Source organism: Papio anubis, chromosome 3 (assembly GCF_008728515.1).
Source record: "Papio anubis isolate 15944 chromosome 3, Panubis1.0, whole genome shotgun sequence".
NCBI lineage: Eukaryota > Metazoa > Chordata > Mammalia > Primates > Cercopithecidae > Papio > Papio anubis.
The window spans coordinates 115,594,299-115,666,387 of record NC_044978.1 but is presented as its reverse complement, the minus strand read 5'-3'; the positions used below and the strand labels follow the sequence as shown (position 1 = coordinate 115,666,387).

The following is a 72,089-nucleotide window of genomic DNA, read 5'->3' as shown; positions in this document are numbered from 1 at the left end:
AAGAGCTATAGGAGATTGGGTTTGGAGGATGAGTCCCCCCACTTAGAGCTGCTTGGGAAACATTTTGTGCCCTCCACACATCCACTCTAAGAAAAGACAAATCTAGCTTACACAGGTTCAGGATGATTAACCAGTAACTGAAGTGCCAATAGAAACAAAAGTCAAAGTTTTACAGTAAAATAACAGAACATAGGAATCTTTGTAATATATCTTTAACAATGTCTATTATATAGTAAACAAAATTACTGCACTTGTAAAGAAACAAACAAAAAAATGTCACTCATAGTTCAGATAAAAATCAGTCAACAGAAACCAACTCTGAGATGGTGCAAACACAGTATGTAGTAGACAAAGATTTAAAGCAGCTTTTATTAATAAAATGAAAAGTTTAAAAGACAATATGTTGGAAGAATTAAAAGCAAATATAGTGTTAAGTGAATACATAGGGAATATCAGCAGCAAAATAGGAAGTATAAATTAGAATCAAAAGGGAATTCTGAAACAAAAAATGCTAAAATAGTCTAATGAAATTGGATATATCAGAAGAGCAATGAACTTGACACTAATGAATAAGAATTATCCCAACTGAAGAACAGAGACAACAAATGTTGAAGAACCTAAGCAGGCACACATGGGATAATATCAAGCAGTCTAACAAAACACTGGGAATATGTGTAACTGAAGTCTTAAAGAGAAGAAAGTGAGAACAGGGCAGGAAAATCATCTAGAAATAATGGTTGGACATTACACGAATTTGATTTTTAAAAAAACATTGACTTAGGAGAAGCTCAATGAACCCTTATCAAGACAGAGAATCATACGATCTTCGTTCAAGATGGCCAAATAGGAACAGCTCTGGTCTGCAGCTCCCAGCATGATAGATGCAGAAGACAGGTTATTTCTGCATTTCCAGCTGAGGTACCTGGTTCATCTCATTGGGACTGGTTGGACAGTGGGTGAAGCCCACGGAGGGTGAGCCAAAGCAGGGAGGGGCATTGTCTCAGCTGAGAAGTGCAAAGGGTCAGGGGATTTCCCTTTCCTAGCCAAAGAAAGCCGTGAAAGAATGTACCTGGAAAAAAGGCATATTTCCGCCCAAATACTGCACTTTTCCCACAGTCTTAGCAACCGGCAGACCAGAAGATTCTCTCCCCTGCTTGGCTTGGCAGGTCCCATGCCCACAGAGCCTTGCTCACTGCTAGCGCAGCAGTCTGAGACCAAACTGCGAGGCTGCAGCCGAGCGGGATGAGGAGCATCCGCCATTGCTGGGGCTTGAGTAGGTAAACAAAGTGTCCAGGAAGATACTAAACTGGGTGGAGCCCACCGCAGTTCAGCAAGGCCTACTGCCTCTACAGATGCCACCTCTGTGGGCAGGGCATAACTGAACAAAAGGCAGCAGAAACTTCTGCAGACTTAATGTCCCTGTCTGACAGCCCTGAAGACAGTAGTGGTTCTGCCAGCATGGCATTTGAGCTCTAAGAATGGACAAACTGCCTCCTCAAGTGGGTCCCTGACTCCCATGTAGCCTAACTGGGAGACATCTCACAGTAGGGGCTGACAGACACCTCATACAGGCAGGTACCCCTCTGCAACAAAGCTTCCAGAGGAAGGATTAGGCAGCAATATTTGCTGTTCTGCAGCCTCCACTGGTGACACCCAGGCAAACAGGGTCTGGAGTGGACCTCCAGCAAACTCCAACAGACCTGCAGCTGAGGGACCTGACTGTTAGAAGGAAAACTAACAAAAAAGAAAGGAATAGCATCAACATCAACAAAAAGGACATTCACACCAAAACCCCATCTGTAGGTTACCAACATCAAAGAACAAAGGAAGATAAAACCACAAAGACGGGGAGAAACCAGAGCAGAAAAGCTGAAAATTCTAAAAACCAGAGTACTTCTTCTCCTTCAAAGGAGTGCAGCTCCTCTCCAGCAATGGAAAAAAGTTGGACACAAAATGACTTTGAAAACTGACAGAAGTAGGCTTCAGAAGATGGGTAATAACAAACTTCTCCAAACTAAAGGAGCATGATCTAACCCATTGCAAGGAAGTTAAAACCTTGAAAAAAGGTTAGACAAATGGCTAACTAGAAAAAACAGTGTAAAGAAGACCATAAATGACCTGATGGAGCTGAAAACCATGACAAGAGAACTTTGTGATGCATACACAAGTTTCAATGGCTGATTCAATCAAGAGGAAGAAAGGATATCAGTGAACGAGGATCAAATTAATGAAATAGAGTGAAAAGACAAGTTAAGAGAAAAAAGAGTAAAAAGAAACAAACAAAGCCTCCAAGAAATATGGGACTATGTGAAAAGACCAAATCTACTTTTGATTGCTGTACTTGAAAGTGATGGGGAGAATGGAATCAAGTGGGAAAACATTCTTAAAGATATTACCCGGGAGGACTTACCCAAACCAGCAAAGCAGGCCAACATTCAAATTCAGGAAATACAGAGAATACCACAAAGATACTCCTCGAGAAGAGCAACCCCATGACGCATAATTGTCAGATCCACCAAGGTTGAAATAAAGGAAAAAGTGTTAAGGGCAGCCAAAGAGAAAGGTTGAGTTACCCACAAATGGAAGACCATCACACTAACAGCGAATCTCTCAGAAGAAACCCTCAGAAAAACAAGCCAGAAGACAGTGGGGGCCAATATTCGACATGCTTAAAGTAAAGAATTTTCAACACAGAATTTCATATCCAGCCAAACTAAGCTTCATAAGTGAAGGTGAAATAAAATCCTTTACAGAGATGCAAATGCTGAGAGATTTAGGCCTGCCTTACAAGAGCTCCTGAAGGAAGTACTAAAGATGGAAAGGAACAACCATTACCAGCCACTGCAAAAACATGCCATATTGTAGAGACCATCGATGCTATAAAGAAACTATATCAATTAACGGGCACAATAACTAGCGAAAATCATAATGACAGGATCAAATTCACACATAACAATATTAACCTAAAATATAAATGGGCTAAATGCCCTAATTAAGAGACACAGACCGACAAAATGGATAAATAGTCAAGAGCCATCAGTGTGCTGTATTCAGGAGACCCATCTCATGTGCAGAGACACACATAGGCTCAAAATAAAGGGATGGAGGAAGATCTACCAAGCTAATGGAAAGCAAAAAAATTCAGGGGTTGCAATCCTAGTCTCTAATAAAACAGACTTTAAACCAACAAAGATCAAAGAGACAAAGGACACTACATAATGGTAAAGGGATCAACTCAACAAGAAGAGCTAACTATTTTATGTATGTATAAACCAAATACAGGAGCACCAAAATTCATAAAGCAAGTCCTTAGAGACCTACAAGAGTCTTAGAATCCCACACAGTAATAATGGGAGAATTTAACATACCACTGTCAATATTTGATAGATCGATGAGACAGAACATTAACAAAGATATCCAGGACTTGAACTCAGCTCTGCACCAAGCAGACCTAATAGACATCTACAGAACTCTCCACCACAAATCAACAGAATATACATTCTTCTCAGCACCACATTACACTGATTCCAAAATTGACCACATAATTGGAAGAAAAGCACTCCTCAGCAAATGTAAAAGAACAGAAATCACAACAAACCGTCTTTCAGACCACAGTACAATCAAATTAGAACTAAGGATGAATAAACTCACTCAACATTGCACAACTACATGGAAACTGAACAACCTTCTCCTGAATGACTACTGGGTAAATAACGAAATGAAGGCAGAAATAAAGATGTTCTTTGAAACCAATGAGACCAAAGATATAACATACCAGAATCCCTGGGACATATTTAAAGCAGAGTGTAGAGGGAAATTTATAGCACTAAATGCCCACAAGAGAAAGCAGGAAAGATAAAAAATTGACACCCTAACATGACAATTGAAAGAACTAGAGAAGTAAGAGCAAACAAATTTAAAAGCTAGCAGAAGGCAAGAAATAACTAAGATCAGAGCAGAACTCAAAGAGAGAGAGACACAAAAAAAATCCTTCAAAAAAATCAATGGATCCTGAAGCTAGCGTTTTGAAAAAATCAACAAAATTGATAGACCACTAGCAAGACTAATAAAGAAGAGAAGAGAGAAGAATCAAATAGATGCAATAAAATATGATAAAGGGGATATCACCACCAATCCCACAGAAATACAAACTACCATCAGAGAATACTATAAACCCCTCTACACAAATAAACTAGAAAACCTAGTAGAAATGGACGAATTCATGGACACATACACCCTCCCAAGAATAAACCAGGAAGAAATTGAATCCTTGAATAGACCAATAACAGGCTCTGAAATTGAGGCAATAATTAATAGCCTACCACCCAAAAAAAGTCCAGGAATAGACAGATTCACAGCCGAATTCTACCAGATGTACAAAGAGGAGTTGATACCATTCCTTCTGAAACTATTCCAATGAATAGAAAAAGAGGGAATCCTCCCTAACTCATTCTATAAGGCCAGCATCATCCTGATACCAAAGCCTAGCAGAGACACAACAAAAAAAGAGAATTTTAGACCAATATCCGTGATGAACAATGATGCAAAAATCCTCAATAAAATACTAGCAAACCAAATCCAGAAGCACATCAAAAAGCTTATCAACCATGATCAATCCAGCTTCATCCCTGGGACGCAAGGCTGGTTCACCATAGGCAAATCAATAAACGTAATCCATCACATAAATAGATCCAATGACAAAGACCACATGATTATCTCAATAGATGCAGAAAAGGCCTTTGACAAAATTCAGCAGCCCTTTATGCTAAAAACTCTCAATAAACTAGATATTAATGGAAACTATCTCATAACAATAAGATCTATTTATGACAAACCCACAGCCAATATCATACAGAATGGGCAAAAACTGGAAGCATTCCCTTTGAAAACCAGCATAAGAAAAGGATACCCTCTCTCACCACTCCTATTCAACATAGTTTTGGAAGTTCTGGCTGGGGCAATCAGGCAAGAGAAAGACATAAAAGGTATTCAATTAGGAAAAAAGGAAGTCAAATTGCTCCTGTTTGCAGATGACATGATTGTATATTTAGAAAACTCCATCGTCTCAGCCCAAAACCTTCTTAAGCTGATAAGCAATTTCAGCAAAGTCTCAGGATACAAAATCAATGGGTAAAAATCACAAGCATTCCTATATAGCAGTAATAAACAGAGAGCCAAATCATGAGTAAACTCCCATTCACAATTGCTACAAAGAGAATAAAATACCTAGGAATACAACTGACAAGGGATGTGAAGGACCTCTTCAAGGAGAGATACAAACCACTGTTGAACAAAATAAGAGGACATAAACAAATGGAAGAATATTCTATGCTCATGGATAGGAAGAATCAATATTGTGAAAATGGCCATACTGCCCAAGATAATTTATAGATAGATTCAATGCCATCCCCATCAAGTTACCAATGACTTTCTTCACAGAATTGGAAAAAAAAAAAAAAAAAAAAACACTTTAAAGTTTATTTGGAACCAAAAAAGAGCCCGCATTGCCAAGACAGTCCTAAGCCAAAAGAACAAAGCTAGAAGCATCATTCTACCTGACTTCAAACTATACTACAAGGCTACAGTAATCAAAACAACATAGTACTGGTACCACAACAGAGATATAGACCAATGGAACAGAACAGAGCCCTCAGAAATAACACCACACATCTACAACCATCAGATCTTTGACAAACCTGACAAAAACAAGAAATGGGGAAAGCATTCCCTAGTTAATAAACGGTACTGGGAAAACTGGCTAGACATATGCAAAAAGCTGAAGCTGCCTCCCTTCCTTACACCTTATACAAAAATTAATTCAAGATAGATTAAAGACTTAAATATTAGACATAAAACCATAAAAACCCTTGAAGAAAACCTAGACAGTATCATTCAGAACATAGGCATGGGCAAGGACTTCATGACTAAAACACCAAAAGCTATGGCAACAAAAGTCAAAATAGATAAATGGGATCTAATTAAACTAAAGAACTTCTGCACAGCAAAAGAAACTACCATCAGAGTGAACAACCTACAGAATGGGAGAAAATTTTTGTAATCTACCCATCTGACAAAGGGCCAATATCCAGAATCTACAAAGAACTTAAACAAATTTACAAGAAATAAAACAAACAACCCCATCAAAAAGTGGGCAAAGGATATGAACAGACACTTCTCAAAAGAAGACATTTATGCAGCCAACACAAAAAAAAATGCTCATCATCACTGGTCATCAGAGAAATGCAAATCAAAACCACAATGAGATACCATCTTACATCACTTTGAATGGCGATCATTAAAAAGTCAGACAACAACAGATGCTGGAGAGGATATGCAGAAATAGGAATGCTTTTACACTGTTGGTGGGAGTGTAAATTAGTTCAACCATTGTGGAAGACAGTGTGACGATTCCTGTAGGATCTAGACCTAGAAATACCATTTGACCCAGCAATCCCATTACTGGGTATGTACTGAAAAGACTATAAATCATGCTACTATAGAGACACATGCACACATATGTTTATTGCGGCACTATTCACAATAGCAAAGACTTGGAACCATCCCAAATGTCCATGAATGATAGACTAGATTAAGAAAATGTGGCACATGTACATCATGGAATACTATGTAGCCATAAAAAAGGATGAGTTGATGTCCTTTGCAGGGACATGGATGAAGCTGGAAACCATCATTCTGAGCAAACTATCGCAAGCACAGAAAACTAAACACCGCATGTTCTCACTCATAGGTGGAAAATGAACAATGAGAACACTTGGACACAGGGCAGCGAACATCAGACACCAGGGCCTGTCAGGGAGTAGGGATTGGGGAAGGGATAGCATTAGGAGAAACACCTAATGACGAGTTGATGGGTGCAGCAAACCAACATGGCACACACATACCTATGTAACAAACCTTCACGTTGTGCACGTGTACCCTAGGACTTAAGGTATTAAAAGAAAAAAGAAATATTTAGGCATAAATCCAATGAAATACATACAAGATCTATGTGAGGGAAACTACAACCTCTGATGAAACAAATCAAAGAAGAACTAAATAAATGGAGAGATATTTTAAGTTCATGAATAGGAAGATTCAGTACTGTCAAGGTTTGCATTCTTTCCAACTTGATCTATAGATTTAATGCAATCCCTATAAAAATCCCAGCAATTAAAAAAAGAGAATCATATGATGCATATCCTAGGATAATCACTGAAAAAAAAGGTAAAGTAATCATCTTAAAAGCAACCAGAGGAAAAAATAATACTACATACATGACAGCAATGAAAAGAATGACTGCCAACCCCTTATCAAAAGATAATGAAAAATCATGTTTATAGTGCTAAAAAACTTTTAAGCAAAAAGAATAGCTTTGAAAGAAAAGTTTATGAAGCCTGAACAAACAAAAAGTATTTTTAAAATAGTACAAGCAATGGGATTGGTAAATGATACACTGTTGTAAGCTTTTTAAATGTAGGAAATGTGATATAAAAATATGACATATGAGGTGTGAAAATGTGAAGAAAAAACTGTCAGGTATAAAATAGAAAGTGAAAAGTGTAGGACGAAAAACCAATAAACTTGAACATATTAAAGACAAATATTATTAGCCCTAGGGAAACCATTACAATTTAACAAAATTAATAGCTTAAAATCACAAATATTAAAATAAACAATAAAATATTCAACTGAGACAAAAGAGTCAGAAAATGAACAAAAAGGGAACAAAATACAGAAGAAAAAAGTGGAAAGCAAACATGAAAAAATAATAAGAATGTACATTCAAACCCAATCATAGCAATAAGAGCATTAAACATAAATGAACTAAACACTCCAAGATTATGTCTTGATAAAACAAGCAAGATGTTTGAATGGTTCTTTTCAAGGGATTCACTTTAAACACAAAGACACAACTAGATTGAAAGTAAAAATATATAAAAAGATGTACCACTTAATTACTAAGCATAAGGAAGTTGTCATGGCTATATTATTACGTTGGTGCAAAAGTTTTTGGTTGGTGAAAAATGGTTTTTACCATTGAAAGTAAAAGTAGAGACAACTACTAAATAAGAACATGACTTTTAATTGCAAAAACCACAATTACTTTTGCAACCACCTAATAATATTAGACAAAATAGATTTCAAGACAAAGTATTATCATAGATAAAGAAGGACATACTGTTAAAAGGAATAACTTGTCAGAAAGATAATCATTATAATTCTGTATGTGTATTATAACAGAGCTTCAAATTTCAAGAAGCAAAAACACAATAGACTAAAAACTATAAGGGGAAATGCTAAAACTCTCAATGGGAATTGGAGACTTTAACACTCCTTTTCATTTTCTTGCCCTTTCCAGCTTCTAGGGGCTGCCTGCATTTCTTGGCTCACAGATCCCTTCCATCTTCAAAGTCAGCAATCCCATCCCTCCAACCTCTGCTTTCCTTCTCACATCTCTTTCATTCTGACATTCTGCCTCATTCTTCTACACTTAAAGGACCTTTGCAATAACATTGAGCCTATCCTAATAAGCCAAGAAAATATTTTAAATTAAATTGATTAATTTTATATGCAACCTCAATTCCCCCTTGCCAGGTAACATAACAGAATTACAGGTTGCAGGGATTAGGGTGTGGGCACCTTTGGTCTGCCATTATTCTGCCTTTTCCTGACTTTCTAGATGGCTCTAAAAAGAAATTCCTGAAAACTGAGAACATTCGTTTCTCCTTCAGTAAAAAAGAATCTATTAGATCATCTAATATTTTAACTTATTTTGCAATATGATCCTGAAAACTTTTTTAAACTCACTCATATAACCCAATTTAATGGTCAGCTTTAATTATTCAAATTGCCAGTCCTTTTCCTCTTTAGAGTCCTGTTCATTACAGAATGTATAGAAAACTGTATTATTAGAAGCTCTTAACAAAGATTAGCCAGGCTATGAAAATTAACATTTGTTCTATTTTTGAGGACTCCATTCTATTCCTGGAAATATATATATTTCTATCAGGGTCGTTCACATATGGATGTTTTAGTATATATTGGCTTATTTTCTCATTCTATCACATTTTGTATTTTATCTTTTCTTCTCTTTTCTCCATTCTTTCATTTTCTCTTTATCACCTTTCTCTATATACATAATGTAAAAATATACTACAATTGTCAATACTTGTAAAAGTAATTACATAGTTTTAATATTCAGACCTGTTTCTATGAATTACCTGGCTTCAGTGTTGGAAAATAGTTCAGTAAAAACTTATTATAAAGCCATTTCTTTTTAATTAACTGAACCTAAATATTTTTACTTAAAAATACTAAGAACCTAAATATTTTACTTAAGGATACTTAGCTGACAGTTAACTAGTTATGACTACATATTTAACAGTGATTATTATGTCATTCCTCATTCCATTGAACAATAGAGGTGGAAAGAGGTGTAGCTGCCTGTCTGTGATTATCAGCTAAGTCTCATATAAACCTTGCTCCTAGACTATTTTTTAAATTCTATTTTCAACTTCTTTCCTTTCTTTCTTTCTTTCTTTCTTTTTTTCTCTTTCTTTCTTTCTTTCTCTTTCTTTCTTTCTTTCTCTTTCTTTCTTTCTTTATCTTTCTTTCTTTCTTTTTCTTTCTTTCTTTCCTTTCTTCTTCCTTTTTTTATCCTCTCTCTGTTTTTTTTCAAGCAGAAGATAAAGTCATTTGCATCTAGTCTGAACCATCATTTCTCTTAAATATCTATGTTTCTCCTCAGAGATGTATATTTCTTAATGAAAGTGTTTTGGGGAAAGTTATGGCTATTTGGCAGTTTGGTTTTTTTTGTTTTGTTTTGTTTTTTGTTTTTTGTTTTCTGGGGTTTTTTTTCTTTTTCTTTTTCTTTTTTTTTTTTTTTGAGATGAAGTCTCACTCTTGTCCCCCTGCTAGAGTGCAATGGTGTAATCTTGGCTCACTGCAACCTCCACCTCATGGGTTCAAGCGATTCTCCTGCCTCTGCCTCCCAAGTAGCAGGGATTACAGGTGCCTGCTTACCACGCCCAGTTAATTTTCGTATTTTTAGTAGAGACAGGGTTTCACCATGTAGGCCAGGCTGGTCTCAAACTCCTGACCTCAGGTGATCTACCTGTCTCGGCCTCCCACAGTGCTGGGATTACAGGTGTGAGCCACCACGCCCAACCTATTTGGCAGTTTGTTATACAAGACTTCATAAACTACTACAGCCTTAGTAAAGAGGGTCATGGCAGAAGTCAATTTATCTCTAATTGTGCCTCAAATTGTTATTTTAAAATCAATGAAACCATTTGGTTAATAAACTTGTTTATATTTGCAGAATTTTCTGAACTCCTGCACTCTGTGGAATATATTTCTATAACGGCCCCTATTGTTTTAAAATACGAATAAATCATTTGCAGATTTGTGTGAAAATCCAAGTAAAATTAAAAATGAATTGCCTTGTTCATGAAAACCATGATTACTCAAATTACACCTGGTTTTCAATGAGCATAAACGAATTACAGAATTCTAGCATAGTCTTTCATTTTTAAATCCAGGGTTGATAAATTTCTCTAGGCATTTAAATTCCTTCATTAAACTGATTATGACTGAGGGTTTACCACATTCAGTTTCTATCTGTGCTAGCTGTGCTAGCTGTTGGGGATAACAAAATGAAGGTGTCTTAGCTATAGTAGGAGCACTGTGGAAGAGCAAAGCACAGAGGAGGTGGACTCAGCACAACCTGGAAATTTTGGGTGTCTTCCAAGCTCCAGAGTCATGGACCCAGCTGCCTACTCAAAATTCCACCTGAACACATCTTCCTTGTGGGTCTTCTTCAATGTCTTCTGTTTCAGAGATTGGCATTAATATCCAACCACTTGCACAAGCTAGAAACCTCGGCATAACTTCTGACTCTTCCCCCGACAGCCAAAGTCTAGTCAATTACCACTCCCTGATGATTCTGTCTCTTAAACCATCTCACGCCTCTGCCAGCACCACGGGCCACACTTCTGTCATCCCTTGCTTGGACTTCTAAAGCAGTCTTCACACTGCTCTCGCTGTATCTATTCTTACCCCTTCTATTCTCTGCACCCTCACAACTCAGCACACTTGTCATTTAGTCTTCAACATCTGTCTTCCTAGTTAGACTAAGAAGGTCCATGAGGGGAAGAGCCATGTAGATCTTTTGACATGGTAGTATCAACAGCTTGCATGTTACTTAGTACAAAGTGGTATGAATTAAATATATGTTAAATGAATAAATGAAAGGCCGACAGACAAGGGACAACAAACACACAAAATAGAGTATGAGGAAAAAGAAGAATGTGAACAAAGACTGTGGAAAGCTCAATAGCACAATGTGTTCAGTGAACCACAAGCAGTTCAGCTGTACTTAATTTTAATATACATACACGGCAAAGAATCCTTTTTAGAGGTAAGTAGGATGAATTCATGAACTTTAAGCACAGGCATTGGTCTAAATCATTTTAAATAGGGAGGCAGTAACACAGTCTTATTCGCATTTTTGAACAATAATGACAGCAACAGAGGGGAGAATGATTTAAAGGTAGGATAGTTAGAATGCTTTTAATTGCAAATTCAGCTAGAATAAGCTTAAGTAAAAAGAGATTTATTACAAGGATACTGGAATTTTTTATGGAAGTCAATCATAGCTAAATATCTGGGCTATAAGAATTTCCTGAAACCTGGATTGTGTTCTGTTCCTCTCTGTACATCAACTTTAAGGGTGTTGCTTCGAACCACTGATATCAATTTCACCAGTTCATTTATCAGGAAAAGATACTGATAATGCATTTTAATAGTATAAAGAGAATCTGAATGAAGAGAACACTTGGACAAAATCATTCTGAAGAAGATCATTTCTACAGGAGTACAGTAAGAGTTTTTAAGAAGCCTGTGGCAGCATTAAAATGTTAAAGATACTGTTCTGATAAAGAGAAGTATCAGTGTTATCTTTTAGTAACTAAGCCTTACTAAAAGAAGGGACATGGGATAGAGAAAAGAACTAAAGATAGGCTTTATCTGCCTCACAATTTTGCCTGGAACTAGCCCTAGTTAGGGAGAGATCTGCGTTTCCTCTGAAGCCAATGGCGAGATGGAAACACAGGAAAGAGGGAAAGAGGCTACTTCAAATCAGTTTTATACAGGAAAAACAGCTCCTGCAAAATTCTACTGCTTACATATTCAATAAATCTTGTTAAATATATATTTCAGTAATACATTTCTGAGTTGCTATAACTGCTGCTGTCATAGACAATGTGAGGAGGTTTGATTTGGTCTTTTTCACCCATTTTTTCCCCATCTGACTTACTAGAGTAATCATTGTCGCTTGAGGCCTCTCATTTAGGCCAATTATGATTATTTCTTCCCAGTTTTAGAATCACAGTAAGCAATCAACATTTGAAAGATTAAGGAAAGTTACATAAATAAGACTGAAAAAAAAGGCTCATATATTTAGCTACTAGCCTGTTTTGCCTAATTTCGTTTAGAAAAAATCAGTCAAGAGAATACATTTGGCAGCTTGTATAGAGATTTCTCAAGAGGGCATCTAAATGAGATGTTGCAATTCTTGCTACATGTAGTTTATCATTAAACAAACGTGATAAATGTTATTGCAAAAGCAGAGATAAAGTTTAATTTTTAAAAAAATGAAAGAATGAGCAGATCTTAAACTCTGTATCAAAATTCGTGGAAAATAACCTGAGTGTGTCTTTTTAATGGAACTAATCAGATGACTGAAATACAGTTGAATAAAAGGGATACAGAAGTATAAATAGAGTATAATATCTTAAAGAAAAAAGAAAACTGTAGCAATATGGTAATGTGTTACTACCTCTCTGAGTTTTGGGGTTCTGAGTACTTTTTAAACTTTTTCACACTCATTTGGAGTTTCATTTCCAAATAATTTGCCATAGGAGTAAAATACACTTTTAAATTAACTTGCACAGTAAACTAAGAATTCAGCCAAAGGGAACGGAAAATTTAGATTTACAGTAATCAGAAAGTTGATCCTCGAAGGGATAGAGTTGGCTCTTGGACAAGAAAGCTATCTCCTTGACCATATGGATTTCCACTGGCCTTACAGAGATCCTTGTGCTTTGATCTGGCATAGGTATCTTTTTCCAACTAGCTGGACTCTATTTTCTGAATATAACACCCAAGGATTTTCAATATAGATAGAAACTCTGACTAAACCTGTAACCACCTAAATTGGTTTACTGAAATTTTGACAGGCTCTGCCCATGTAGATAATTCTTGGTTACTGAGTTGATCATGAAGTTTTAAATCACTTGTCTGTGAGACCCTGGACACAGAACTGGCTTTAAACTCTTCCACTGAGTTCCAATGGCCTCATTAGTTCCATTGACCTTCTCAGATATTATAAATTTGGAATGCCAGTGGGAGAAAGTGGCAAGAACTAGAATAAGAGTAATAGGTGACATTAATCCATGTCACTATGTGATGGATGTTACCATGAACCCTGCACCCAGATTACCTTAATTAACCTCATAGCAATGTTGTGTCAAATGTACTGACTTATCACCACGTTGCATATGAGGAAAATGAAACATAGAGGGGCAAAATAAATTTCCGAAGGTTACACAGCTATGAAAGCTGAGTAGGGATTTGATTTTAGAGCCTGTGTAACAACCTGAACCTGACCATTTCCTGAAAAGAGGGCTACTGCAAAATCCAGGAGTGGAACTCATCTAATTCCAGTGAATGGTCTACCTGTGACTCTCTAGACAAGTCGCAGAATTTACCCAGTGCTCAATTCACTCTTCTGGAAAATGAAGATGTTGGATTTCATGTCTTACAGGGCCTCTCTGAGCTCTCGAATTCCATGCCCATAAAATATACTAGTTGTGAACTATTAGTAGAAGGAGCTTTAAAATCACTGTAGGGAGTCCAATATTTGCCACTAACTTTTTATGATTGGCAGTGGTGAGCCATTTAACCTCTCCAGTTATTTGCCTCACTTCAAAGGTTATTTTTAATATATATGCCTGTGCTTCAGAAAGTGTAACATAGCATAGAAATACAAAGTACTATGCCATCATCTCAAATAAAATTACTTCATAGCATCAGAATTATGGATTTAAAATATTATGCTGAATTGGCTTTAACTCTTTTTTCCCCTTATTACTTAGAACATCTGATCTGCAATATTTTAAGGTAATGCTTATTTGTAGTAGACTTAAACAAAGAGAGGCAGAGAGGTAAAGAGAGAGTTTCCAATTTTCCACTTGCATATGAGAAAGGTGGGGTGTCCAAAGAAGACACATAGCCCTATACGGGGGGAGAAGGTGTCCATTACTAACATATTAAGTAAACTTTAGTGAGGAACAGCAGTGGAAAATAATCTATATACCTTGGCTCTTTTGCAGTTTGACAAAGTTAATGATTAAAATCTCCTAGATTTTCCACTACAGTATCCCCAAGGTGTCTATTTACCTTGATTGATATTATTTTATCTCTTTTGGGCCAAAGATAACAGCCCCTTACTTCTGTGTAGAGATTAATAATTGATTAATTCATAGTCAGGAATCTTCGTAAAAAGAAAACCAATTATTTTTGGCTGCCACCATTTACATGGTCACCTACAGGAGACAGGAGGTGCTGCAAGACTCTGGTAGAAAAATGAAGAGGGTCCTGGTATTACTGCTTGCTGTGGCATTTGGACATGCTTTAGAGAGAGGTAAGATTTCTTTTGTTGTGACCATTTACAGGAACTCTTACTAGTTTAACTTTATAGTATCACTTAAAAAATGAAATAAAATGTAAGAAACAGAAGAACTGGTGAATATGTTGGGGAGAGGCATAAGGACCATAGGGGCATTGATCAGAGCTCCACAATGCCATGTAATGTTGAATTGGAATCTACAAAAAAATCAACACAAGAATTTTGTCAAAGAAAGCAAATGTAGTTATATAATTTGTCAATTATCCATCCCTCCTTTGTTGATAAGCAAGACCTAAAGAGAATGATTTAAAATTAGACATTTGCTAATTGTTACAAGATAATGCAAATAAAGACTGTGATCCACCATTAAGCATTTACTAAGACTTCAAATATTTATTACCATTGAGAGTGTAATATGCCATGACAATGATGCATGATGTCAACTTAGAGATTCCTTTGATCCCCTTAAACGAATCCTATACATGCAATATTTGAAAATGCACGGTATTTTTAAAAATACCCCTCACATAAAATTTTTCTATAGCTATGAAACACAACCACAAATAATATAATTGAGATATATTTTTCATTAAAATTATTCTTCAGATGGTGTCTTCATCTTTGGGCAATGTTTAAAAACTTTTTTACATGACACAAACTAAGATTATGTGAAGTATACAACTTTATGAATTCTACAGCTGGGAAACTTTTCATAATTAGTTCAATTTACTTTTCTGGCTGATTCTTTAATGTTCACAAGGGAAATCTGCATTTATCCTGCTTTGTAAAATTAAGTTTTTCATTTAGTGCTGTTGGTTAACAGCCTCACCTAATTGAAACACTATTATTCATATTAGTAATGTATTTTACCAGTGGAATAAAGTGTGTGTTCTCAGGAATTATCAGTTATTAACTGTGACATGCATAACCTTGCTCTTGACTTTTTATTATTCTTCTTACATTTACTTTTCCTTGATCTTACTATGATCATTCAAATTATTTTAACTCTTGTCTTACCCATCAATTCTTAAGTAAGCTATGCGTCCTTAGGTAAGACTACAAAGTCTTTCCCAGACAGTGCAGGGTATAAAAAAGCAACATAAATTGTGTCCCTTATAAGACCTCTGAATAGGCCTTGTTCCAAGAAATCCCTTTAAGTCTTATTCTTTTGGCCAAGGATTTACTGGGGCAGATCTGATCCTGAAAAATCCTACTGAAGCAGGTTCAGATCAGGATCTTCAAACACAGAAGGTCCAATAATGGCTAGGAATTGGAATTATATATGGAGGCCATAACCAGGAGCATGAATCACCATCTTAGACTACTTACTCAATAGGTGTGCACTGGCTTCACCTCAAAGAATGACACTGTCCTTTGGAGAATAACAGAGCATTCTGCAATCTCTACTTCAACATTCTCAGCAGTGCTCAGATTCTGATGAAATGGATGCTAAAAACCTCCAGTCAGTCCTCTTGAAGATCTAAGCTTCATTCTTATAACCAATGTGCCATATTCCAGATGATATCTTGAGACATACATAATACACTTGTAAGCATTAATATTCAATATTTGGGGGGAGTAGTCCTGATCTATCAATTCTCTATTCTCTAATACCTGAGCATGACCCAAAGACCAAGTCAGCAGTTTACTTAGAAGCTAGCTGTGTTCTCTCCTGGCAGGAAGTTACAAAGTGTACAGATTAAGGGAGTTCTGAGGACTCTTAGGTTCTGAATATCCTTGTTTTGTGGGGGATTGGTTTGGATTGCAGTTTTCTCTAGCTGTGATAGTTCCAGAGAGCTGACCACTCACAGCATTTATTTAAGCACCTGTTTAAAAATATATAACGTTCAAGACTTATCTTGAAAAGAAGTTTCTGTGAGCAAACATATTTAAGAAATGAACCATACTTTATTCCTCCTTGGTGGTTTCACGATCAATGCCTTTGTTGTCCTAAAGGTTCTGAGAAACACTACAGGAAAGAAATCTTATCTAACTCTGAGTGTCTCAACATATTGACTCTTTTCTACAATGTCTATACCTATGGAACTATTCTTTGGAAACCTTGGGTCTAAAATAGATACTGTTACGGATGAACCTTTACTGGACAGGCTCCAGTTAAGCCAGCCCTCTCCTATCAAACAACATTGGAAATCTTGTTCCCAAGCCACTGGGTACATCTTGGAGAAAAGAGCTTACTTATCCTGCTAAATCTGGGTAGTGTCATAAGAAAATGTCCACTTTTGCTACCTTATGAGAAGCAACAAGGCAGTCTTCGCCAGTTGCCTACAAGAGGCTTCTTCCCCTAGGACTGAAATGGATGGAATATTAATATACAATGTATCTTTCCCTCTTCCCTTCCAAAGAAACCAAGTAACAAAGACTAGTGATACAGCTACAAAATGGTTTTTTTTTTAACTTGCAGATAGAGAAGTTACCTTTAATGATCAGGAAACATTTATAAAAATTGATTTTTAAAATTAAACTACACCAAAAAAAATCTGTTTTAAGTTACACTGTTAACAGAGCACTAAAAATAATTTTTTTTTTTGCATTTTCTTCTTTTCTTTTTTTTTCCATTCAAGTTTTCTTTTGTTTTTTATTATACTTTAAGTTCTAGGGTACATGTGCACAACGTGCAGGTTGGATACATAGGTATACATGTGCCATGTTGGTTTGCCGCACCCATTAACTCCACATTTACATTAGTTATTTCTCCTAATGCTATCCCTCCCCCTGCCCCCCCACCCCATGACAGGCCCAGGCCGTGATGTTCCCCACCCTGTGTCCAAGTGTTCTCATTGTTCAACTCCCACCTATGAGTGAGAACTTGTGGTGTTTGGTTTTCTGTCCTTGTGATAGTTTGCTCAGAATTATGGTTTACAGCTGCATCCATGTCCCTGCAAAGGACATGAACTCATCCTTTTTTATGACTGCATAGTATTCCATGGTATATATATGCCACATTTTCTTAATCCAGTCTATCATTGATGGACATTTGGGTTGGTTCCAAGTCCTTGCTATTGTGAATAGTACCACAATAAACATATGTGTGCATGTGTCTTTATAATAGCATGATTTATAATCCTTTGGGTATATCCCCAGTAATGGGATGGCTGGGTCAAATGGTATTTCTAGTTCTAGATCCTCGAGGAATCGCCACACTGTCTTCCACAATGGTTGAACTAGTTTATACTCCCACCAACAGTGTAAAAGTGTTCCTATTTCTGCATATGCTCTCCAGCATCTGTTGTTTCCTGACTTTTTAATAATTGCCATCCCAACTGGTATGAGATGGTATCTCATTGTGGTTTTGACTTGCATTTCTCTGATGGCCAGTGATGATGAGCATTTTTTCATGTGTCTGTTGGCTGCATAAATGTGTTCTTTTGAGAAGTATCTGTTCATATTCTTTGCCCACTTTTTGATGGGGTTGTTTTTCTTTCTTGTAATATTGTTTAAGTTCGTTGTAGATTCTGGGTATTAGCCCTTTGTCAGATGGGTAGATTACAAAAATTTTCTCCCATTCTGTAGGTTGCCCGTTCACTCTGATGGTAGTTTCTTTTGCTGTGCAGACGTTCTTTAGTTTAATTAGATCCCATTTGTCTGTTTTGCCTTTTGTTGCCATTGCTTTTGGTGTTTTGGTCATGAAGTCTTTGACCATGCCTATGTCCTGAATGATATTGCCTGGCTTTTCTTCTGGGGTTTTTATGGTTTTAGGTCTAACATTTAAGTCTTTAATCCACCTTGAATTAATTTTTTGTATAAGGTGTAAGGAAGGGATCCAGTTTTGGCTTTCTACATACGACTAGCCAGTTTTCCCAGCACCATTTATTAAATAGGGAATCCTTTCCCCATTTCTTGTTTTGGTCAGGTTTGTCAAAGATCAGATGCTTGTGACATAGCTAGAAAATTATTAAGTTAATCATGCCAACAGGAAATAAACCACTGCAGTTGATAAGAGCTGTTGGCAGAAACAGGTTTCTGTTATGAACATTTTCCTTTTTGCTTTAAGCATTTCATTCACAGCATTTTTTTTTTTTATTAAACATGATATAAAACTGCAAGAAGAAAGTTCTCTTTGGGTTAGTGGGTGAGCTACGCTTTTCCTTCTCTTCCTTCCCTGTCAAAACAGCCCTACACAAGGGCTGAAGTCATACAGCTCTCATTGAGAGCAATATTAACCTCCCTGAAAATCAATAGCAATGTTTCATCTTATTGATATCAGGTGCAATGCCACATATGCAGTCACCATTATGTATTATAAGGATAAGTGTGTGCACTCTCTAAAATGTCATCAGCTTAATCTATTTAGGAGAAGACAAGATGAAGAAACTTCTAAAAGGAATTGATGATGCCCTTCCCCAATATTTTTGGTCACCTAACTTCTTCATTCTACCCATTGCTTCCTCTCCCTCTCTCTCTCTCTCTCTCTCTCTCTCTCCTATTTTTCTCATTCATTCTGATCTGACCGCACTGGCCTCCACATTATCTCACACTCTAAGTCCTTTGTACCTCAGGGCTTTGCATTACCTCTTCTCTATTCCTGGAACATTAATTGTCCAGATATTCCCATAGCTCCCTTCCTCACCTTCTTCAGACATCTACTCCAAGTCTATTTACAGAGGGGGCTTCCCTAGCCAACCTACCACAAATAACACCTACCACTCCATTATCTTCTATCCCCTTACTTGGATTTATTTTTTCTTTTTAGCACCTAGTACCTTACCTTATCACTGGTTGTTCATTTGCTTCTTGTAACAAATGTAGAATGTAAGCTTTGTGAAATTACGAACTTTTGTTATTTCCTGTAATTCCCAGTTATAGAACACTACTTGGCATTTAGTAGGTGTTCAATAAATTTTTGTGTAATATTACAAAATTGGGATTTTGTGTACTTATGTCTACCATCAGACTCAAGTTCCTTAAAGATTGGTGACTTTAGAGTTTTCTTTCATATGATGCCACGTTCCCAGTAGGTAACTGATGTGTCGGTGTACGTTTGTTTGTGTGTGTGTGTGTGTAGATAGCTATGTACATATATATATATATATAACACTCATGTGTATAACAATGATCACAAACTAACTGGATTAGCTAATAATAATAATAATAACTGACAGCAATATTCTGTTTCCTGAGGATACGATCATCTTCATTTTACAAATGAAAAAACTGAGGAAGAACAGAGAAGATAAGCAACTTGCCAGTGGTATCACTATTACCCAGGGAAGAAGGAACTCAAATCCAGGTGGTCTGTATCCAAAGTCTCTGTCTTAAATCATGATAAAATACAGACTCCTATAGATGTTTTCTTTCGCCCTCATGGTTTGGGCCAACAAAGTTTATCTAAGTCTGTCTTTAAAGTCTCATTTAACTTGTCAACATTTTAAAACCTGGAGATTCCACATAAAAATCTAGATTTCTAGCTTCTCTGGAAACATAGGAATATGTGGTAATAAGGGTCGAATTTTCACATGGCAATGATGAACTGGAGCTGAATTGCCACTCCTCCTTTTGGACTAAACATTCAGTTCTCACCATTGGGCATTTAATGCTTTCTTCCCCTGGATCAAATGTAACTTGTATGGTTCCTAGATCCTACAAGCATTTGGACTTGCTAACCTGGGTGTCATATTAAAATAGTACCTTGAGGTTTAACACTACCTAAAGAAAATAATATTAACAAATGATTGTATCTTTACATTTAAAATAGGCAAAATAATTAGTTACTAGCCATTTTTATTCTCTGTAAATGAAATCACATATGAATTGTTTAAATGTGTTTACATTTAACCAATTGTGTTTTTCATCCTGGAGAAGTGAAACTTACATAACTTTTTTCTGAAAGCTGATTTAGAAAGGTATATTGGAATATACAAGGAGTGTTACATAGTTACACATGTCCTTCACATTCATATCTGCTGATCCAGCTGAATTCCTGCATGGGTTACATATATATATATGTTTGTGTATATATATAAAGTGTGCATATACATATATATACTTTAAGTTCTGGGATACATGTGCAGAACCTGCAGGTGTGTTACATAGGTATACACGTGTCATAGTGGTTTGCTGCACCCATCAGCCTGTCATCTACAGTAGGTATTTCTCCTAATGCTATCCCTCCCCTAATCCCCAACCCCCGATAGGCTCCACTGTGTGATGTTCCCCTCCCTGTGTCCATGTGTTCTTGTTGTTCAACTCCCACTTATGAGTGAGAATATTTTTATATGGAAATAACTGTGATTTTGTTATATATTAAAAAATACAATAGCAAGAGCACAGTCTTAGAATAACACATTTCAGTCTTCAAATTTGACTACACATGAAAGTAAATTTGTTATTTTGATATTTTCAAATGTTAGGTAATAATTGGTTTTAAAATGAGCATACTTTTATTTGACAAACACATACTAGACGTTAAAAAATATAAATAACAAAATACATAGTTGGATTGTTGACTAGGCTAACATTGAAGTGAGTGCTCCTTTTAAGTTTTCTTAGTAAGTGTGCCTAAGGAATTATATCCAGTTGACAATTGAAATGTAATATCTAGAATTAATATCCTGTAGAAAACATTGGCATTCCATTTTCCATCTACATGATACTGCAAAGCTCATTATTAATTCCTTTGTTTAAAAGGCTCTCTTTAGCCTTACTAAGACAAATGAAGTGCTATAAAAGCACTTAAAGCAAGGTATATCACAATGGGTAACACAAAATAGTATTGAGTACTTGACAGTAAAATTTCCCATTTAAATTATAGCTCTTACAACTGTCCTATAATACGCCTTCAGTTTCTCACTGAGATTTAATAAGAAAATTAGAAAATTATATTCCATTCATAAAAAAAAATCTTGCTAACACAACACCTAGCAGACAAGCACTATAAAACTGTTTTGACCATACTAAAAATTAATATACAAATATCTACTTCTTATAATTTTAAAAAGATAAATGACTAATCTTTGAAATAGAAATTTTCCTATACAAGATAATGCTATCTGTTGGACTTAATATGCATTTAAATGGCTCGGGGAATCTGTTTGACAAAAACATATGTGATGACAGAGACATAAATAATGATACATGTACAATATATCCTCTCCGTTAGATTGCATAATTTGATTTCGGTTTATACAGTTATAACTTCAGTAGTCATTGAGATGTGTATGTTGACAGAAACGGTGAAAGGAAATCACCCATGCACAGTGTTTTCTGGTTTAAAATGTATTGTTTTTTAATTGGCAAATTATAATTACATACGTTTCTGGGGCACAATGGAATAGTTTGATATCTGTATGTAATAGGGAATGACAAAATCATCAATGAACTCCTCTATCATCTCACTGCTTATCATTTTTTGTGAGGCATTTGAAATTTACTCAGGTTATTCTGAAATATAAAATGCATGATTAACTATAGTCACCCTGACGCACAATCGATCCCAAAACTAACTGAAATTTTGTCTAACTAACTGAAATCTCCTGTCTAACTGAAATTTTGCACTATTTTCCCCGCAGCTCCTCATTCCCTCCCTCCTCTTCTCCCTGAAGTCGCTAGTAACCATCAATTCAGTCTTCTGTGAGTTCAACTTTTTCAGATTCCATGTATAATATAGTGCAGTGTTTTTCTTTCTGTACCTGGCTTATTTTACTTAACATAATGTTCTCCAGGATCATCCATGTTATAACAAATGACAGAATTCCCTTCCTTCTCTTTTTAAGGCTGAATAGTATTCAATTGTGTAAATACATCACATTTTCTTTATCCATTAATCTGTTGATGGATACTTAGGTTGTTTCAGTATCTTTGTAGCTGTGAATAATGCTACAGTATACATGGGAGAGCAGACATTCCTTCAACTCATTAATACCCAGACGTGGTATTGCTAAATCCTATGGTAATTCTATTTTTAGTTTCTTGAGAAACATCCATACTGTTTTCCATAATGACTATACTAATGTATATTTCCACCAACAGTGGAAAAGAGTTCCCTTTTCTCCACATACTTGCCAATGCTTATCTTTCAATCTTTCTGGCAATAGCCATTCTAACAGGTGTGAGGTGATATCTCATTGTGGTTTTAATTTGCATCTCTTTAATGATTCCTGATGTTGAACATTTTTTATGAACCTGTTGGTCATTTGTATGTTTTCTTCTGAGAAATGTATGTTTGGGTTCTTTGCCAATGTTTTAAATGGGTTATTCATTTTCTTGTTATTGAGTTGTTTGAGTTCTTTACATATTTTGTATATTAACCTGTTATCAGACATGTGGTTTGCAAATATTATCTCCTACTCTGTGGGTTGTCTCTTCACTTTGTTAATTTTTCCTTTGCTGTGCAGTAGCCTTTTAAGATGATGCAACCCGATTTGCCTATTTTTGCTTTTGTTGACTGTGATTTCAGGGTCATGTCCAAAAAACTCATTGCCTAGACCAACATCATGAAGTTTTTCCCCTATGTTTTCTTGTATTCATTTAATAGTGTCAGGTCTTACATTTAAGACTTTAATCCATTTTGAGTTGATGTTTTCTCAAGTTTTAATTGAGATAGATCATATGCAGCTAGCCAGGGAGGCAGAATCACCACCACTTACTGTTTATATCACCTTATCAAAGGAGTGCCATGTGGAACTATGACTGTGCCATCCCTTGATGAATGATACTTTCTTCAGATTTTATAATACTTGCTTAATGAAGTGACTTTTATGGGAATGTCCAGAATTGTGCCAAGCATCCAGGACCTAAAAATTTAGACATGAGCTTTTCCCTCAAAGTACTTTCATGGAAAATAAGGACAATTTTGCTTAAAGGAAATATTAGCATATGCCTCCTTTATAAGATCTATCAGCAAACGTCTAGTGAGTATTACTTCAAGTCTCTGTCTCTACTAAGACCAAAGCGTCTGAGTCTTTCAACTAACCTGCTTACCTTTCTGTTTTCCTGTGCCAAACCCTGCAAACTTTTTTTTTTTAAAGAGAGAAAATGAAGAATAAGAATGACTTCCAGGACTGATAGTCTGAGATTAAGATTTTAGACAGGCATGAATAATAATGAATCTTTCGATACCATAAAATGAAGAGCACTAAATTTCAATAGAGTAATTATCTAACTCATGGACAAAATGTGCTCAAAAAGTTATATGTTATTTAGAATTTAAAATACAATTTTCATAGAAATAATTTAAATACAGAAATGAAGTTCTTAAAATGATGCATAAAAATAGGTAGTAAACATGGGATGTAAACTGTGATAACCACAAACCTCATAGAATTTTTGTGAGGATTAAAGCAGGTAATATATGTCAAATATTTAAAACCGTACCACCAAATTGTTGGCACTCAAATTTTAATTGTTATCATGATGTTATTATTATGTATTCCTATATTGCTTTAGAACTTAAGTGCTTCAATGTATTCTGAGCTTCCAAGTTAAATGCAGGGGATATCATCTTTATCCATCCCAAAAGTGGAAGAGGGAAACCTCCTCTTCTATCTTTACTCTTATAAAACCAATTATAGATGAGGAGGTAACCAACCCACAAAAAGGAAGAGAGGTGGGATAAGATGCATGGAGAAAAAAAAAAATACTCACTCTGGGACTTTGGTGAGTGTCACAAAGGACAGGCAACCACCCGAGGTGAACCCAAGGACATTAGTTTGAGTGAGTCTGTGATGCTGCCTCCTATTGCAGTTGCAGTTTCTGAGTAATTAACCCAATGATTATATATCTTTTGCTGTTTTCATTTGTGTTTGAATTTTCAAAGTCTGAACGGATGCTCAGTTTGTTCCACTGATACCATACTACGAGGTGCCATTAACTTCTAGATTAGTTTATCTATCGATGTCATGTGGGTCTCTGGGTTTAGTATTAAAAGGGTTGAATTTCTTTCCATTGACTCAAGCTCACACTTTTTCAGTGGCAATATTTCTAGTGATATAGCAATCTCTTATAACCAGATCAGCTTCCTAAACCAACTCAATAATGTTTACTATGTAAGTAAATTCACTACTGGGAAATCAACAATATCATGCTTGACTAGTTTGAATAAACACTGCAAACCATATTCTTAAAAGGTAAATTTATTTTAAAAAATACTAACAAATATACTGAACTTTTGTGTCAGTACAGAATAGAAATAAAAATGTCAAAGAAATTAAATTGTGAAAATATAAAATGCCCAACAGAGCTGTTAAAGCCCATGATTCTCCAGAAAACAATAGGAAAACAGCAATTTGAGACAGTTCCTAGCATCCTATATGAGCACTTATTTATGTCATTGTTATTTAGGATCCATTTATGTTCCTGGTATACAAATAACTGTTCTAGGGAACCAAATTAGGTTTTAGTGAAAGACTAGTAAAAGTGAAGGCATGCAAATACCTACTATAATAAACTTTGTAACAAGACAGTATCTTATTAGCTATCCCCATTGGAACGAAAGTTACATAAGGGCAAGGATGTGTCTATTTTGGGCTCCACTGTATGCTCAGATTCAATATTGAACCCAATGCCTGGCACAAAGTAAGCCTCACAAAATACCTGTTGCATGTATGAATGAATATTGTCAACTCTGTTGGCAGAGGTAAAGTGCCTGAAGCAGCAAAGATTTCCTGAAAATAAATCACACTGGCTTTCAAAAGTTCAGAATTAAACAAGACTTACCAGAATGTTTCACAATATAGATAAAAAGTGGTACATGCTATCACAAAAGGCAAAAATTCTGTTGGTGAAATTAGTAAACACTTAGTACTGTGGGGGGTCACTTGATGTGAAAGTGATTTCATCAGAGTCACTAAGATTATGCCAATATTTACTAGGGCCATATCAAAGTCCAAATCACCTTCTTTATAACCAAATGGTACATTTGAAAACAGAGCATATAATTTACAGTTCATTTGAGACAGGATTTAACTGTATGAATTGGAGTGGGCTCAACTGGTTTTACACTAAAAACATTTATTAAACAGTATTCCATGGAATGGGGAATCAATTCGTAGTAATCACATTGCAAATTAACTTTAGTATTTATTTGCTATATTTGCAAATTGAGACAATGATTAACATACGTTGGCTTTCTCTTGTAAGCTAGATATCTTCTCTTTGGACAAATACATTAATAAAATTATTTTATCAGAAGTACATTTTGGGTAGTTCACCTGAAAGATCATGGTGCAACGGCTTCCTCTACAGGTTATTTTTATATTCTAATTCTGAGCTTTCTCAATATCCCTCTTGAGCTTCCTCTGTTGCTTCCTGTTATGCCCAAGGCTGAATGTTCCAGCAAAAATAGTTTCAAAACCACTTTAAGCCTTATGCAGTCCACCCAGTTTCCAACTTTTCTCTCATCAGTTTGCATTCTAACTAAAGCAGTATATAATGCCCATGAATTCTAAAGTGCTGTGTGCAAACACAAATAGTTAATTCAATTCAAATGATTTAATGAGATAACATGCAATGCCCATTTACACTACCTTCACATGCACACTCACATTCCCATAATATACTAAATGAAACGTTACATTTTTAGTGAAATGAGAAATTGGAATCTGGAAGGTTAGAAACAAAATATTTCTCAAAATGTTCATTGGGGGTACCCCATTTGAATACAGGATTTCACTTTGCATGTTATTGAATGGTCACAAGAGAAGTACTAATAAAAATAACCTCTTCCATTTTGTAGGGTGAATTTAAACAAACTTAGCTCCTATTTATTATAAGGAAAAGAAGTTCTTATTAGAGCTATTTTGTGTGTGTCTTAAAACACAGTAAGCCATGGGAAAAAAATATTCCTTATAATCTCTCACTATTTTTAAAAGAGACGAGTTTATAATCCCCAGCAAGTGATCTTATAGATGATGAGGATACATTGTACTAAATTCAGGGATCTTTACAATATACTGTTGTTTAAATCTATTTTGATATTTACAATGATAAAACAAACTCACCTCTTCAAAAGGCTGCTTTCATTTCAGTTATAAAATAGCCACAGTTGGAATAAAGATTGCTTACACTGAACTAAAATCTACTGCCATATAACTGCCAGCCATTTTTCCTAGCTCTGCTTTAGGAGCAAACTAAAACAACTATTGACATCGTAAGTACAGTCATCACCACATGAGGACAGTTCCAGCCCCAATTCTTTTTCTCTGTGTTCTAGTCTTCAATTCCATAGAATACCATTAATGAATACTGGAAGTTTTCTGCCTTGCTTAACCTTTGGAACGTGTCACAATATCCAACCTTGTAAACTAATCAATACATTTCAGAAAATGTACTTGATGTGAAGGTTCTCAGACAAAACAGAGGTTTGTTGCAAGTGGCTGTTTTCGTTCCACTGACAATTAGCTGTATCAACCCTACGGCCTTGTCCTGGTTGCCAGAATAACATCAGACTCAGGATTCAGGTATGCGTGTTCTTTTCCACCTTCCAGGTGTTTTTGAGGGCGATTGAGTAAGTCTCTTGTTAAAAAGTGCTACTGAAGAATATCTTTTTCTCACAATTACCAAATCTGACTTTTCTCACCTCAAAAATATTTTGGGGGACATCCATCCAAAAAAATACATGCTGCGACTGCTTCCTTTACAGGCAATGTGACATTAAACAGGTGACATTAATTTGATGAGTCCTAAAGAGAATCTTAAAAAAAAAAAATTCAACCCTTTCAAGTCTGTATACAATCACCACCACCTCTGCTGCAAGCCATCAGATAGAAATTTCCACCCAGGCATATGTTTACACAGTCTTCCATAGAATTGTGACTGTTAGAGAGGAGAGGACATCTTTGGGATTAATGCCTGACAGCAGTTACCATCATGTCACCTGAGATAGCTTTCCCAACATTTAAAGTGAGAAGGACAAACCACTAAAAGTTGAAGCCACTTAAAACAGAGAGTAGGCCATTTATATACTTCCTACATTTTTCCAGAAGATATAACATCACAGGAGGGAAATTTCCTAGGCTTATTTGCATAAATGATGAGTCAGGTTAGGAGAACACTGACTGATGTGTTCTCACATATGTGATGGACATGCTGAACAAGAAGGTCTCATGATTAGTAAAGAACTCATCTCCCTCTGCAGTAACTAGCTTTTCCCTGTAGCGTGAATGAACTCAAGAGTAGGTCCTGTGATTTTTCTGTTCCCTCTCAAATACCAATGTCATTTCATCGTGAGAGTGCCTAGTTGTATTTAATAGTCAAAAATGTTTTAGTTCATTGAAAGTTGAAGCTAATCCCCCATTCAGGACTGTTTCTGTCCTGTTGCCTGTGGTGGGAAAGGAGGACACAGATACCTGCCTCTCGTCTTCTTTGCCTATTCTCTTTTCCTGCTTCCTCCTACTCTCTAGGTTGCTTCTAGCTCCTCCAGGGATAACACAGGAAAGGAGAAGCTAGTAAGAGAGATAGCAGCAGGAAAAACTCAATTCAATGGACAAAAATTTCAGTGGGCAGCATGGTGAGCCAAGGTTGTCTCCTCTGGTTATGAAGGTGTGCAAAGCTACCGTTTTCTCTTACTGTGTTCTTTGGTGATCTCTCTCCCTCGTTATTCCTGGAGATCTCGAATATGCAGCTGGCACCTTAAGCGTCTCCTCTGGGCCCCTGGTTTTCAAATTGTCTACCTCCACACAGAGACCCAACTGTTGGCAGTCCAGTGCTCTGTAGATAGCACTTTTTTGGGGATGGAGCTGGGACTGGGGGAAATACATTTAAGAAAACTCCTGGCCAGATCACTCTCCTGCTTGAGCTACATCAGGTCTGCAGGTCACACAACAGCTTCCCACCCAGTCTTCTGCCTTGTTCTCCAGGCCACTTGGAGGAGCAAGCCCATCGCCCTCTAGATTTCTCCAACCTGAATCAGACACCTGTCCATTACACCCCAAACTCCAAGAGTCCCCTGTCAAGCGCTGAGTGGTGTCTTGAAGCCCTTGTCACTATGTGAAAGTGAAAGGAAACATTCCCTACCATCCCCCAGACTCACCACACTAACTTTGTCCAAAATATTCTTTACCTGATTTCCACCTTGTCCCCAGCTGAATTCCTAGCTTTCCCTTAGACAGCCAGGAGCCGAGTAGCAGAGCACGGGTGGCAGCACTAACTCTCTTGTACCTCCTTTAAAGTCCTGCATTAGTGGCGCCAGCCCCTCACCTTGGAGTGGAGACACTCTCCACTTATTTGTTGTTCTTTTTTTCTTTTCAGGACTTAGGTAAAACTGAGACAATAAAAGAAAGAAGGGAGGAAGCAGGGTGGGAAAGAGGGAGGCAAGGAAAACAATTCTCATTGAGGTATCATTATAAAGATAGGTCCTAACAGTTGCCATATCAATAGCTTCCGACTCACTAGTCGACATGTATCATTTGCCTCACCTATGTTCAGTATTAGTTTACTCTCTCCTTTGGTTCTGCTGGTGACTAAAATATAACAGAATGCCATAAAATTGTGGCCTGATGTGACAGAAGAGCTAGAAAGGCCCCCAAAATATGAAATTGCATATTAACATTGAGAAAATGCAACTTTCACCATAGGCCACGTGGAAGATCACTTTATACAAGTACATGTAACATAATAGTCATCAAAAGGGGAAACATACAAATTTTTCTATTTCTGCCTCCTAGGCCGGGATTATGAAAAGAATAAAGTCTGCAAGGAATTCACCCATCTGGGAAAGGAGGACTTCACATCCTTGTAAGTGTGCAGTAGCCACTCCCTCTCTTGGTGATTTGATCTTGGACAAAACTGAGTGTGAGGTAACTTTGACTCAGCATGGAGGTTAATCCTTAATCCTTGCCAAGAGTAAGAGGACAGAGCCCCAGGCCCAATGTAGGCACAGGAGTCAAGCAAATTAAGGACAGCCAGAGATTCCAGTTGACCTTTTGTTACCACGGTCTAAGAATTTGTCACCAGTAAGTTTATGAATGAGTTCAAAGATAATACGTAAAGCATAGCTTTCTAATTTCAATTAAAATGCAACAGTACATTCCAGGAATCTGGGAAACCAAGGCAATGAGGTGCAGAGCAACTACATTTGGGGAGGCTTAAGAAGGACAACACCAGACTGGTTTGATGGAAGCCCTAAGTTCAATTTCTACTGTTTTCCAAGATAAATTTGCCAAGAACAAAATCTGCTTTTTAAATTAAACCTCATTTTTTTCAGTAGTCAAATAAAGAAGTAAATGTGTACAATATTTCATTTAAACATTGAACAGGTTTCGTATTTATGTGCCAAAATGTAAAAAAAAAGTTTCAGTTCTGGCTGGGCACAGTGGCTCATGCCTGAAATCCCAGCACTTTGGGAGGCCGAGGAGGGCAGATCACGAGGTCAAGAGATCTAGACCATCCTGGCCAACATGGTGAAACTCTGTCTCTACTAAAAATATGAAAATTAGCCAGGTGTGGTGGTGCGCACCTGTAGTCTCAGCTACTCGGGAGGCTGAGGCAGGTAAATCACTTGAACCCAGGAGGCGGAGATTGCAGTGAGCTGAGATCACAGCACTGTACTCCACCCTGGGCAACAGAGCAAGACTCTGTCTCAAAAAAAAAAAAGTTTCAGTTCTAATTGATATATTTTCTTATTTGCCCCTCAGGTCACTAGTTCTGTACAGTAGAAAATTTCCCAGTGGCACGTTTGAACAGGTCAGCCAGCTTGTGAAGGAAGTTGTCTCCTTGACCGAAGCCTGCTGTGCGGAAGGGGCTGACCCTGACTGCTATGACACCAGGGTAGGTTTCTGTGGTTGCCCGTCTCTGTGGCAGCCCAGAGAAGTAAGCCAAAATAGGACTTTATACCATGTGTTGAAAAAATTTTAGACAGCAACTCCACTTATTCCTAGTTTTGGGGAAATATGAAGCCTGTTGTCTTTAGAGCCTGGTTTATTCTAACATAAAGAGTCAATATTAGCCATTATTCCTACAAGGTTCAAATGAGAAAACTGGGTCATAGAGTAATTTAGTGATTTATTAAATATACACTGCTAGCAAGAAGCAGTTACAAAATATAAATTCAGATATGACTCTAAAACCTAAGTTTTTATCACCATACATTTGATGTTCTCAAATATCAGCCCATGGATCATTATTCTAAGTGAAGTAACTCAGAAATGAAAACCCAAATAGCGTATGTTGTCACTTATAAGTGGGAGCTAAGCTACGAGTATGCAAAAGCATAAGAAGGACACAATGGACTTTGGGAACTTACAGGGAAGGGTGAAGGGGGCAAGGGATAAAAAACTATACATTGGATACAGTGTACACTGCTCTGACTATAGGTACACCAAAATCTCAGAAATCACCCCGAAAGAGCTTAGCCATATTACCAAAAACCAAATAGTTTTGTTCCCCCAAAATGATTGAAATTAAATATATATGCGTATACATATTTTTAAATATTTTGTTAGATAATTAAATATATGCATATATATATATATATATATATATATCAGCTCATGAACCTCTTGAAATAACCCTAAAATATTGTGTATAGCTTAAAAACCTGATCATAGCTTTATCCTCTTTTATTATCATGCCAGGACTAGTACCAAGTGCTCCAGAATAATTTAGTGTTGGTTTCACATTTGGGAGGAGGATTCAAAAGTTGCCCTGTATGCACAAAACTAAATTCTAAGTTTTTCCCCTATAGCACTTATGCAAAAGTTTAAAAGCTGAAATGAAAAGGGTTAAATCTAAGGAGTTTCAGCAATTTATTAATGTAGTCATCAGGCCTGATGCAAATGACATTTAGATGCATTTTGATAAAGGTTTTTACAAACAGATTTGTCTCACTGTTCAAGCCTTCAGCAGATATCATACAGAAACAATGCTCCAAAGATCTGATTAGAATAGATTCTACACAATGAATATTCTTACCCATTAATTGCTTTACCTGTCCGTTATTATTTTTTCAGAATTTTATAATCCTTTTCTTCCACCAACAAGTTCATACATATTTTTTATTTCAACCTGAGCTTCTGTACCACCTTAAACTACAAAAGCATCAAATCATCAACCATGGTCAACATAACAGAGCACATTTTTATCTTATGTATTTGCTAATGCATATTTGCTAATGTATTTGCTAATACATCCCTTGATCAGAGATATGATCTGTCTCTACAATCCTAGAGTGTAAGAGAACAGATATGACATTGATATTTTTTGCGTGATATATTTCTCGTTCTCCTGCTTGTTCAAAACATTTCTGAAAAGTGTTTTGAAATTTTGTCAACCTTTTTTTACTTGAAAGAAGATAACTTTAAAAAGGCAAAAAGAAGGGTTGCCAGGGAAGTGAATGGAAAGGAAAAAGATGGAATGAAAAGAGAGGATGAAAAGGAGAGAAAGAGTCTAATTTTTAACTTCTCCGAATCTGATGAAAGGATGGTATGGAAGATGGTGAGAAGTTAGTTTACATAAGTAATTTATCACGTTGCCATCCTTCACTGGTAGAAAAGATTTTTCGAAATTTTACCTTAAAATGATGACTAACTTACAAATTAAGTATAAGAATGTCAAAGTACTGTTTCCCATATAAATCCCAAAGTAATTTTCTCCGTGATGATTACTTCTATTCTTTTTTCCTCTATGGTGACTCTATTTTAGATTTTAATTTCAAATATGAAATTCTTTCCAAAAAGAATTTTGATGCTACGATTGCTTTGATGGTGTTTAGTCTGCTCACAGGGATCAGTGTAGCATTGCTGAAGCAGTAAATGCAGGTGCAGCAGTGGTTTTCAACCTACACTGCACCTGCACATGAATCTTGGAGCTTTGGGAAAAACAGATTTTCTGGCCCTATTTTTGACCTACTGAAACAGAATTTTTGTGTTGTGCAACCAAAGCATTTTTTATTTTATGCACTCTATGTGTAATTCTGATGCAAAAGCAGGTTCAAGAATCGTTAGGTAAGAGAATGCAAATAATGTAGAAAGTTATGGGAGCCAGCAATGAAGAGTCTGCTCATTTCATAAAGGGAGGGGAGGACAGCTCATTTAATAAACAGAGGGAGGTCCTCCTCACTCTTAATGGGGCATTTGCAGCAGAAAGTAGGTGGGAGATGATGACAGAATCACCAGTGGCGCTTTTTCAAATGACCCTCTCACCCTCAGAGATGTTAATATCCCCATGGAGGAACACTGGGCTAGAGAATACAATTCTAATGCCTCTAATCAGATAAACACTGTCCATTTATTATTCAAAGTTCTATTTTTGTTCTACTCTGAGGAGTCATTTATTAACATAAATAAGATCCTATATTTGCCAATAATCGTACAACTTGTCATGTTAAAAAAATCACCTCATGGAGCCCTTGGCATGAATACATAGTTACAAAGGAGAATTCTCTAATTATAGGCTAAGATATTATATTAAATGGAGGTCTAGGAGCCGGGAAATTTACATATATATATGAGTTTCCTTTTTTCTTCTCTTCCAGACCTCAGCACTGTCTGCCAAGTCCTGTGAAAGTAACTCTCCATTCCCTGTTCACCCAGGCACTGCTGAGTGCTGCACCAGAGAGGGCCTGGAACGAAAGCTCTGTATGGCTGCTCTGAAGCACCAGCCACAAGAATTCCCTACCTACGTGGAACCCACAAATGATGAAATCTGTGAGGCGTTCAGGAAAGATCCAAAGGAATTTGCTGATAAGTGAGCGCTTTCATCATAAATAGAACTTTAGGGCCTAAAACATCAGACATGACTCTAATCTAACCCCCAACTCTGTGGAAACACCTCTTCTACAGCAGTCTGAACAAATTATGGTAACTTGACTGTCATCTAAGGCAGCCCATCTTCCCTTTGGTGTTGAGTTTAGAGAATGCCCTTCTCAGAGATAAAATCAATTTTCCCAAACTCTTACTAACCCTAATCCTATTATCTTAATCAGAATCACTTGAGTCTCCTGTCCACGAGATATATTTTCAAATATTTGACAGCCCCTGTGGTGATTTCCCTGATGCTAAGGATCATTGCGTATGTCACATGATAGAAGCAATTCTATTGCTGTACACATTTTAAATACTTAATGTCCAGTAAAGCATAAAAAATAAACAGCTTCTCTCTTCACTCCTATACATCCCAGAAACAGGTGACGTGGACATGTGAATATGACACATCTACTATATCAAGTAAACATGTAACCTGGAAATTTTTATTGTTTAACATGCATAAGGGGCCAGATTATACACTGATTCTTTCTGTTAGTCTTGGAAGATCACAAAAATGAACAAAACTGGGGGAAAATACATTTATTAAAATAAGAAATATATACATATTCAAAAACCAGAAGCAATGTCATTCAAAGTGGTCACAAATTGTAAAAATTAGTAGGATTACTCATTCCTGTCAATTTTCAAAGAGGATGTTGCCCAGAATTTCCGAGTCCCTTATAGATCTGTAAGGGCATCTATTCTCAGAAATAGAAATTATTTATTCCAACAAATAAGTAATCTATGCATAATAATTATCTAAAATAATAAACTGAGATCAATAAGGAAAAATAAATCTAGTAGTTACACTCATTTTAATTAATTCAATTAACAGCTTAATTAACAAGCAGCTACCATGGGTGATTCACCTGACTAGACATGAAGTGAATAAAGGGACGAATGGCCCCTCCTTTCACACAAACCACATAGAAATTTGTAAACCTATTTTTAATGAATATACTGATTAATAGTGGCCAGTGTTACAACCTTTTCTCTAAATTCTTAGTGTTTTTTAGATATTAAAACTATAAATTAATGTAACATATATCTTTTCTCCATCAAAATACTTCCTAAAAAGCAGGTTTTTGGGGCCAAGCATGGTGGCTCACATCTGTAATCCTAGCACTTTGAGAGGCTGAAGTGGGAGGATCACTTGAGCCCAGGAGTTCGAGACCAACCTGGGCCAATTAGTGAGACCTAATTTCTACAAGAAATTTAAAAATTAGATGAGCGTGGTGGCATACACCTGTAGTCTCAGCTACTCAGGAAGCTGAAGCAGGAGCATCACTTGAGCCCGGCAAGTTGAGTGAGCTATGATTATACCAGTGTACTCCAGCCTGGATGACAGGGCAAGATACTGTCTCAAATAACAAAGTAGATTTTGTTTATTTACAAATTTTTTGACCAATCCTATTTTTTCCTCCACAGATTTATGTGGGAATATTCCACTAATTATGGACAAGCTCCTCTGTCACTTTTAGTCAGTTACACCAAGAATTATCTTTCTATGGTAGGGTCCTGCTGTACCTCTGAAAACCCAACCGTATGCTTTTTGAAGGAGGTATGTCCCATTTTACTTATTACATGTTTACGTTTTTTTCTTCTAATAGCATTCCTTTTAGATAATGGTAGGAATTGAGATTTTACAATCAGTAAAAGTTTCTAAAATGCCTCCCTTGCATCTTCTTAATTGGAAAATAAAAGTAATACCTCTGGAAAAGTAATATCAATAAGTTCCTTTCGTTAGTGTTCAGTTTCCTAGTCGTTAAAAAATCATGAAATTAATAGTCCCTATTTTTGCCATTTATACAATATTCAATGAATCTTGACCATCTAATGAGATTCTTTCATTTGTTTTCTAGAGACTCCAGCTTAAATATTTATCACTTCTCACCACTCTGTCAAATAGAGTCTGTTCACAATATGCTGCTTATGGGGAGAAGAAATCAAGGCTCAGGTAAAGATTAAGTGCTATTGTCATATTTAGATGTTTGGTTCTGCACTATCTGTCCATAATTTTAGAGTTTTTAAAGATGTCTATATTGAAAGATATAACACAGACTTTTCAGCTCCAATAATCTTCAAAAGTCTGGGCAAATTCTTCTTTCCTTTTCTCTATACAGGTTATGAACAATAAGGAAAAAGTTTACATCATAAAACATGAGATTTGCTTTTAATCAATCTTTTCCATATAGTTAACCACTAGAAAATATTTTTTCAGTGTTCATATCAGCATATGTTACAAACAAAAAAGCAAAAAACAATAACAAACAAACAAACAAAACCACAACCTTTTTGTTTATTACCTATTATTTGCCTTGCACAATTTATCTTGGAATGAGACATCTGAATTCTTACTTGTTGTATGAAGACTTGTGCTACACAGTATATATCTCTTGCCCTTCATTAATTTATTCTCATTAGTTATCTACCGTTGTATTAGTCTATTTTCACTCTGCTGATAAAGACATACCTGAAACTGGGGAATTTACAAAAGAAAGAGGTTTAATTGGACTAATAGTTCCACATGGCTGGGGAGGCCTCACAATCATGGTGGAAAGCAAGGAGGAGCAAGTCACATCTTACGTGGATGGCAGCAGGCAAAGAGAGAGCTTGTGCAGAGAAACTCCTGTTTTTAAAACCATCAGATCTCATGAGACGCATTCACTATCATGAGAACAGCGCAGGAAAGGCCCACCCCAATAAATCAGTCACCTCCCACTGGATTCCTCCCATGACATGTGGAAATTGTGGGAGTTATAATTCAAGATGAGGTTTGTGTGGGGACACAGCCAAACCATATCATCCCACCCCTGTCACCTTCCAAATCTCATGTCCTCACATTTCAAAACCAATCATGCCTTCCCAACAGTCTCCCAAAGTCTTAACTCACTTTGGCATTAACTCAAAAGTCCACAGTACAATGTCTCATCCAAGACAAGGCAAGTCCCTTCTGCCTATGAGCCTGTAAAATCAAAAGCAAGCTAGCAGCTTTCTAGATACAATGGGGGTATAGGCACTGGGTAAATGCAGTTATTACAAATGGGAGAAACTGGCCAAAACAAAGGGGCTACAGGCCCCATGGAAGTTCAAAATCCAGTGAGGCAGTCAAATCTTAAAGGTCCAAAATGATCTCCTTTGACTCCATGTCTCATATCCAGGTCATGCTGATGCAACAGGTGGATTCCCATGGTCTTGGGCAGCTCTGCCTCTGTGACTTTGCAGGAGACAGCCTCCCTCCCAACTGCTTTCAAAGGCTGGCATTGAGCAGCTGTGACTTTTCCAGGTGCACAGTGCAAGCTGTCAGTAGATCTACCATTCTGGGGTCTGGAGAATGGTGGCCCTCTTCTCACAGATCCACAAGGCAGTACCCCAGTAGGGACTCTATTTGAAGGCTCCACACCCACATTTCCCTTCTGCACTGCCATAGCAGAAGTTCTGCATGAGAACCCTGCCCCTGCAGCAAACCTCTGCCTGGATATCCAAGTGTTTTCATACATCCTCTGAAATCTAGGCAGAAGTTCCCAAACCCCAGCTGTTGACTTCTGTGCACCTGCAGGTTCAACACCACAGGGAAGCTGCCAAGGCTTGAGGCTTGCACCCTCTGAAGCCATGGCCCAAGCTCTACATTGGCCCCTTTCAGTCATGGCTGGAGCAGCTGGGACACAGGGCACCAAATCCCTAGATTGCACACAACATGGGAACCCTGAGCCTGGTCCACGAAACCACTTTTTCCTCCTAGGTCTCCAGGCCTGTGATAGGATCAGCTGCTGTGAAGACTTCTGACATGCCTTGAATACATTTTCCGTATTGTCCTGGGGATTAACATTCAGCTCCTTGTTACTTATGCAAATTTCTGCAGCCAGCTTCAATTTCTCCTCATAAAATGGGCTTTTCTTTTCTATCGCGTTGTCTGCCTGCAAGTTTTCCGAACTTGTATGCTCTGCTTACCTTGTGAAACTGAATGCCTTTAACAGCACTCAAATCACCTCTTGAATGCTTTGCTGCTTGGAAATTTCTTCTGCCAGATACCCTAAATCATTTTCCTTAAGTTCAAAGTTCCACAGATCTCTAGGGCAGGGGCAAAATGTCACCAATCTCTTTGCTAATACATAACAAGAGTCACCTTTGCTCCAGTTCCCAAAAAGTTCCTCATTTCCATCTGAGACCACCTTAGCCTGGACTTTATTGTCCATGTTGCTATTAGCATTTTGGGCAAAGCCATTTAACAAGTCTCTAGGAAGTTTCAAACTTTCCCCCATCTTCCTGTCTTCTTTTGAACCCTCCAAACTGTTCCAACCTCTTCCTGTTACCCAATTCCAAAGTCACTTCCATATTTTCCGGTATCTTTTCAGCAGCACCCCACTCCTGGTACCAATTTACTGTATTAGTCTGTTTTCATGCTGCTGATAAAGACATACCTGAGACTGGGCCATTTACAAAAGAAAGAGATTTAATTACTCACAGTTTCACGTGGCTGGGGAGGCCTCACAATCATGGTGGAAGGCAAGGAGGAGCAAATCATATCTTACTTGGATGGTGGCAGCCAAAGAGAGAGTTTGTGCAGAGAAACTCCTGTTTTCAAAACCATCAGATCTTGTGAGACTCATTCACTATCATGAGAACAGCTCAGGAAAGACCACCCCCATAATTCAATCACCTCCCACCGAGTTTCTCCCACCACATGTGGGAATTGTGGAAGTTACAATTAAAGATGAAATTTGTGTGGGGCACAGTCAAACCATTTCAACTTTATTTGCAACCTTCACTTTGATTTTTGTATGACTACTGTTAACTCGTATTTTAATTTTGATAGTTTTTGTGTTGCACTTCTCTCATACCTTCTCAAACATCTAGATTTACCAACTTTTTTCCCTCAGTACTTACAGTCTCTTTAACTCCTTCTACTATGCCCTACAAGTTTTTTCCTCTAATGGTAATCAAAGAACTTCTTGCCAGCAATGCATAATAAGCTTCTGTAATGGGAATAGATACTTTCTTGAGTTTTTTAAATATAAAATTATCTCAGAACTACTTGAATACTCAATGACAGTTTCTCTAGTCCTTTCTTTAACTTTCCTTTTACACAGAGATAGCGTGTTTGACAGGTAGAACAGAAGGAATTTATAATATAAAGCCACCATGTATATTACTTAGTTATTAAATGATACTTGTCTTTATGTCTAGAAATGTACTTAAAGGAAATAGCATTTGCTATGAACAGATTTAGCTACAAAATGTTACTACCACTTTTTTACATTAAAAAATTAGAGATTTTCTAAATGTTCCAAGTTAATTATGACATACACATGTTCTTTTTAAAGGCTACATAATAATCCACTGTATGTGTATACCATATTTTCTTTATTTATTTATCTGTCAATGGACAATTGGATGGCTTCTGCCTCTTGGTTATTACATAATGTATTGCTAAAATTATATAATAAAGAAATATTTAATGAAAACTATAAAACAATGCTAAAAGAAATCTAAAAAGAGCCAGGCGTGGTGGCTCATGCCTGTAATTCCAGCACTTTGGGAGGCCGAGGTGGGTGGATCACAAGGGCAGGAGTTCGAGACCAGCCTGGCCAATGTGGTGAAACCCAGTCTCTACTAAAAATACAAAACTAAGCCAGGCGGGTGGTGGCGCCTGTAGTCCCAGCTACTCAGAAGGCTGAGGCAGGAGAATCACTGGAACCCAAGAGGCAGAGGGTACAGTGAGCCGAGATCACGCCATTGCACTCCAGCCTGGGCGACAGAGTGAGATTCCATTTCAGAAAAAAAAAAAAAAAGAAATCTAAAAAGATGAAAATAAATGGAAAGATATCACATGCTTCTGGTTTGGAAGACCTAACACTGTTTAAATGAGAGCAATCTAGAGACTTGATGCAATCCCTATCAAAATCTTAATGCCATTTTCTGCAAAAATAGAAGAAAACATCCTAAAATACTCAAGAGTTCCCAAGTAGCCAAAATAATCTTGAAAACAGAACAAACTTGAAGGTCTAACACTTTTGATTTTAAAACATTCTACAAAGCAACAGTAATTAAGACAGTGTGATGCTGGTATGAAGACAGATATATAGGCCAATGGAACAGACTAGAGAGTCCAGAAATAAACTTTTGCATATATGGCCAAATGATTTTCAGCAAAGGTGCCAAGATTACACAATGGGGTTAAAAGATAGTCTCTTCAAAAAATGGTGCTGGGGAAATCACATATCTCCATGCAAAAGAATGAGGTTGGAACTTTATATAATGTATAAAAATTAATTCAAAAATGGATTGAAGACCCAAATGTTAAGACCTAAAACTGTAAAACTCCTAGAAGAAAACATAGGAGAAAAGCTTTCAGGATTTTGGATTTGGCAATGATTTCTTGAATATGACACCCAAGTACAGGCAACAAAAGCATAAACAAACAAATAGAACTACAACAAACTTTGAAACTTCTACATATCAAATGACACAATTAACAGGGCAAAAAGGCAACCTACAGAATGGAGAAAATATTTGCAAATCATGTATCTGATAAGGGTTTAACATTCGGAATATACAAGAAACTTCTATAACTCAACAACAAAAACCAAGTAACTTAATTAAAATAAGGATAAAAGGCTTGAATAAACAATTATTGAAAGAAAATATATTAATGTCCAATAAACATATGAAAAGATGCTCAACGTCACTAACCTTAAGATACATGCAAATCAAGTCTACTACCATACCACTCTGAACATACCCAATCTCATCTGATCTCAGAAGCTAAATAGGGTCGGGCCTGGTTTGTATAATAATTGGATGGGAGAAATGCAAACCATAACCACAGTGAGGTATCACCTTACACCCATTAGGATAATCACTATCAAAAGAACAGAAATTGACAAATGTTAGCAAAGATGCATAGAAATTGGAATGCTTGTCACTTTACATGTTGGTAGGAGTGTAAAATGGTGCAATCATTATGGAAAAACAGTATGGAAGTCCCTCAAAACGTTAAAAATATAATTAACATGTAAACCATCAATTCCACTTCTGGCTATATATCTTAAAAATTCAAAGCAGGATCTCAAAGAGATTTGCACTTCCATGTTCACTGCAAAATTATTCACAATAGCCAAGAGGTGGAAGCAACCCATATGTCCATCAACAGATGAATGGATAAAGACAATGTGGTATATACATACAATGGAATATTATGTTGCCTGAACAAAGAAGAAAATCCTGTCACATGCTACAAGGATGAACCTTGAGGACTTTCATTATGCTAAGTGAAATATGCCAGTCTCAAAAGGATAAATACTCTATAATTCCACTCATATGAAGTATTTAAAGTAATCAAAATCACAAAGACAGAAAATGAAAAGGTGGTTGCCAAGAGACTGGAGGATGATGGAGGGGAAGTGGGAGCAGAGCAAATCAGTGTTTAATGAGTATAGTTTTAGTTTTGCATGAGCAAAATTTCTAGAGATCTGTTGCAAAGCAATGTAAATATACTTAAACACTGAATGTATACCTTAAAAATGGTTAAGATAGTAAATTTAATGTCATTTTCACCTCAATTTTAAAAAATAATATTTAATCATATTCATGATATATTAGGAATATTAATATAGAAAAAATACTTAATGATATTCCTGGTATATTAAGTGAAAAAGACAAATATGAGAAGAGTATAGCATATCATTCACAAATAAAGTATTTAAAGGTTACACATCCAAAATATGAACATTTATTAACTCTGTGGTGTAAAGCTACAGGTCTCTATAGTTTCTAAAAGAATTTATAAAACACACTTTTTACAATTCTGTGAGAGGCCACAACAATACAACCTTGGCCTTATGAATAGAGAGAAAGAGACATTTGTGATTTCTTCATTGATGCTTTGGATCTAACACTTTAAAGACGTGCTTTCACTATGTAGATCTGGCAAGAAGAGAAGCTGCATTTGAGAACTGAAAATTTGAAAAGATTCATTAGGGATCTCTTGATCTTGAGTCTGTGGCTTGGGTACGTAAGATCTATTGCATGGCAGATGTGCTCCCATGCATCTCTCGAGGTCAAGTAGTTGAAACTGTGATATTATTTCTCCAAATAGTGTGTTCATCATGAAACCAAGAAAACTGAGAATGTTGATAAGCTAACAAATTTACTTTTAACTGTTTAGCAATCTTATAAAATTAGCCCAAAAAGTGCCTACTGCTGATCTGGAGCATGTTTTACCACTAGCTGAAGATGTTACTAATATCCTCTCCAAATGCTGTGAGTCTGCCTCTGAAGATTGTATGGCCAAAGAGGTAAGACAATCTTTATTATCATTATCACCATGTGCCAGGTATTGAGTGCCAAGTACTGAGTGGCAGGTACTCTTCTAAGCTCTATTTCATATGCATTATCCTAACGGATGCTCACATGTATCCTGTGAAATATAAATAATTCTAAACATCACTGTACAGGTGAGAAAACAGAAGATTAGCAAGAGTCAATAATTTGAGACCACAGAACTAGTAAGTGGCAAAGTCCATATGCAAAGATAAGATTATCTGATTCTCAAGACCTTATGCTACTTGCACTGTATGGTATTCATTACCACATATGGTCATTTAAATTTAATTATAATTAAAGTTAAACACATATATTTAAGTAGAATATGATTTAAAATTCAATTCTTCAGTTGTACTAACTGCATTTCAAATGGACAATGGTAGGAGCTACTACTGTTTTTATTATACTTTTTATAATTTGATGCCCATCTCAAATTTTTTTTACTATTTTTCATTTTCATAACCCTTTAAAATGATTTAAATTTGAATAATTGCTTTAGCTGAAGGTCAGTCTCCAAGGTCTTGTCAATCTCTGTAGTAATAGATACATTGTGTCACTTTGTCTTTTTCCATTAAAAACCCATGTCTGTGTTAATAGATGTTTTTCTATAAGGATTTATAATGGCTAAATAGGATTCTGTTGCCTATGTCCATGTCATGTATTACATCTATCTACCCAGACACACCATATTTTTATTTTACTAATCCTCTATTGTATTTAGGTTGTGTTGATTTTTTTAAACATTTTAATAAAATGCAATATTGCACTTAATAGCCTTATAGTTGTTGTCCTTTTATCCATAATTATTTTCTAAGTATAAATTCTTAAAAATAGAATTGTACATTTTTAAGACTTTTAGTACGTATTGACAAATTGCCTTTCCAAATATTGTACCAACTTTCTTTCCGAGAGTATTCATACCGACTTTCATAAATGTGATGCCAAAGCTTGTAAGCCTATGTAATTCTTATTTTTAATTAGACTATCAGGAAACTAACAATGCACAAATTAACCATTCGTTCTGTAGCTGCCTGAACACACAGTAAAACTCTGTGACAATTTATCCAAAAAGAATTCTAAGTTTGAAGAGTGTTGTCAAGAAAAAACAGCCATGGACATTTTTGTGTGCACTTACTTCATGCCAGCTGCACAACCCCCTGAGCTTCCAGAGGTGGAGCTGCCCACAAACAAAGATGTGTGTGATCAAGGAAACACCAAAGTCATGGATAAGTAAGTAGAGGTGATGTGAAAACATGTTCCCATTTTAAGTTCATCTGGACGAAAAGTGGGGGCCAGCCAGATGGAGGGAAGGTGTGCTATCACTCACTTCAAACATAGGCAAAGTACTACTTTTATGCTTTTCATGGACTTTAAGTATTTGTTAATTGATTGTAAATGACTAAAATTTGTAAAACACCATAATCAATTGAGTGTGATAGAAAGATTTTGGGTAGGGAGAAAGAAGCTTAGAGTTCCTAATTCTGCCTTCTCTGATTCTTGTGCACGGCCAAAAGAAGTGACTTGACAATTCTGAAATTCAGCCTATTGTTAATTAATTTGAAAATGTTAATACTTGCCTTATTTAGCACACAGATTGCTAACGAGAAATGCATGTAGAAATGTAAGTGAAAGTCAATGTGAAAACACATATTTGTATACAATGCTGAACACATGTAAAATATATCACGCAACCAGAAATGTTTTTAATATTATTAACTAGTTTTATCATACTACTTCTGGCTCAAAATCACAAATCAAAAGCCTAAAGTATACTAAACTTTTGGACAATAAGCATTTGATACAAATAAAAGAGATAGCAAGCACAGAATATTTTTTTCTTAGCATTATCGATATTCATTTTCATTTAATTTAAAAAGAGATTTAATGCAAAGAAATGGTAAACTTTTATCTTGTTTCATCCAACTAAAAAAAGAAGATAAATATACCATGGTTTGAATAGATGTGTATGCATCATCATGGCATAAAAATATTTCACAAATAGTTTGAAGCCACAGGTTGAAATATCAATTAGCAATATCAGATGGCAGAAGTTATATAGGACTGAAACTTTAATTTATATTTTTCTAAATGTTTATTGTTTTTATAAGTGCATAGACAGCAGTGGGATAAGACATAATGAAATAATTTACACAAACCTATTTTCACAGAATAGCCTTTTGAAGTACCCACTTGATGTTTTATATGGGGTCAATTGTATTATGCTTGCACAAAGACAGTTCCATATGCATTTGAAGTAAATATGTTTACATATAATATATTTAAATGTATATTATAAGCAAAGCTTTAATTCAATATTGACTAGTCATGATAGCAAGTAATCGCTTGTATCTCAATGAAAGTATTTTATAATCCAAAGCCTGTTGATTTAGAGTCAGTCTGAGCTAAATCTCTTCTTTTTAATTAAGATGCAGAAATCAAGTGCTCTGCCTTTATGACAGATATTTCACATTGCAAAATGTAGGCCGGGCACGGTGGCTCATCCCCACAATCCCAGCACTTTGGGAGGCTGACTCAGGCAGATCACTTGAGGTCAAAAGTTCCAGACCACCCTGGCCAACATGGTGAAACCCCATCTCCACTGAAAATACAAAAATTAGTCGAGCATGGTGGCAGGCACCTATAATCCCAGCTACTTGGGAGGCTGAGGCATGATAATCGCTTGAACCCGGGAGGCAGAGGTTGCAGTGAGCCAAGATGGTGCCACTTCACTCCAAACTGGGTGACAGAGGGAGACTCCGTCACAAAAAAAAAAAAAAAAAAAATGTAAATATATAACACATATCTCCTTTTCTCTCGCATGCTAGGTATACATTTGAACTAAGCAGAAGAACTCATCTTCCAGAAGTATTCCTCGTTAAAGTACTTGAGCCAACCCTAAAAAGCCTTGGTGAATGCTGTGATGTTGAAGACTCAACTACCTGTTTTAATACTAAGGTATATTTGCTAGATTTTCTTTATCAAGCACATAGATCAAGGGTTGGAAAATTATAGTTCATGAGCCAAAACTTGCTCACTGCCTACTTTTATATGGCCTACAAACCAAGAATAGAAGAATGGTTTTACATTTTTACATTGTTGGGAAAAAAGCAAGAGAACATCAGTATCTCACGACCCATGAAAATTATACAAAGTTCAAATTTCAGTGTTCATACATTAACTTCCACTGGGACACAGTCATCCTTGTTGTTTCTGCAAAGCTTACAACTGCTTCTGTATAGAGTTGAGTAGTTACAACAAAGACCATATATGGCCTGCAAACCCTAAAATATTTATTATCCTGCCTTTCGTAGAAAACATTTGCCAATGCTTAATGTATATAATACTTATACTGATACAATATTTGGAATTTTGGTTTAATGGCCAGATGGGACAACATTTCAAGACAAATAATTTTGTTATGCAATTATTGTTTTCTTACAGGGCCCTCTACTAAAGCAGGAACTATCTTCTTTCATTGACAAGGGACAAAAACTATGTGCAGGTTATTCAGAAAACACATTTACCGAGTACAAGAAAAAGTAAGAAACTTGTTCTGGCTGTATCCTCCAAGTTTATCAGTAGTATTTTCTTAGTACTACGAATTGAAAGCATAGCTGAACACTTAAGCTTGTCTTCAGTGAACAACAAAAAAAAAGGAGGTTCAATTAGGAGTTTTTTAAAGTAGTCAGAATCTCATAGAGTGGAATAATAGACATTGGAGACCCCAAAAGGTGGGAGGGTAGGAGAGGGGTGAAGGATAAGGAACTCCCTATTGGATACAGTGTACATTATTTGGGTAATGGTTACACTAAAAACCTAGACTTCACTATGCAATACATCCATGTAACAAAAATGCCCTTGTACCCCCTAAATCGTTTTATTTTTTAAAAAGTAGTTCGAATCTAACATCTGTATAGGAATAAGCTAAGTTTTTCTGGGGGAAAAATGTCATGTTTATCAAGTGAGCGGCCAATTAAAACAGCCACAAAAATATAGATTACAAAATCTGTCTGCAGGAAGTTGATTCAAAATGGCAAAATGAGCACATAACTTAGCAATATTCTTACCCCAGAATTTTCTGTAGATATTGCTGTACAAAATTGAGGACCTATAAAACTGCTAAAAGTATTATCTAACTTCATGGCGTATTGCCTGGCAAGAAGACCCGAACTTTCAATCAAGCATACTGTCAGCCATCAACAACATATATACCCTATAAATTAGAAATAGAAATGTTAACTACCAATAATGTTATATAATAGTCATTTTTCTCAATTAAGACAAGGAAAAAGCATTTTCTATAAATAGACATTAACAGTAAAATAATAGGCCACAATAAGGAAAGAAGTGGTACTGGGTTCTTGGGGAAAGTCTCCATTGAGAAGACCATGTCATTTTTCCTAACTTTAGTAAATTTCTCAGATCCTATTCCCTACCTCTCAACTTTTTTTTTTTTTTTGCATCCTCTGAGTCTCTTCTAGTCTCATTTGCACCCCTCAGCAGCTCAAACCTACTTGTTTCAACAATGCTTTTATGAACTAACTGGTCACCCCTACCCTTTTGTCCCTTCTCAGCATCCATTCTTGCCAAGCCCAACTCTAGATTTGCTTGGGTCTCCTTATCTCCAATTGCCCAACGCTGGGCTGGCAAGCATTTCCTGAAGAAAGTCATAAAACCAAGCTGAGTTGTTCATTATGGTAGTGGAGAGATGCCGAGATCATCGATTGTTCAAATTGAAAGAATCAGGACATATCAAGTCCTATCACCATCCTAAAAGAGAGATGGAGAGTTCATTTTTAGCAGAGCTAAAAATAAGAGCCAAAGTTTCCTTACTCCCATATCAGTGTTTTCCAATATAGTGAGTTGAGAAGTAGGTAAACTGCGGGTGAAATTATATAAATTATGAGAGAAAAAGGGGCATTAAGGTGGTATAAGGTCTTGTAAAGGAAATATTCTTTAAGGAATTTGAAATCTAAAACTGAAGAGAAGGTGAAACGTTAGGAAAAAATAGAAAAGGGACTCTTCTATGTTGAAATAATGAGGAAATGAAAGAAGACTGGAATTTCAATTCAGCAGCGATTTGTATGTTTACTTTTATGACCTCGAAGAGGCGTATGTTTCACTTTCTGATCTCAAATTGACTATTCTATACCACAGGTATAGAATTTTCTTGAGACAGGCATGTATTTCATCTGAAATGGCTATTATTTTGTATTAGAAAGTTGTATAAAATAAATACATGTGGTAAGACCTTACATTTAAATGGTTTTTCAGACTGGCAGAGCAACTAAGAGCAAAATTGCCCGATGCCACACCCACGGAACTGGCAGAGCTGGTTAACAAGCGTGCAAAATTTGCCTCCAACTGCTGTTTCACAAACTCACCTCCTCTTTACTGTGATTCAGAGGTAGGAAAATGTAACCCTCTACTTAATACAGCAGAATCTTTTAAGAATGTATGCACTCAGATCTACTCATTTCTTTCCTGTTATTGAGATCTCATTTTGTGACAGGCTTTTCCTGGTGTTATAACTTGGCTGTCTTTGCAATGAAAGTAAAAAACATAACTGCTTTCGTGTTATGCTCATTTGAAAGCAAGTTGAGGCAGTTGTAAAACTTAAGAAATTTTATACTTTTTTTAAGAAACAAAAACGTCTGTGAATACAGGCAACAAAATATGTGTAGTGTTTTATGAATAGTGAGTTGTAACCTAATAACTGCCTTTTTAAATGAAAAAGAGAAGAATAAGAATACAGTGAAAACATCAGAGTTCATTACCTTCACATAGTGAAGGTAAATTGCATTTCATATATCTGTATGTGTGTTTATGTAGATATACACATATGCATATATAGGTAGGTAGATTGATAAAAAGAAATACTTTAGAAAAATGGGGTCATATCATACCTTCTATTAATACGTCAATTATAAAAATATTGCATTTAATTTTGTTTTAACATGACATAAGAAAAAATGCAACTGAAGAATTTCTAAAGGTCACAAATGTTTCATTACTCTAAGAGTTATTTTCTAAAAACTAAAAATGATTTCAAAGAATATTAAAATTTTAGTCATTTTTTTATTACAAATTTCTTTTTTAGACACTATCAGTGGGCTCCAAACTCTGAAAGCTAAAGATATTAGAACTCCTATATATCTTCCAGTTTCCCTCCCTACTCCCCCGAGTTTTGGATAGTTCTTGGATTCATCTTTCCTTAAATGTCCCTTCCCCTCATCCCTGTCTCCCCTTTTTCTTCCTTCCCCTCCCGCTTCCTGGTTCAGGTCCAATATTGTTAACAGTAAAATAACCCCTTCCCCAATCCCCTCCTTCTTTCTCTCTTTCCCCTTCTCTCCCGTAAATGTATTTCCATAGTTGCCAGATCATTTATTTTTTAATTTGTGCAAAACACGGGCAGTTCCGGCCAGAACTTTTTGTTTTCTCTGATAGTATTAATAGATGAATTAGTGTTTATCTAATCACTGCATCTGAGGCCTATTGGTTTTCTCCTACAAACCACAGTGTTATGTTGGTATCTTGTATGCTGCCCATCTTTATATGGACTGAAGGTGTGAGAGAGGGCAGGAGACCTCAGGTAGATTGTGTGGGCCTATTGTTAGCAGACCTGAGCTATGCTTCGACTTCTGAGATTTCAAGTGTCTTGTACTAAGATTTCTTTCACCAAGTCAGTATCTGCCCTATTCTCACGGGGAGGGGTGTGTTTTGCTGGCCTTTTTCAGAAAATGTCAGCCCATATGTTCACATCCTCCATTTTACCTGTTACTCTCCAGCAAGCATTTCATTTTTTTAGAAGAGTCAAAAGACAAAAACAACACTTCATTTCACTTTACTGCTTATTTGGAGACATTAGTAATAACTCCAAGAATTGTGTTGTCTTGCCCACCCTATTTCTCAAATATAGAGGCAGGGTTAGGAATAATTCTATGCCATACCAAATGCTACTTAGGTTAAATGATTTCATGCCAATTAGAAGCCTTTAAACCCTTGTTTTGCTTGTTTGTTTGTTTGTTTGTTTTGAGATGAAGTTTTGTTCTGTCACCCAGGCTGGAGTGCAGTGGTGAGATCTCAGCTCACTGCAACCTCCACCTCCTGGGCTCAAGTGATTCTCCTGCCTCAGCCTCCTTGGGATTATAGGTGCGCACCACCATGCCCAGCTAATTTTTGTATTTTTAGTAGAGATGGGGTTTCACCATGTTGGCCAGGCTGGTCTGGAACTCCTGCCCTCAAGTGATCCGCCCACCTAGGCCTCCCAAAGTGCTGGGATTACAGGAGTGAGCCACCCACCGCGCCTGGCCAGAAGCCCCTTTCTATAAATTAAATAATTTAAGAATTTACCTGAAGTTTTGTTCATCTATCAGCCACGAAAGCAATAAAGCCTAGCTTCTGTTAGACTGAATTTAAAAATATCCAAGAACTTAATTTTTAGAAAAGCAGGTCACAGAAGTATAAATGCTCAAAGAAAACTATAAAGATCATCTAGTGTAATTTCTCACTCAGTTAATTCCTTCCAGAGGTGCATTCAGCCTCCATTTAAATATAGTCAATTTATCTACTCCTAGGAGTCGAAACAGAAATGGCAGATTTCATTGCCAGATAGCTGCATTATGAGAACATTCTTCTGTAAATTAAGCTGTGATATTCCCTTTGTAATTTCTCCTGCAATCACCCCAGCTTTCTCTATCAACTAGAAAATGTCTATTCTCTCTTCGCAATAGCAGCTTTTTTATACTTGAAGTGGCTTTTTAAAAATTAAGCTGTGTAAAGTATTTTTTTAAAGTATTGGGCTATGCATTCCAAATTTCTTAATATTCATATTGTAGTAAAGTTTTATTTGTTTTGTTTTGTTTTGTTTTGTTTTATTGTGCAGTGCCTAAGAAAAAAGTCTTAGTTTGACAAATGGAGCTACATCTTTTTCTAATGTCCTCCTTATAGCCTTAGGGATTCTGGTTTCTTTTCTAATTTCCATATTTACACTCTGGTCCAAAACCTATTTGCTAATCTTGTTTGTAACAATTTATAAAGTCAGAATTCCAGATGGCGAGAGTACAGTAGAATAAAAGTCTTTTCTTTAAATTCCACTGACAAATATGCCATCTTAATTGTTCATTAAAATTCAAACTAAGCTTCTCAACATAAAAACAGAAGAAGCTGGATTGTCAGAATATTTTGGTCATTGTGGGCATTAAAACATTTTTAGCATAAAATAATTAATTATCTGAACAGTTCCTTCCTTTCATACCAAGTTGCTTTTGGTAACCTAAATATAGTATCAATTTAGGTGGCCTTAACCTAGAAAAATAAAATCACTTTACGTAGAAGTTGTTTGCTACCAGAAAAATTTGCTCTGAGAGTCTGTTATTATGACAGAAGAAGAAAACAGTCTAAATGTCTTTTAGATTCTATAAGAAATGTCACTTTTGAAACCTTCCCTGTGCTTTTGTTATCTGTCTATACAGATATGCACTGTCCTGCCTGACATCATACAAAACAAACTGAGCTTTAAGCGCAAATTCATGCTTCCTAAAAGCCCCTGGTTTTTCATTTCTTTGAGTTGGTTTTCAATATATTTTTCATTATAACATATTGCCATTCAAATCACTACAATGATGAGAAGGCAGGTTTATAGCTCTCTCTCTTCTTGCTTTATCGCTAGTAAATTTATAGCAGCTGAGTAGCCTATCTTTCAGTAATTGCTAAAGTAGGGTGAGATGAATGCAGTTGTTGAGATACTTGTGCACATTTGATTATTCAGAGCACTCAGAGATTAAATCCTCTAGTATTTCAATTAGCCTTCTGATTGCCTTTGTAAACTGATCTCATAGCTAGGTAGGCAAGTTCACCCCTCCTTTCTGACTTCACGTTAGTGCAACATCCATTTGAACAGCATTCTCTTTAATTTCCAATGCCTAATGTGAATGTCCCATTTGTCCTATAATATTTGGATCCTAATTTGTGAGATCTCTTTGTCATATATTTGCTTGAAAAAATTTTCCTTAAAAGAAATATCCATCTACTCCTTTAACTCTAAGTCACTTATATCCAGGGATCAGTCTCTACTTGTCATTCCAAATACACTTGGCACAACTACTGGAAGACTGGCAAAAGGGGCTTCTGAACCATACTAATTTAGTGCTTCATTACATGGAAATTTAGTGTTTCCTCACCCCAATCTTGAAATGACCAGGACATAGAACAACCAATGTCATTTTCTTTTGGCTTTACCGTGGTACTCGTAGAACTGGTTCATTTGTTTATGCCAAAAAAGGCCCATTTGCCTGCAGAAAAACCTATAGTTACAAAATTAGACTTGCAATCTTTTTTTTCTCTTTCTACCATCATTCAGGCAGAGCATTACTATGCTTCCTTTAAAATGTTTCAACAGACTGCTAGTGAGCATCAGATATGATTTCCCAAAATATTCCAAAAGTCATTGTAATATGCTGGAATTGATCACTAAAATCTTGAAAACAGAGACAAATACAAATAGCCAAGTAGAAGCGGGGCAAAGAGGAGACCGACAAGTAGAGTGATATACTGTCTACCCCCATGCTCCCCTCTGTCTTTCTTATATCAGGAAAAACTAGTATAGTCACTATATTTTGTTTTATCTCTTGGTATAACTCGATTTTATAATCCTCAGTGTCGTAACTATCGTTGATTAAGCCACTGCTATATGTTAAGCAGAAATATTAATAGCCTGGCATATATGTATTTATAGAATAACCCAAAACAATTCTAGATATTAATTATTATTTTAATTCCCCCTTTTACAGATGGTTGAATAAAACTTACAGAGGTTATATGATGTTAGGAAAATCTAAGTTTATTCTGTATTAGTCTGTTACTCTTCCTCAATGTCCTTGTCATAGACTTCAGCCCTAACTTAGCTAATCATGACAAAAGCAAAGTATTGATAGAAGACTATTGACTGAAAATCCAAAATTATTTTTAGGTAGCAAAAATTATACTGGGTTGATAATATCACCCTGAATTCTATCCATCTCACTTCCTTGGACTCTTCCTCCATTAGATGTACTCTTTTCTTTTGCATCAACATTTTTACCAGCTCTGTCCAATTTGTATTAAAGTTACTCTTCTTCTTATCTCAAAAAATAATAAATAAGGCACTTTAGATGCCTCCCTAGATATATTTCTTTCTTTCTCCTCCCTTACAGCTAAGGTTCTTGCAAGAATACCATATACTCCAGCTCCTCACACTTATTAACTCCTCAACCCTTTGCAGTCTGGCTTTTGATGGTACCATATGACTATCAACAAAGGCACGCCAACAGTATCCTTCTTGCTAAGTCTAATAAACATTTTTCAGTTCTTACCAGGTTTTCCTTAAAACACTTGATACTGATAAGTATTCCTTTCTTCTTGAACCAATTTACTTAGCATCTGTATTATTATTTTCTACTTTTTGTCTTTCTATGATTCCTGTCTTCTTGTTCTATTTCATGTTGTCCTCTTCCTTTACCTATCTCTTAAATTTGTTTACAGAGTTTTTTCCTTGCTCTTCATTTCCACGGTACTACATTTTCTCAACTGTTTTCATCAATGCTTATGCTTTCAATCTCCAAATCTCTACCTTCAACCAAGATCTCTCCTTCAGCATCAGGCTTTTTATCCAACTGCCTATAGGACTCTCTTCTCCCCCAGTATCTTGTCCCATAAGAAATTTAAAATCAACACAGCCAAAATATTGTTCCTATAACCTTCTCTATGGTTTTTGAGTTTATGAATACTATCATCATTTACCCATTGCCCCACGATGAAAATTTAGTGACTCTTTTTATTTCTCCTTCTCTTTTTCCATATGCACCAAATAAAATTCCAAATCTCATCAATTCTAACTCTGCAGCATCTCTCAATCTCCCACCCACATTCTTCTACATTCTTGGTATTTAGTTTCAGGCAATCTTTCACCTGAATTACAGCCTGTCCATTGGTCTCCCACCTCCAGTCTGCCAACAGTGCCTCACATCCAATCCCATCTCCATACTGAGGTCAAATCAACCTTTTTAAAACGCAAAAATGATTAATACTCTTCTCTAATAGTTCCCATTGCTTCCAAATTAAAGTACTTTTTTTTAAAAAAACAAAATACAGATATTTTGGACCTTGATTTCTTCTCCAAGTAGTGACTTGCTGTCATCACTTGTTGTGCCTCCTACTTGGGTTCTCCTGAGCTACTTGCAGTTTTCCAAACACATGAAACTTGCTCTTATCTCAAGGCCTTTGAATGTAATGACTCCACCCGCTTGCCCTATTTCTCATCAGGCTTGCCTTGGCTGAATAGTTCATCAGGCTTTAGGGTTCAAGTTAGAAGACATCTCCTCCTCTGAGAATTCTTCCCTAGCACTCAAACTTCTCTGTTGTCCAATAACATTCTATGTGCACCCAATAATTAGCACTTATTAAACTCTACTGCCATTTTTTCTTGTCTACTTTTCCCAGCAGACTGTAAGCCCTTCAACGGCAGAAATGATGTAAAGTTAAATAAATGTGAAGGGTGGCTAATAAAAACTGCAATGTAACATTGCATCTTGGCAAGAAGCCTTTCCTCTAACCAAGGTTTCAAGATTTTGTATACCTTCTGCATAATCTAGTAGGCTACAAATGAAATACTTCATAAGTTATATAACATTCTTTTTTCATTACCAGATTGATGCTGAATTGAAGAATATCCTGTAGTCCTGAAGCATGTATATTAACTTTGGTAAGTATATTTTTTAAATGCACGACCAAAGAATCCAGCATTGTATGATGTATTTTAAATACCAAAGAATTGGAAGGAGACTTTAATAAATTTATTCTTATCTGCTCAAACTCATTTTACAGATGAGAATATTAAGCACTGAGAAAAGTTAAAGAGCTTACACTTTCACAAGAGCAAACAGTCAACTTCTGATATATTTAAGACTAGAATCCAGGTTTACTGGTCCCCTGCCTTGTGCTTCATCCATCATAATCTCACGTGTAACATAATGACAGCATAAAGAACATTTAAAGGATTCTGCCCATCTCTACTAAAAAATACAAAAAAAAACTAGCCGGGTGAGGTGGCGGGCACCTGTAGTCCCAGCTACCCGGGAGGCTGAGGCAGGAGAATGGCATAAACCCAGGAGGCAGAGCTTGCAGTGAGCTGAGATCCGGCCACTGCACTCCAGCCTGTGCGACAGACTGAGACGCTGTCTCAAAAAAAAAAAAAAAAAAAAAAAAAAAAGATTCTGATGCACTTCAATAGGAAGAACTCTGAGTTTAAAGATAGGGTTCATCAAGTCTTAAAATGACACAGCAAGGACCTTAGGAGGGAAGGGACATTCTTATTCAAATTAAAACATTACTGTTGAAATAGTGTTACTTGCTTTTTTTCAGTTACTATATTTTCACCTATTAAAAAATGCCAGATGTAGATACTAAGAACATAAAAGAGTTTATTCCTATGTAAGTTCACATCTTAAACTGAAGTTGACCTGAACTCTGCACATTTCAACAAAAATATTTGCTCTCCAGATTCAATTGTATTTATGCTAAAGATATTATGCCTGAGACTTTTGATGCAAACTTATTTGGATCTCAGTTCTTAGCTGAACTGAGGCTTTTTAATAATGTCAATTTTTATTTTGCTGACTTACTGACAACCCTGCCCAAAATAATGTGGAAACAAAAGCCTTCCAATCCATTGACTAACAACATTAAATAATTTCGCCATATTCAGCTTTTCAACTATTAATTATTTAAGTCTTCTGAAGCAGTTAAAAAGAAAATTAACACTCTGAGAACCAGTGCAAGGGGGATGGTCAAGAAAACTCGTTTTTGAAATCACCCAACCTGGATTAGAATCCCCACTCTATCTGTGAATTTGAGCAAGTTATCTAACCTGTCTAAAGATGAGTTTCCTTTCATGTAAAATGAAATTTTCAATATCTCCCTCGCAGTGTTGTTATAATGATTGAGATGGTGTATATAAAATATCTAAAAAGTAGTAAAAATGAATATTAGCAGTAATACTAGCAAAGTTGTTGCACTGATGCTCCTACTACTACTGATATGAATCTAAACTAAAAAGTTTTCCTGCCCATATATTTTTGTGCTTTGGTATACAAATATCATGTCCTAAAGATAAAGTAAGTTCTCTAAATAATTTTCCAAGGGATAAAAATCAAAATGCAAGTTACTTGAAGTATAAATATTCTAGAGTTAAAATAATTTCTGATCTCTGTTGCTGCTAAATTATTACATCTTCCCACCATTTGAATGAACCTACTTTCTCTTTATCTCAATCTACATGTAATAATCTCCAAAGAGTTAAAATCGCAATATGCAACAGTGACCTCATCTCTCATCCTTCAAGATTTATTAAGCTTTGATTAAAAGTCAGGGTTATTTGGAAAGCTATATAACTTTGATTTTGAATATGTTTTTCACTGGACTATGTTATTATTCAGAACTCAGAGTGCATTTCCTTAGTGTTGTATGTTTTCAGGCTTTGGGAAAACTAATTAAAATAGAAGATATCGTAAGATAAGTAAGGAGGAAGTAATAATTTGATGGATTTCAAGAGATTTCTTTTCAGAACAAATTTCAGAAGTATGTTTAATGCTAACTAAATCAAGAGATAAACTCAGTTTGTCAGTGACAAATTAATGAAGATTCTAATATACTGATTCTTCTGGTTCATGGTCATTATCTTCATCTGATAAGATGAAGAAATGAAATTTCTTATCCCTCCTGTGTTAGTCTACATTTTTCTCTGGCCTTTAATTAATCCTTTGATTTCTGTGCTACTCAATTGTTTGGCTACCCAAATACATTTTGATCATCAGGATGGATTATTCACATATTCACATATTCCTTCCTAAAATTATTCACATATTCCTTCCATGGATTTTGGTAACATGCATTGACTGTTTTGAGCTCAATTTTATCCACTGCTTGTTTATCACCATTGCATTCTGCAATGATGAAGGCCTACCAAGGTTCAATTATTTCAGGAATAGTTACATGGCTTTGAAAATGCAAATTATAGCTTGTTCACAAGGTTATAGGTCTGAGATACTTGATATGCAGAAATAATGGGACCACAACTTTACTACTTATCTTAGGTTTCCAGAACACAACCAACTCATTGCAGTTCCTGGGTTCCAGGGGGAATTTTGTAGCTGTATTGGACAACTGTGAAGTCATTCAACTATCAGCAGCATTACCCCCAAAATGACACAATCCTAGTCATGAGCTGCTCTAAATCCATGTCTTAACGTAATGACTTCAGAGTAAGTGCTGAGTACTTTCCCTCAGATAGATCAGTCTTTTCATCATATATTCATCATGATTTCAGAGTAAGTGCTGAGTACTTTCCCTCAGATAGATCAGTCTTTTCATCATATATTAAACTATTCAAGTAGAAAATATCCATTTTCTTCAATAATTTTTCCCTTTTCTATAACAGGTGATCCGCATAAGTGGCACGTTGTTTAGAGTGAAGCAGTTCCTAAAACCATTAAGCCAACTTCGGTTGACCATGTGTTTGATTTCCATTTAAGCCTACCCATCTCTAGTTAGGGATTTGAATCACTCATAGAAATTGAAGCCTTTTGTCTCAAGGTATTCCGATCCCTAGTAATACCTCTGATTCGTGTCTTCCTGTCAACAGTTTCACACAGTTTCACTCTCAATTAGCGTCTTATTAAAAACTTCAATTCTTATCTTGACAGTTACTGGTCTCCTTTATCAATCTTTTTCTTCAAGCCTTCAAGCTCCAAATTGATTGTGGCCACACTTGCATGCACTTTTGGAGACAGAATCTCTGTTTCTCTTTCCCCCCACTCCCGCCCCCGAGACAGAGTCTCACTCTGTTGCCCAGTCTGGAGTGCAGTGGCATGATCTCAGCTCACTGCAAGCTACCCCTCCTGGGTTCACGTCATTCTCCTGCCTCAGTCTCCCGAGTAGCTGGGACTATAGGCACCCGCCACCACACCCTGCTAATTTTTTCTATTTTTAATAGAGACGGAGTTTCACTGCGTTAGCCAGTATGGTCTTGATCTCCTGACCTCATGATTCGCCCACCTTGGCCTCCCAAAGTGCTGGGATTACATGCGTGAGCCACCATGCCCGGCAAATCTCTGTCTCTTAATAAATCTCACAAAGCCTGGTATTTTTTGTTATTAGGTTTGGAAGCAAGTAGTAGTCCCTCTGGGTTGCCAAAAACATAAATGAGTTGGTACACAATGTAGAATCAGATTGGGTGAAAATATTTTAGATACCAGAATTACACCCAGCACAGAGAGTTGCTCACACGATGAGAAAAACATAGGAACTGAGGCTGTGAGTGAACAGATTTGTGTCTCTCATTGCATCCTCACTCCAAAGCATAAACTCGTTGAAGACAATGAAACATGGAATTTTTTATACTGTGCAGATAGAACTATGACATAACTATATTATATTGTCTTGGAAGAGGGAAAAAATTAAGGGAGACTATTTGGCCCTAATACAAAGTAGAAGACGATTTGATAAAAATTCATGCTCAGTGTTTTGCTAAAATTAAAACTACTGAACTATTGTCTCAATTCCATGATTGGGGGACTCATTATGCCACTGGGTGACAGCTTTGCCCTGGCCATAATTGTTATTACCATACAGCAGAAAGTTGCATTCATCACCAGTTAAAAATGTAATTAAAAAACACTGCACAGGCCAGGCGCGGTGGCTCACGCCTGTAATCCCAGCACTTTGGGAGGCCGAGGAGGGTGGATCACAAGGGCAGGAGTTCGAGACCAGCCTGGCCAATGTGGTGAAACCCTGTCTCTACTAAAAATACAAAACTAAGCCAGGCGGGTGCTGGCACCTGTGGTCCCAGCTACTCGGGAGGCTGAGGCAGGAGAATAGCGTGAACCTGGGAGGCAGAGCTTGCAGTGAGCTGAGATCGTGCCACTGCACTCCAGCCTGGGCAACAGAGCAAGACTCTGTCTCAAAAAAAAAAAAAAAGAAAAGAAAAGAAAAAAAGAAACACTGCACAATATGCAATGTGCCCTGGTGTATAACATATAAAACCATCACTATTGGTATTGGGACTGTCTTACATTTCTCTTATTCTGGACCTATGAGATGGGCCATAGTGGATATATGGGTCATCCTAGACAGAGTCATTTTTGGCATAAATATTAAAATAGCATGAGGTTATATGCGTCTGTTGAGCAGTATTATGGTTGTTGCCCATTAGCTCTGTTTTTCTAACATAAAATTCATTTCATTATTCTCATAGACCTAGAGTTGGAGCCACCCAGGGGAATGACCTCTGATGACCTAACCTAAGCAAAACCACTGAGCTTCTGGGAAGACAAGTAGGATACTTTCTACTTTTTCTAGCTACAATGTCTTCATACAATGATAAGTATGATGATTTGCTATCAAATAAATTGAAATATAATGCAAACCATAAATACGACTGAGAATTATGTGGCTCTGCACAATGTTGATCTTCAGAACTATTCCTCTGTCTTTCACAAAAATGCTGCAGTAGGCAGTCTCATAAGGCCTGTTTTTGTCTAGATCTCTGCTGTTTCCTTCTAAAAGACTCAACATTAAGCATGCAGTTTACAATTCCCAATACACTAAACTCCATTCCCTGATTGATTCTCAGGCTTAGTAGGCACCATTAAGAAAAAGGTGGACTGGGCACAGAGACTCACGCCTGTAATCCCAGCACTTTGGAAGGCCAAGGCGGGCAGATCACAAGATCAGGAGTTCGAGAGCAGCCTGGCCAATATGGTGAAATCCTGTCTCTACTAAAATTACAAAAATTATCTGGATGTGGTGGCATGTGCCTGTAGTCCCAGCTACTCGGGAGGCTGAGGCAGGATAATTGCTTGAACCTGGGAGGTGGAGTTTATAGTGAGGGAGATGACGCTACTGCACTCCAGCCTAGGCAATAGAGCAAGACTCTGTCTGAAATAAAGAAAAGAAAAAGTTACACAGTCTTCCACCATAAAGCCTAGAATGTCTCACTTTTTAGAAACTAACAGCCGAAAACCAACAATAGTAACAAAAATACTCCTGAAACTACCTTCTTGCTTCCAGCTACAAGTTGCTTGGAATTAATTAAGTAGTATCTGTCTTGCAAAAAGAAAATCTTTATAGTTTGAACAAGTTTACTTTTACAAAAAACTGAGAGAAATTTATAGAGACAAAGTTCTAAAAACATGATTTTTCTGCTTAATTCAATATGTCACATATAAAAATATATACAACATTCTATGTGCCCTCTTTGCCCAGGGAAAATGAAAGTGTTCTCTCTATTCTGCTTTAAAGGGAAGTTCATATTTTCAGAATAAATACTCTTGGAAACTACTAAAAACCATGCAGTCTTCTATATGTAGACTTAATTGCATCAGGGAATTTGAATTCACCTCATGTTAGATGTAGAGTTATACAATAGATGAAGCAATTTTATGGCATATATAATTTGAGTCCAATTAACTAACATACCTGTCACTCCTCAAAATTCTAAGTCCCATGAAGGAGGATGTCATTAAGTGAGCCAAGGTCAAGTGACCATGCCTGTAGCTGCCAGGAACTGGGAAATAAAATGCCTGCCCCTTGCAGCTTCTACGTAGAAGGTGCAGCCCTACCTTTCACAAAGATTTCAAAATGAGAAATAAACCTCAAACAGAAGTTCTTTGGATGACAGAAAGTCAAAAAGCAACAAACTATCTGCTAATATTTAGGTAGCATTTTACGTTTTTAAAAAAATTCTCTTTCGAATATGACCTTACTGAAGCTTCAAACAACTCTGAGAAGTAGGTATCATTGCACTGATAAGACACAAGGAGACTGAGACTCCAAAAATGTGAATCAGTGGCTCTAGGTCACAGAGTTAGCAAAGAACAAAACAAGGCCTTAGTTTTCAATTGCAGTATTCCATGGAAGGCAAATGGACATACCCCATGAATGTGTTCCCTGATCAAATTAGTTTTACCATCAGTATAGCATATCTCTTCTTTGAAGAGTCACAGAGTACTGTATATAATTCAGTGCCTCCAGATTTATTTGCTAACCCCTTTTCCTTTGACTATTTCCCAGAATTATTCTCTATAAAATTAATTTTGGAAAATTCTTTTCTTATTTGAGAAGTTACATTTATAAATCATTCATTAACTGCTGCAAACTGGTCCATTTTGGTAAAGTATTTTCATGCTTGACATGATAGAACTGGGTGTTTTTTTGTCACAAAGTAGTCAATAAATATACAATTCACTGAAGTAGGGTTTTCATAGTTCCTATGGATATATTTTCCAGCACACTCTAAACACATTTCACAATTTTTTCTTATATTAAGAATCGCTGACAGAAATATTGTAATTTTAGTAAAAGAGTTTTAATGTTAGATCTTATATGCATAATGATGTCATTTGTTCCATTTCCTAGGAAGCAGAGCTCTGTTGATAATATATTGCCAAATTTTACGCCTGCTTCCTAAGTGCTGCTCAGCATTAAACAGATGCTTTTGAATTTCCATCTACTGTCAACCATAGCTGATCTCACTAGCTAATTTTTCTTATATAAGAAGTCCTCAACTTTTTACACCTTACATATCACCTTCATGCAAACACTTGGGTCCTCACCATGATTGAAAACAAACAAACACACACTCTGTAATTTTGTATTAGTCCGTTTTCACACTGCTGAACAAGGCATACCCAAGATGGGGCAAATTACAAAAGAAAGAGGTTTAATGGATAACTCAGTTCCACGTGGCTGGGGAGGCCTCACAATCATGGCAGAAGGCAAACAGGAACAACTCACATCTTATGTGGATGGCAGCAGGCAAAGAGAGCTTGTGCAGGAAAATTGTCCTGTGTAATAACCATCACATCTCATGAGAAAGAGAGCTTGTGCAGGAAAATTCTCCTGTATAATAACCATCACATTTCGTGAGACGTACCCACTATCATGAGAACAGCACAGGAAAGACTTGCCCCCAAGATTCAGTTACCTCCCACTGGGTCCTTCCCACAACATGTGAGAATTCAAGATGAGATTTGGGTGGGGACACAGAGCTGAACCAGATCATTCCACCCCTGGGCTCTCCCAAAACTCATGTCCTCACATTTCAAAATGGATCATGCTTTCCCAACAGTCCCCCAAATGTTAACTCATTTTAGCATTAACTCAAAAGTCCACAGTCCACATTCTCATCCAAGACAAGGCAAGTCTCTTCTGCCTGTGAGCCTTTAAAATCAAAAGCAAGTTAGTTACTTCCTAGAAACAATGCAGGTACAGGCATTGAATAAATACAGCCATTCCAGATGGGAGACATTGGCTAAAACAAACAGGCTGCAGTAATCCAAAATCCAATGGGGCAGTCAAATCTTAAAGCTCCAAAATGATCTCCTTTGACTCCATGTCTCACATCCAGGTCACGCTGATACAAGAGGTGGTTTCCCATGGTCTTGAGCAGCTTCGGCCCTGTGGCTTGGCAGGGTATGGCCTCCCTCTTGACTGCTTTCATAGGCTGGTGTTCAGTGTCTGTGGCTTTTCCAGGCACATGGTGTAAGCTGTCGGTGGATTTAGCATTCTGGGGTCTGGTGAACCATGGCCCTCTTCTCACAGCTCCACCAGGCAGTGCCCCAGTAGGGACTCAGTGTGGGGCCTCCAACCCCACATTTCCATTCCATGCTGCCCTAGCAAAGGTTCTCCATGAGGGCCCTGCCCCTGCATCAAACTTTTGCCTTGGCATCCAGGTGCTTCCATTCATCTTCTGAAATCTAGGCAGAGGTTTCCAAATCTCAATTTTTGATGTCAGTGTACCTACAGGCTCAACACCATGTGGAATCTGCCAAGGCCTGGAGCTTCCACCCTCTGAAGCAACATCCTGAGCTGTACCTTGGCCCCTTTTAGTCATGGCTAGAGTGGCTGGGATGCAGGGCACCAGGTCCCTAGACTGAACACACAGCACATGGAGCTTCGGCCTGGCCCACAAAACCATTTTCTCCTAGGCTCTTTTGATGGGAGGGGCTGCCATGAAGAACTCTAAAGTGCCCTGGAGACATTTTCCCCATTGTCTTGGAGAGATTAACATTTGGCTCCTCATTACTTATGCAAATTTTATGCAGTCAGCTTCAATTTCTCCTCAGAAAAATGGGCTTTTCTTTTCTATCACATTGTCAGGATGCAAATTGCCTGAACTTTTATGCTTTCTTCCCTTATAAAACTGAATGTCTTTAGCAGCACCCAAGTCACCTCTTGAATGCTTTGCTGCTTAGAAATTTCTTCCTCCAGATACCCTAAATCATCTCTCTCAAGTTCAAAGTTCCACAAATCTCTAGGGCAGGGACAAAATGCCACCAGTCTCTTGCTGAAACATAACAAGTCATCTTTGCTCCATTCCCAACAAGTTCCTTATCTCCATCTGAGACCTCCTCAGCCTGGACCCTATTGTCCATATGGCTGTCAGGCTTCTGGTCAAAGTCATTCAAAAAGTCTCTAGGAAGTTTCAAACTTTCCCACATTTTCCTGTCTTCTGAGCCCTCCAAACTGTTTCAACCCTTGCCTGTTACCCAGTTCCAAACTTGCTTCCACATTTTCGGGTACCTTTTCAGCAGTGCCCCACTCTGCTGGTACCAATTTACTGGATTCATCTGTTTCCATGCTGCTGATCAATACATACCCAAGACTGGGCAATTTACAAAGGAAAGAGGTTTAATGGAGAATTCACAGTTCCATGTGGCTGGGAAAGTCTCACAATAATGACAGAAGGAAACGAGGAGCAAGTCACATCTTAGGTAGATGGTGGCAGGCAAAGAGAGCTTGTGCGGGAAAACTCTCCCTTATAATAAACTTCAGATATCATGAGACTTACTCACTATCATGAGAACAGCATGGGAAAGACCTGGCCTCATGATTCAATTACCTCCCACTGGGTCCCTCCCACAACACATGGGAAGTCAAGATGAGATGTGGGTGGGGACACAGCCAAACCATATCAAATTTGTTTCTAAGAATGATGTTTACAAGTTCTATCAGTTAGGATACTCCAAGGAAACAGAAACAACAGGAGATAGATAAAGAGATTTATTTTAAGAAATTGCTTATGCAGTTGTGAAGCTGGCAAGTCTGAAATAGTCTAGAAACACAGGCAGAATTTCTTTCTTTTTTTTTTTTTTTTTAGATGGAATCTTGCTCTGTCACCCGGGCTGGAGTGCAGTGGCATGATCTCAGCTCGCTACAACCTCTGCCTCCCAGGTTCAAGATATTCTTCTGCCTCAGCCTCCCAAGTAGCTGAGACTACAGGTGTGCACCACCACACCCAGCTAATTTTTTTGCTTTTTTTTTTTTTTTTTTGAGAGGGAGTCTCGCTCTGTGGCCCAGGCTGGAGTGCAGTGGCCGGATCTCAGCTTACTGCAAGCTCCGCCTCCCGGGTTTACGCCATTCTCCTGTCTCAGCCTCCCAAGTAGCTGGGACTACAGGCACCCGCCACCTCGCCTGGCTAGTTTTTCGTATTTTTTAGTAGAGACAGGGTTTCACCATATTGGCCAGACTGGTCTTGAACTCCTGACCTTGTGATCCACCCACCTCGGCCTCCCAAAGTGCTGGGATTATAGGCATGAGCCCCCGCACCCGGCCCACCGGCAGGATTTCTATGTTATAATGTTGAGGTTGAATTCTTCTTTTCTGGAAAAACCTGATTTTGCTCTTAAAGCTTTCAACTGGATGACATTCACTCACATTATCACATTATCAATGGTTAGGTCCTTTACTTAAAGTCAACTTATGGTAAATGTTAATCACGTGTGCAAAATCTCTTTCCAGCAATGTCTAGGCTAATGTTTCACCAAACAAATGATTACTATAGCCTAGACAAATTGGCACATAAAATTTAACTGTCATGCAAACCTTCTCTTGTCATCTATAAGGTCTAAAGTCTTTCAAGTTGCAGTGACTTCCTGTGTTTCTCTGGATTCCGAGGTCATCCCACAGGTGATTCTTAAATATCACCTGGGAACCATCACCATAAATGGTCTTCACGGGATTAGTGTATTAATACCTCACCTGGAAATTCTAAAGAAACAAAGATTTTTATGACGATTTTAATTTGAAAACATAACAAGTGAAAGGCCTTTCTAATGTGTCATGTCATTCAAAAGCAATAGACCCTAATGAAGCAAGAATTTGATCAGCTTTAGAGTCTACCCAATTTCCATTTGGAGATAAATAGCTCAAATAGGAAGGCTTAGAAGGTTGTTTTTACATCTCTGGTCTCCCTTTTGTGCACTTCTCCCCAACACAGAGGTCTCACCCTCCCCCAACCTATAAATGTGATTCCCAACCCTAGCTGCATCTTAGAATTATATGGAGAGTTTTGGAAAAAATACCAGTGCCCAGGCACCCCCAAAGAGATTCAGATTTAAGCAATCTTGAGTGAAACCTGCCCTGCAACCATCCTGCCGATCACTGCTTTAGAAGCTTGGTGCCTTCACCCAAATTAGAAAGGGAAAAGCATTTTAGATTAACTGATTAAAGATGTTGGCTACATAACTAATGAAACTGTAGCAAGTGTAAATTTCTATCACTGTATTATCTCAGTCTGGCACTGCATTTTGAGTATTTTTGTCCTTAATTATAAAATAAACTCTTATCTCCCACTAAACAAATCCCAGTCATGGATAATCAGGTCAAAGAGTTGTCTTTCCCAGAGGCTATTTTATCCTTGCCCATTTCTTCTAGGATCTGAAATATTCTTTTCTCTCCATTAGGCCAAGAAAGCATCTAATTGTTTCTTCCATGACAACCACCACAACAAGGTTACTAGTTTCATAACTAATGCATTCTGGCAAGTTCTAGTTTGCAACTAACAATAGTAGTACCTTATTGCCCATCCACTGATAAGGCGTTTGGGATTCATATATTGCTTCTACTCAAGTAAGAAAGTCTCTAACAATGGATTGACTCTCTATGTCTATTCTCTTCAATATCAAAAGTATAAATCTTTGCATGTGAAAAGCCTCAAAAGAAATGCCTATTTCAGATAAAAACCTTTGCTTCCACCTTGTGGATGACATGTCTAAATGCAGATGACTGTGCAAAAATAGATTCTGAAATCAGATCTTAATTAAATTAATACAAAATCATCTGGGATATGCTTACTTTGTGCTACAGCTGTAGAGCAACATGAAAAGCAGTTAACAAGATACGGCATTTTTAATTTTATTCTCAGAGATTTTAACAATTATGTCAATTTGGCAACTTTGTACACAGAACAAATAATCCATCCAAATTTTTCATTTAGTTCCTAAGAATGTTTAAAAATACGAGAAAAAATATCTCTTAAAATAGCACTAGTTTTGGAGTACGAGTATCTACTCAATATTAAACTCCTGCTAAATTTAAGGAAAGGAAAACACATGCAAAACAAATAGTAATACTCATTTTTTATGCACTTTACTACTTTTCAAGGACTTTCCTACCTATTTGCTCATCTAATCTTCATCAAAATTGCATGAGGCTGATAACCCAAGTCCTATTACATGTAATTTACAGATAGAATAGGTTCAGTGAGATGGACACACTAATATGGGCACACACTAGCAAACAGCAAAGACTGATTTAACAATAGAGAGCATTTATTGAGAACTTTTCTTAAGTCAAGTACAGCTCTTACTGCTTTGTAACTGAGTCACTTATCTATTGCTTAGCAACATGCCACCCAGAAAAAAAACAGCTTGAAACGATAGCAATCATTAACTGTGCTCACAAATCTGGGGGTTGAGTGGGCTCAGAGTTTCTCACGCAGTTGCATCCACGCAATGGCTGGAGCTTGGGCCAGGCCATCTTGAAACGTTTTCTACTCATGTAGTTTGGCGGTTGGGCTAGAAGAAATCAAACATCTGGGGTCTGAAATAGATGGGCTCCCTGAGCATCTCTCTCTAAGTGGTCTCTTCAGGTGGTCTCTCCACATGGCAGCCTCAGGGCAGTCAGATTTTTCACGTGGTGGCTGAAGAACCCTAGTGTGAGTTTCCCACAAGACAATGGCAGAAGTTATCCTTTTTTAGTCAACCCTCAGAAGTCAGGCAATTTCTTTTCTACCATATTAAATTAATCAAAGAAGTCCAAAGACCCATTTAAGTTCAACGAGAGGAGAAATAGAATGCGATTTTTGATGAATATTGTATCTAATAATTTGACGATGTTTTAAAATAATCACATATACATTATCTTCATTAATCTCCATGAGATAGGTATTGCCACTATCTTTATATTATAGATGAGGAAATTGAGGCACAGCATGGTCAGATAATCTCCCATGGTCAATAGCTAGTAAGTTTCAGTGGTGGAATTTAATTCCAGATCATTTGACCCTGCAACATTACACACACACACACATATATATATAATTTATTTATTTTTTGAGATAGCAAGACGAGATAATTCCCTTGACTCCCTTTGTCAGCAGGAACTGGAGTGGCTTATTTCACTCAGCCTGCCACTGGCCACTCCTCGGAAAAGGGAGCGTGCAAACCAGTCGGGGAACCAGAGCTAATGAACGCTCAAAACAGGCCAGTCACTCCTCTCTGGCAGGAGCAGTCTCTGTGCAGGCCCCACAGTAGCATCCAAGTGTGTTACAACCAATGCTCTTTCAGCTGTGCCATCCATGGATGGTCAAGTGCCAACCAACTCAGCAGAGGGCCCAGGTGGCAGCCCCTGCCCTCTCGGCACCCAGGGTCTTGTCTGGCATCCAGGAAGAATCAGGTCATACGAATGGATTGAAGGGTAGTATAGGTATGAAGGGTAGTGTAGGCGGAAGATTTTATTGGGTAATGGAAGTGGCTCTCAGAGGGATGGAGAATTGGAAGGAGATGGTGAGGGAAGAAGGTGAGCTTTCCCTGAAGCCTGGCTAGGGGCCAGGCCCCTCTTCAAAATTGCACACCTGAAGTTAGCCACGTCTATCTGTAGTTTCCAATGCTCAGTTGCTTCTCTGCTCACCACTCAGTTAGCTGCTTGTATTCTCAATGCTCAGCCACTTGTGTTGCTCTGCCAGCTGAAGTCTTTTTATGGGCACAGGATGGGGTGTGGCAGGCCAAGAAGGCAACATTTGAGTGGAAAAACAGGGTCAGCTGTTTTCACTTAGGGCTTTGGTTCCAGGTTTAAGGGTGGGGTTTAGCCGGGAGCACAGCCCTTCTGTATCAATAGGGTCTCTCACTCTGTCACCCAGGGTGGGGTCCAGTGAACTGATCATGGCTCAGTGCAGCCTCAGTCTTCTGGACTTAAGCAATCCTCCCAACTCAGCCTCCTTAGTAGCTGGGATTACAGGTACATACCACCTCAGCCAGCTAATTTTTTATATTTTGTAGAGGCAGGGTCCCACTATGTTGCCCAGGCTATTTTCAAATTCCTGTCCTCAAGCAATCCTTCCACCTAATCTCCCAAAGTGCTGGGATTACAGGCATCAGCCACCGCAACTAGCCCACTACATATTCTTAACCTCTATGCATACTCTCTCGATGTTGAAATTGGTAGCTGGATATATACTAACAATTCTGAAAGGTGTTTTGCTATCAATCACAATTATCAAGTTAAAAAAAATTTAAAAGCCTTTATTTCTATTTCCCTTTATCCTAGTTTTACATGAAAATTATATCTAGCCAGGGTATGTTTTGCAGAATATACCTTTTAAATAAACATTTACTGGACATCTAGTCAGCATTTACAAAGCACAGTCCCTACCATCAAAGGAACTTTTGCTCTAGTACAGAAGACAGACACACACACTAATAAAGTTAGGAAGTGAATGACCCAGGTAGAGAGAAGAGTATCACTGAGGATGAGCTAAGAGGAAAACTAGTCAGTGGCAGGTCTACAGTTTGAATATTGGCACAGGCTCTTTAACATGAAATGGTGCTCTCTGCTATTAAGTCAGCTCCAGGGCAGATTACCTTGTAAGGCTTCTTGTCCTGTGCTGGGAGCTGCCATCTGTCATTTCTCCTTCTTCATCTCACCAGCCAACACAGCTCTTCTGAAATTCTATCTGGGAGTTGAAGCTTAGAAGCACAATGAGAACAATACATCATTCATTGATTTCTCATTGAAAAGTCACAGTAAGTTGTTTGGGTTCTTCCCCCCCTCCCCCTTACTTTAGTGATTGGTGGAGAGTTGAGACATCAAATAATAAGTAAAAAAAAAAGCAAACTGCCACCTCTAAACCACGAGGTTCTGGACAAACAGGGAGGAGGCAGGATATGTCTTCCAAGGCCCATAACAATCCGCTCCGGACTCCCTTTTGTACTTTTAGGAATTCTCTCCCTCAAACTCTCCTCAAGGTTTCCAGTGTTCTGATAACGATGATAATAATTCCTTATTTTTATATTTCAATATATTTTTAATTTTATTACTGCATTTGATATGCTTATTCGATCCCCAAATTGGACTAATACTCAAAAGTGATTTAATTTAATATTATCTTTCCAAGAAATATTTGTTTTTAAAAAAAACATATTGGCTGAAAGTGGAAGCCAAGGGACTCAATATGTTACAAGTTTTAGGGACACATGGATAGGAAAAAAGATTTTAAACAGTTGACTCTCCAGAAAACAGCATGTGGAAGTGTCCTCTCAGACTCGTCGTGAAGTCAGTCAACTCTGTAAGTAACCTTACCCACTACTTACTTAATAGTCCCAACCTTAAACAAAACCACCTCACTATCTTCCAATGCAGTGCTCTTGAAAATGTAAGACATTGACCCATATTTATAGAAATATGTTAAAAAATGAGATCACTGACCATGTTCCTAAAAGCCAAATTTTTAGGGCAAAAAAATGAAACAAAAGACCATTTACAGGGGTGAGATTCAAAATACAGTACTTAACAATTGGCATGCATAGGGTCTGAGTAGTCAGAATAGGATGCTGGCCAACAGGACATGGCCAAGAACAACTGGCAACTAGCTGAGACATATGGGAGGTGGTTGCATCTGAATATTTCCTGCCCATTGTGGAATGGAGTACCTGAGGAAGTCGGGAAAAGCCTTGGAGATGAAGGGGCACCGAAAAACAGAATAAGAGGGTCAAAGATAAATTTTATTCATTGGGATGTCAGAATTGCATGCAAACTTCCAGCAACTGAACAGACCTCCTCTCTAAGTAGATGAGACTGCTTCTCAGCAAAACTCTAGGCACAAGGGGTGGTCAAGAGGCAGTTATTTGTGGAGAATGTAGATTGTGTTTAGACATGCAGGCTGAGGTCTGCACATGCATATGTATGTGATCCCACAGAGCTGGGCAAAGTTGGGGCTGCAAAGGAAGAGAGACAGGCATGGACCGAAAGGTGGTTCTCCTCATTCTGCCAAGTTCTATTTTAGAGCTTAGAGGAATACTATTTAAAGCTAAACATTAATTTTCAGGTTGTTTTAAAGGGATATTTGCCAACTTAGGAGGATAGAACATGTTTTATTTATTTAACAGCTTGTCAGCTAGATTTCAAAGGTTTAAGTATTTAGACGTATGCTATGTGATCCTCCATTTGTACTCTTATGCATAGGTCTGCAGTTTCAGTGTCAGGTATTTATTTTACAGGTAATGAAATGGATCAAGTAAGTGACTTCTCTTACTTCTCTTTCTCCTTCTACACAACAGCAATATACAGCCTTCTCAAGCAGGTTTAACAACAAATTGTACCCACTTGTATTAGTTTGTTCTCATGCTGCTAATAAAAGGCATTCCTGAGACTGGGTAATTTATAAAGGAAAGAGATTTAATGGGCTCACAGTTCCACATGACTCTGGAGGCCTCACAATCATGGCAGAAGGTGAAGGAAGAGCAAAGTCACGTCTTACAAGGTGGCAGGCAAGAAAATTTGTACAGAGACAACTCCTATTTATAAAATCATCAGACCTCATGAGCCTTATTCACTACCAGGAGAACAGTATGGGGGAAACTTCCGCCATGATTCCATTATCTCCACTTGACCACACCCTTGACACATGAGGATTATTACAATTCAAGGTGAGATTTGGGTGAGGAACAGCCAAACCATATGCCCGGGTGTTTCAGGATGGTGACTTAAAACAAATTACTGGCTCTCTCCTCCAAAGTCAAGTCTAGAAAAACTGTAGCTAGGAGAGGAAACTAGCAATAACTTAAGAAACTAATAATCATAACAACAATAATTATGAGAGCCCTTGAGGTGTCTGAAGACTGAAGCATTCCTTAAAGGCCACCTTGAACTTGAGAACATTGTGAGGGAAGGAGATTGAATTATAGTAGATTCATCCTGGGGCAGAGAAAGCTGAAGAAAACCTTCTACAATCTGCTCTTGCTTTTGAAAAAGTTTAAAACTCTAAAGAAGTCATAAAAGATAGTCAGAGTAAGTGAAAAGACAGTCTATGCTCTTGGAGTAAATGATTTGTTATCACAAAAGTATCAATTCTTTCCAAATTTATCAATAAATTAAATACAATTTCCATTAAAATTCCAGGTTAATTTTTTTAGTCACTCAGCATTCTTATTAAAAATTTTATGTAGAAGCATAAAAGTCTACAATGAAATCTGCCTAAAAAATGAGTAACGTGTGGTAATATGTTTAACCAAATACCAAGATGTAATACAAAGCCATACAAACAACAAGTACTATATAATATACCAGTAAATAAACAGAATAAAATAGAAATCCAGGAATGTATGGGAACTTAAAACATTATAGTGATAGTGTCAGAAAAAATGTGAAAATGTTGTATTCTTTTTTCTTTTTTTTTTTCAGATGGAGTTTCGCTCTTGTTGCCCAGGCTGGAGTGCAATGGCGTGATCTTGGCTCACTGTAACCTCCACCTCCCAGGTTCAAGTGATCCTCCTGCCTCAGCCTCCCAAGTAGCTGGGATTATAGGCATGCACACCAAGCCTGGCTAATTTTGTATTTTTAGTAGAGATGGAGTTTCACCATGTTGGTCAGGCTCGTCTCAAATGCCTTACCTCAGGTGATCCGCCCGCCTCACCCTCCCAAAGCGCTGGGATTACAGGCATAAGCCACCACACCTGGCCATATTTTTTTATAGATAGTATTGAGTTTGTCTACCATGTGGAAAAATATTAAACTGGAGCCCTATCAAACAGCACATGCAAAGGCAGTCTACAAATAAAGACTTAAAAATAAAAGCTAAATCTCTGGAGTTAATAGAAAAAAATATAGGTAAATGTATTCAGAATATGAAGGTAGGAACAGCCTACCTAAGAAAAATTCAAAAAGGACATATCACAAGGCAAAATATTGATGAATTTTATTATCAAGTTTAGGAGTTCTGTTTAACAAAAGACATCATGAATAAAGTTCACGGACATGTGCAGGTAGGGATAATATATTTACAATTCTAAAACTGACAAAACATTAAAGTTGAGAAAATACATCAAAATCTACAAACAAAAAAGAAAAGATAAAAATGCATGAGGCACAGGAGATTTTTGGGATGGTAAAACTATTCTGTATGATACTATAATGGTGGACAAATGGCATTATGCATTTGTCAAAACCTATAAAACTGTACAACACAAAAAGTAAACCTTAATCTATACAATTTTAAAAACACTATTTAGGAGGTTGAGGATTCCAGGAAAGAATGAAAGCTGTGGCAAGAAAATCTAACTGTATTGCATATGCAACTTGATTGAAAGACTTGGAAGAAAAGGCATTTATCTACATACCTTTAGAAATTAGTGGAGTCTGTAAGACTAAAGGCAAAAGGAACTGCACATAAGTACTATACTCCAGGTAATAGAGTTCTTTCCCATGGGAATATGTGTTAAATTCTGATATTACTATACATGTATACTGGAATTGAACAATTGAGTAACTTAGTGAAGGGCAGATAGTGGGAGCCAGGTTTCTCACTGTAGGAGTAGGAATTTACAAATGAACAAGGGGAGGAGGCTGGAATAGTCCATGTAGTAATGAATACGAGTTAGGAACATCAGTAAGAACTCATGTTTCATTTAAGATAGATACAGGTGGTTACACATAGAAATATTTACAGATATGTGTACTCACACATATACTTCTTTGCTCTGTCAGCTGAGAGTGCCAAAGACAAAATACCCAAAGCGCAATGAGCATGCCTGGCACCCACACCCAGATCTTTGTTTCTAATATCACATGCCAATAGCAAGAACCAGGGATCTGTGAAGAGTTTAGGACTATAGGAGGAAATATACATAATAAGCCTACACCATCTTGTAGTGTTAGAACCAATGCAAATTGCTCACAAAATACACACACGCACACACAAATACACACACACAAAACTAGGGCATGTCAAAGGGACACAAAAGCCAACTTAAAGAGCTCCAATGACCAAGGCTGGAACAACTTGACCACAA

At 37.2% G+C, this 72,089-nt stretch overlaps 1 protein-coding gene across 1 annotated transcript; it reads left to right on the top strand.

Annotated features, from left to right (window-relative positions):
* The first annotated feature begins 14,332 nt into the window (after positions 1 to 14,332).
* Positions 14,333 to 58,175, top strand: GC (GC vitamin D binding protein). The gene is made up of 13 exons (XM_009206962.3): positions 14,333 to 14,704; positions 29,308 to 29,377; positions 30,277 to 30,409; positions 33,114 to 33,325; positions 34,813 to 34,945; positions 35,247 to 35,341; positions 41,552 to 41,681; positions 42,737 to 42,939; positions 44,535 to 44,664; positions 45,151 to 45,248; positions 46,984 to 47,116; positions 53,395 to 53,449; positions 57,998 to 58,175. Exons 1-12 carry the CDS (start codon positions 14,599 to 14,601, stop codon positions 53,422 to 53,424), a joined length of 1,473 nt encoding a protein of 490 aa, XP_009205226.1. The 5' UTR covers positions 14,333 to 14,598; the 3' UTR covers positions 53,425 to 53,449; positions 57,998 to 58,175.
* Positions 58,176 to 72,089: the final 13,914 nt, after the last annotated feature.

Coding starts and splice junctions, on each gene's coding strand:
- GC (XM_009206962.3), top strand. CDS start 14,599: ATGGTCACCTACAGGAGACAGGAGGTGCTGCAAGACTCTGGTAGAAAA. Junction 33,326..34,812: donor CCAAAGGAATTTGCTGATAA/GTGAGCGCTTTC, acceptor TTTCCTCCACAG/ATTTATGTGGGAATATTCCA. Junction 44,665..45,150: donor CTACCTGTTTTAATACTAAG/GTATATTTGCTA, acceptor GTTTTCTTACAG/GGCCCTCTACTAAAGCAGGA.